This window comes from Chenopodium album, chromosome 16 (assembly GCF_948465745.1).
Source record: "Chenopodium album chromosome 16, dcCheAlbu1.1, whole genome shotgun sequence".
Taxonomy (NCBI): Eukaryota; Viridiplantae; Streptophyta; class Magnoliopsida; order Caryophyllales; family Amaranthaceae; genus Chenopodium; species Chenopodium album.
In genome coordinates, this window is record NC_137849.1 from 21750907 (window position 1) to 21822995 (window position 72089).

The 72089-nt window shown below is 39.6% G+C and overlaps 2 protein-coding genes, 1 long non-coding RNA gene, 1 other non-coding gene and 2 pseudogenes across 5 annotated transcripts; 3 read left to right on the top strand and 3 right to left on the bottom strand.

The window, feature by feature from the left end:
* The first annotated feature begins 9385 nt into the window (after positions 1–9385).
* LOC145583984 (putative mitochondrial protein AtMg00860 pseudogene) lies at positions 9386–9786 on the top strand (annotated as a pseudogene).
* A 115-nt stretch (positions 9787–9901) lies between these two features.
* On the top strand, positions 9902–17475 carry LOC145586306 (adenylate kinase 1, chloroplastic-like; annotated as a pseudogene). The gene is made up of 4 exons (XR_014100893.1): positions 9902–10350; positions 15331–15475; positions 16170–16441; positions 17101–17475. The product of XR_014100893.1 is annotated as an adenylate kinase 1, chloroplastic-like (transcript).
* Positions 17476–18950: 1475 nt separating this feature from the next.
* Positions 18951–25868, bottom strand: LOC145585022 (beta-glucuronosyltransferase GlcAT14C-like). The gene is made up of 4 exons (XM_081641786.1): positions 24840–25868; positions 23302–23377; positions 23101–23216; positions 18951–19637 (listed from the first exon to the last, which is right to left on the bottom strand). The coding sequence occupies exons 1-4, from the start codon at positions 25369–25371 to the stop codon at positions 19123–19125; spliced, it is 1239 nt and encodes a 412-aa protein (XP_081497912.1). The 5' UTR covers positions 25372–25868; the 3' UTR covers positions 18951–19122.
* A 9715-nt stretch (positions 25869–35583) lies between these two features.
* LOC145585023 (uncharacterized) lies at positions 35584–38349 on the bottom strand. Its single transcript, XR_014100515.1, has 3 exons — positions 37948–38349; positions 36575–36708; positions 35584–36491 (listed from the first exon to the last, which is right to left on the bottom strand). It is a non-coding gene; the product is annotated as an uncharacterized LOC145585023 (long non-coding RNA).
* Positions 38350–50559: 12210 nt separating this feature from the next.
* On the bottom strand, positions 50560–50665 carry LOC145587084 (small nucleolar RNA R71). Its single transcript, XR_014101125.1, has one exon. It is a non-coding gene; the product is annotated as a small nucleolar RNA R71 (small nucleolar RNA).
* A 6347-nt stretch (positions 50666–57012) lies between these two features.
* LOC145583985 (uncharacterized) lies at positions 57013–60209 on the top strand. Its single transcript, XM_081640928.1, has 3 exons — positions 57013–57528; positions 59496–59809; positions 59969–60209. Exons 1-3 carry the CDS (start codon positions 57013–57015, stop codon positions 60207–60209), a joined length of 1071 nt encoding a protein of 356 aa, XP_081497054.1.
* Positions 60210–72089: the final 11880 nt, after the last annotated feature.

Below are 72089 nucleotides of genomic sequence, written 5' to 3' on the forward strand. Positions count from 1 at the left end.
AAAATGAGAATAAAACTATAAAGAAAACCTAGCCTAAGAGTTCCATAAATGACACTCATCAGCCGCTGAGTTGTATACTAAACGACCCGCGCAGGAACGTCCAAACCGACCCGTTGACAGAAAGCAGGCTCAAGATCCTGAAAAAGGAAACACCCATAAGGCATAATCCTACAAAGGAAGATGAGCGGAATAATGATAAGTGATTCATACCGCTAGTTACGACTCTCGCACGAGTCCGGTAGCAGTCATGCCAGCATAACGACCTCCCCAACAAGCAAAAATAGGGAGCCCTCGAGGCAAAGACCTAGCTGGGGACAAGGTCGGGAAGTACTCGTAGAACCAAACCTATAATAACAGGAAAGTCAACAAAACTAGCTAGTATGGAAGAGTTAGTTCTATTAGAGGAAAACGAGAGTATACCTCTACGATCCTCCAAAAGCTAGAAAGGGTGACCTCTTCACTGTAGCTCCGATGGCGACAAACGAGTCGCAATCCAAGCAGGAAGTCAGCATAGGCCAAGCTGGCCCAGTCAAAGTCTCGGCCTCTCGGAGGTCGCAAAGAGCAGGAATGTAGTGGAGCAACGCTCGGCTACCCTTGTCAGGGAAGAAGCTCCCTGACAGAAGAATCAGAACAAAGATGCGCACCCGCTGCTCTGGGTGGTCGCATCATCTCGGAAAGCTACCATCAGTGAAGACCGACAGATAGATCGACCGCTCAATTGTCCCACTCTACACTCAATACAAGCTTGGACAGCTATAGGACATAGCAGCTCTTCCACCTCAAGAGAAGAAAGAGTAACATCCCTACCTAGGGGCACAATAGTCGACCAGAACTCCAATCCGGTGATAACAGAGAAGTCGAAGGGGGTGACAGTTATCTCACCCCAAGGAAAGTGGAACGTGTTGGTGATGTCCCAAAAGAACTCCACTAAAGCTCGCACTAAGAAGCGACTCGAGTCTAGAGAGTGAAGCGCCAGCGTAGTCTGAAGTAGAGGAGTCAAGCCGCATGACTCCCAAAGCGTACGCAGCTGCGCGTTGTGACGAAAATAGGTGTCGTACGCAGCATGGCAACGAACGCGATCATCGATGATACCATGACGAACGCGCTCCGAAATGTGAAAGGTGGGCGCTAAGTACAGAGTATGCCCATCCCACTCAGGAAACTGCCCAAGACTGGTGGACGTACCCTCGCCTACGTCGACAGGCTCGTCCTCTCGGTGAGCCCGTCGAGAGCGTAAGCCGGAACCACGACGTCGAGCCATACTAATTATGTTCCAACATCAAAGAAGTAGGTTCTATAGTATCTAAGGTTCGCCTAGCCGCATAATACTATGTTCGTCAAAAAACAGAGTACGTAGTACTAAAACAGAGCATGTTTATTTTATTCAAGCAATAACAGCATTTCGCAGCAATCAAACAATTTCTTACAACATTATAGCAAATATTGTGAAAAATTAAGCAAAAAGAAGCAAGCAAAAACATGAAGAACAAGCTACATTTTGCTCACGAACTCAAGGTGCCCAACAATGGTAAAACGTTCGTTTCTTCACCAAATTGAGCCAAACAAGTCTCAAAACACTCCTAAGGTGATATACAAACATAAACAAGCAATTTCATGGCAAGAAATTAGATAAACGAAGCAAAAAAAGGAAAGGTATTTTCGGATTTTTCGAAAATTCGCAAATAAAACACATGAAATTCTTCCAAATTGAGAGGAGTTTGAGAAAAACTTACATAGATTGGAAAACTAGAGATCGAGAGCTTTGATTTGCAAGAAATTTGAGCGAATTTGGTTGAGAAACGAGCGAGAACGACCAAATAGAAGTTTCGAGCGATTTTCGAACGAACTGAGCAGCAAACGGCGAAATGAGGAAGAAGGGGTTTTATTCCGGAAAACCCGACTTCATCGCGCCGCGACAGAGTTGTCGTACCGCAACAATGCTATCGCACCACGATGACACGTGGCAGCACGCATTAGCTTCTTTTTCTTTAGCGATACAACTTTTGAGCCCCATAAATGGTTTATGTGGACTAAAATCAATATTTTGGGTTCCTTGGTACGCCAGTTAGCCCCTATATGAAAATTGACATGATTAGCAGTCAGCTCGATTACAATCGCAATAAGTATTGGCTCATCACAAGCACCAAGGTATTGGTTCACAAACAAATGCAAGCACCAAAGTACCGGCTCATTACATCTACAAATGCGCCGAGGCACTAGCACAGCAAAATCACAGCAAGCATAAGCATAGCATCAACACAACAAGAATTCAAGCAAAGCATTGGCAAATTGAAGATCATTACAAGCAATGGTTTTTGACAAATTTCACTTAGGTGTAAAAGTTGTCAATCAAAAAATCAAGTTAAGGTATAGACGAGATTTTGGAGACAGCTATAAGCAGCGGTCTTTTATAGCGGCGAGGTACTGCTGTGGCGAGGTAATGCCACAAAACTGAAGAACGCTACATGCAGCGATCTTCGATGATGTCCCGAGGTATAGAGGAAATCATCTACATCGGCAAGGCACTGCCGTGGCGAGGTAATGCCACAAAATTGAAGATAGCACAAGCAGCGGTCTTCGACGGTGTTCCCTAGCTTGAGGAAGATTGTCGCGACAAAAATTGAAGATGGCTACAAGGATTCACCTTCAACGATGTCGTTCCCTAGCTTGTGGAAGGTTGTCATTACAAAATGCAGCAACAAAATCGGTTACTCCAAAGACGTGTGCTTGGTGGTGCAAGATATGCGTTTCTAACTCTCTTATTTTTTTAACTAACACTAGTTTGCAGGTATTGGCATTACAAGAATGATTTAGGATCGCAGAACATTCTGAGTCATTCACCGTCCCTATCGCTACTTTGACTTTTGTTTTCGAAACTTACGTTTCTCCAAACTCAGTCAAAGTGCGGGCTTCTGTAGACACCAAATTATGTCTCCCCAAAACCAAACCCGGTGATGAGTACTTTTCACGTCATTTGATTATTGAGCAAGGTGAAATGTAGAAGAGTCTCGTGAATTCTTTTGTTTTCTAAAATGTATTAATATAAATAATTCATTTCTTTTTTCGAAAATAAATCTTTCTTTCCGTACCTTATTTATGAAAATGTCCAATCTAATTTAAATTGGTCCATGATATGGGTCCAATAATAGTGTAGTTGAATGGGGCTTAAAAAGAGCTTTCCAACGATATATTATAAGCCCAATTCCGATGAATAATGAGGAAGTTATGGCCCAAATATTAAATTGGATATTAAATGAGTTTTTATGGGTGACCCAATGACCAGGTGGAGGGTCCATTTAGTTATCATTCCTAAAGTCATTAGGAATTACATTAATTTTCTAGAATAATCTAGAAGGTTATTTGAAGTTCTAAAGAGATTAGGATTAATAATTATATTTTTAGAAAAGATAAAGAATTTTAGTTGGAACAAAATTAGTGTTTTAAAGGATTTAATCTGATTTTAAAAGTTAAAGGTACGGCTAAATCCAGCAACATCATCGCACCGCCATGAAGCCATCGCGTCGCGATAGTCCTGTCGTGCCGCGATGGGCAATTTTACTTCGATTAAAATTCGATCTTCTCTTATTGTTTTCGGATGTTTTTTTTTCTATAAATAGGGTCGTATTTCCCTGTTTTCAATCATCAACAATCATCTATTCTATTATATTCTCTCTCTAAAAAGCTAGAAGCTTGTACTTTCCCCCTCTTTTTTAGCCTTCCCTTTTCGAAACACCATTCGTCCATCACGGGACTTAGACACACATAGCGAAGCTCGAAGTTGGCTTCGCCCTAGACGGAAAGGTTGATAGTTCTGAGGCTTTGGTCCCACATCTTATTTCAATTCTTTGATTACATTTACTGTTTAATATTTTTATTGAAGTTACTAACGTGTGTATTGTTTTGATAGAAAGAGATACGAGGCAACAAAGTGAGTAATTTAATTGCTCAATTTCTTTTGAAAGCATGCTTAGATTATTTTAATTCCTAGTATCATGTTAGGATGCTTTTATTGCTTTCTAGTATCATGTTTAGGTTGCTTCCTATTTCTTCTATCATGTTAGGGCTAAAGCTTTAATCTTTATTTCTTAGTGACAAGCTAGGATCTGTTATTAATCTTGTTAGTATCATGCCTAGGATCTTGCTAATAATATTATTATGCTTTGATGAGATTGAGATTATGATGATGATGATTTGTTGTTAATATTATTATGTTGCTTGATATTATTATTATTGCTTGATCACGCCCTATCTTGCAGGTTTAAAGGGAATCTGTACTTGAAATCACGCTTAATAAGATAATTGATGATTTTATTTAGGCTAATATGATTTAATTCAAGTAATCGCCAATAATAGTTTTGTTTATGCATTAATATTCAACCAACATAGATTAAACAGGTTTAGGGTTAATATATTGATTGTATGTTAGTCAGAAAGCGCACATGAGTATGAGAAAAATAAAGTAGAGGCCTATTTTTAGGGCAGGTTCAATCTCTTTTAGGTTGGATTTGTACCTTCATCCCCGAATATCCAGTCATGGTTCAGGACCACTATGGAGTTAGCGATCTCTTGGGTCGTGAAGGGGTGTAACCTTCACCCTATGAACGGTTTACAAGTTCCTAAAACTTGTTGGCGACTCTTTTGCTCTAGCTTCCTTCCCTTTGGACGCCACCATGCTTAAGTGTATGATCACAGTGGGGCTCAAGTGTGGGATGCTTGAAATTATTCCCTACACTAGGGTTTCTATGTTGGTTGATTTAAGTGAACTCATCGCAACATTCGAAATCCTAAACATGCATCTATATCATTCACATATATAAGCATAAATATATATCGAAAAAAGATAAGTAAACGATGCATTTGGCAACTAGCATGACCCCTTGAGTCTTCGTGTATTCAAGGGTCTTGATTTGCAACTTCATGGCTTTGTCTTCCAAGAAACTCCGTCTTCAAGACATAACCAAAATAATGCAACTACTAGTATTTACGATTAGGACTGATCTAAATATTAAGGTACAAAAATATGCAACGGTTCACAGACCGTATTTAGATTTACAAAAATACATGACAGAACGCAGTCCGTATTTTCTATCCTAATCGGGCCCCACTAGTTGCCATTTCTTAAAACCTGTGAGACAATATACATTCCATTCATCCATTCACTATATGTGAATGGCCCATGCATTTTACAACGAAAAACAAGTAACAATGCATCAACACGCGTAAACTAGTAACTAACTTACGTGGTTAATTCGATTAACGCGCCTAAGTAAAACTAGTCAAAGTTGTTAACCGATTATGTGATTTAGCGCAATTAAAATAGCTCAAATAATGAAGCTCCCACTAAATTCCGCATCCAACTTAATTAAGCCGGTAAACCCAAATTTTGGCCAAATTAAAAATTTGCAAGTGCCACTCAAAAATTAATTAAATTAAATAAACATAAATAAAATAATTAAAACAGAAAAAACGCAAAATTTACAAAGCCGACCGCACGCAAGTGGCACGCCTACCTAGACTAACTAGGCACGCGCCATTACTAGTCGCGGATGCCTAGCAGCTCGGGCAATGCGGCGTAGTGCGTACGCCCACACCACACCAACGCAACACTGTTAGGTGCTCCCGTGGGCAACCTAGCAGCGTTTGTTGCGGGTTGCAAGGTGTGAGGCAGCACACACTTGGTTGCCTGCCCTTCGCGCCGTAAGGCTGCGCACATCTACTCTCTCGCTCACATAGCGCACGCACAGCACGCATAGCACGCATAGCACGCATAGCACGCACAGCATGCACCATCTGCCGCACCATGCTGCTGCCCATGCGCGCACCACGCACGCACACACATTCGAGGCGCCCAGCAGCCTCGGCAAGCTCATGTGGGCTGCGCAAGCAGTCTGGCTGGCCGAGTGCTTGCTTGGGGCTCTTAAGCCTCGAGTTGAGTGCTTGTGCCCCAGCAAAAAATTTCCCGATTTTGTGTGACAATTATTATCAATTCTAAATTAATTTTAGAATCAATATTTTGAGTAAAATGAAAATTAAAATAAATAAAATTCATTCAAGTGCACAAACCAAAGTAATCCAAGAACTATTCTTTAAATAAAATTTGATTCAACTTGATGTAATAAAATGAAGGGCTACTCTCACTATTAATTTAACTTACATAAATTAATCATGAGATTTTGACAAAATTAAAGGGAGTTTGAATAATGAACATAAATATTCAATGAAAACTTCCAACTTTAACTTTTGAATCATTGAAAAATTACATCTTCCAATATGAAGATTAATTAAAATTCAATGATGCTCAAAAGTGGTCTAAAGTTGCAGAAGCATAAAGGAAAGAACCAAACACATAATCACAATTAATATGCCATTAAGATTCAAGGTTTAAAAGATTTAAAAAATTTCGTCAAAACAAAAAAATCCCTCAAAACAGGCATTTCTGGGTTGAATTTGGCTTTTTCGCAACCCTGAAAGAATTAGAATGTTTCCAGAACATCGATTCCACCCAAAATTCACTGGTCTTAGGTGAAAATCTGGGTTTGGGAGCCAAAATTCTAAATAAAACGAGAGGAAAATTAATAAAATCAAGCTACTAATCTAATTAGCAACAACAGCCAGAAATTAAATCCATTTTAAACACCTTGAAAATTTTAGTTACAAAAATAAATGAGCAAGGCTCCGATATCGCTGTTGGGTTTCGAAAAGTCCGACTTTCCGCTGAATAAAACCCGATCCCAAGACCCGCTCACAATTAATATAACTAAAAGACATAATTAACAAGATAAAGTGAAAAAACAATATTACCCTTGATGCGTGCTTCGCTGGCTCTAATGAGCTCTTACTTCGAAAGCCGAGTCCCACAAGCGCGTAGACCTCTAACGGTAGTCCACCCGCAACAACAACCCGAACGGTCTCTTACTCGGACTTTAGCCGAGTTTGGACCAAAACAACTACTCGAGTTTTATGTGAACTTAAAGGTTTTCTCACTTTTATGGAGATGCCTTTTTGAGTTCCAACTCAAGTGGAATTCTCAAATCCCAATACATGGGTATTTATAGAGAATTCTCACAAAACATTCTACTCTCCCATCAATGTGGGAGAGTTGGTAAAAATCATTTTTCATTTTATTTTTAATTCAAAACAAAAGAAAAATAACAAAGCAATAATTAATCAACAATTGGCAACAAGGAGGGAGAAGGTAGGTGAGGACCACAAGGAAGGGGGGACCAAACCTTGATCCCCAAACTTCCCAAACCGCCTTCCCTTATTCTCTCGGCTCCAACCAGCTGGCGGGCCTTGCCCTGGGCAACAAGGCTGCCTTGCTAGCCCTTGGTGCCTTTGGCTGGGCTTGCTGCTGGACGCCAGCAGTGCAGGCTATTGCTGCTGCCTCGGCCCATCACGCCTTGCACGCTTGCGGGCTGCTGGCCGAGGCTTCTTGCGCACATATTGCTAGCAGTGCTAGCACGCTACCATGCTGCTAGCTCGCTAGCCTTGTTAGCTTGCTAGCTGTGCGCGCGCCCGACAGCGAGCTAGCTAGCATTAGCGTGCTAGCATGGTGCGCCACGCACCAGCCAGCACTGCTAGCAGGCTCGGCTTGGTGCGGAGCGCATGCTAGCTGCCATGGTAGCACCACTTGCCCCTAGCACTCGGTTTGCTCGGGGCATTTCGATGCAGGGGTATTTTGGTAATTGTTGATTAATTTATTTTTACCGTCTCATCTTTTTTTTTAATTCGACTCGACTTGCGACGCTCCTAGCTCGATATTTGACGTCAATGTTCATAATACTCGAGGGACTCATTAATTCCGTTCGGATTAATTTGTCGTGACGGATCATTAGTTGCTTGGGTGTGACCCGAAGGGTTCAGTCAAGATTAAGCTGTAATATTAATTATACATTAATATTACTGATCGGAAGCGGCCTCCAACTAGGCATTCCGATCACTTTACCTCACTGAATAATTAGCTTTCTAATAATTTTGAACCCTCTATCGGAATAATACACTTGTTCGAAAAACACCATTCCTATCATTGCTTAGGCAGTTGAATATGCCTGGCTGTAAGAAGAAACTCTTTCTTCTACTTTAGTGCATTTTAAGCAACCCAAATTCCCTTTCACACCTAAAACCTTCAAATCCAATACTTTACCTCCTTTATTGCCAACCCCTCAATCTAAAACCCATTCTTCTTCCACAAACCCAGCCCCACAAAACACTATAAGCACATTCCAGCACATAACCATGAGAGTAAAGGGTAGGGTGCAAGGAAAGGATTTACATATATTGATAGATTCTGGCAGTACCCATAACTTTGTTGATGTGAATGTTGCAACAAAGTTAGGCTGTAAGTTAAGCCAAATTCCTTTTCAGACTGTGTCAGTAGCAGATGGGAATCACATTCCATGTCAACAAATGTGTATTGGATTTACTTGGGAAATGCAGGGTCATGAGTTTGATGTTGATGTTTTGTTAATCCCTTTGGGCAGTTGTGACATGGTTTTGGGTATTCAATGGTTGGACTTTTAGGTCCTATTCATTGGGATTTTCAGAAGTTAAGAATGGAGTTTGATTTGAATAATGAGCATTTCATTCTTAAAGGGATGCCATCTAGGAAGCTGGTTGTGATAAAGGGGAGGCCTACAGGGAAGGTGCTAGATTATGGTGTTCAGCTTTGCTTGATGCGGGTTTTAGATGGAGAAAGTATGATAATGCAGATGGAGCAGGACAACTCAAGCATTTTGACATTTTCTGAGTTCTCAGCTTTAAAAGAGCAGTATCAGGTTATTTTTGAGGAGCCTAAAGACTTACCTCCTGAGAGGGGAGTTTTTTATCACTCAATTCCCTTAAAGTCTGAAAGTACACCAATTAACATTAGACCTTACAGGTATCCTTTGAACAAAGGGATATAATTGAGCAGCTTGTATAGGAGATGTTAGATAAGGGAATTATACAAAATAGCTTAAGTCCTTTTGCCTTACTAGTGGTCTTAGTGGGGAAAAAAGATGGCACTTGGAGGCTTTGTGTTGACTATAGAAAGCTGAACAACAGGACAGTGAAGAACAAATTGCCCATCCCAGTCATTGATGAGTTAATTGATGAATTGGCTGGAGCTTTTGTATTTAGTAAGCTGGATCTAAGGGCAGGGTATCACCAGATGAGGGTTAGAGCTGAAGATGTCTTTAAAACAGCATTTAAAACTCATATAGGCTACTATGAATTCTTAGTTATGCCTTTTGGTTTGATTAATGCTCCTGCTTCTTTTCAGGGATGGATGAATTTTATATTCAGACCACTTCTTTAGAAGTGTGTATTGGTCTTCTTTGATGATATATTGGTGTACAACAAGTCTTTGCAGGACCATTGGCAGCACTTAGCTCAAGTTTTTGAGTTGATGAAGCAGAATAATATGTTTGCCAAGGAGAGTAAGTGCATTTTTGCCACATCAAGAGTTGAATATTTAGGCCATTTCATCACTAAAAATGGTGTAAAAACTGATCCCAAGAAGATTGCTACAATTAGTAGCTGGCCAGTGCCCTCAAATATCAAGGAGCTAAGAAGTTTCTTGGGCTTAACAGGCTACTACAGGAAATTTGTTAAGGGATATGCTCTTTTATGTAAGCCATTGACAGATCAGTTGAAGAAAAATGGCTTTAATTGAATGAGCAAGCTCGATTTGCTTTTGAGTCTTTAAAAACTGCTATGGTTACAGCTCCAGTGTTAGCAATCCCAGATTTTGACAAGCAATTTGTCTTGGAAACTGATGCTTCTAAAACTGGAATTGGGCAGTGTTGATGCAAGATGACCATCCTTTAGCTTTTATCAGCAGAGCTTTAGGGCCATAGTGGCAAAAGCTGTTAGTATATGATAAGGAATTGCTGGACCAAAAAAAAAAAAATTTAAAAAAAAAAAAAAAAAAAAAAAAATCTAAGATCGTTAACCAAAGAATATTCTTCAACCCCAAGTACATGGATCCCAAAACTTCCTTAACAATTCCAAAAAAAGCAGACCTGCAATGGCATTACCCTTTTCTCTTCCCACCATTCTCACCTTCATTCTCTATCACTCACCTCAACAATGGCCGCCATTACTCGCCTTCTCAACCACTCAAGGTCATCCACCTTCCCCTCTATTTGGAAGGCCATGATAACGACCTCCGCTTCTGCCTCCGCCTTAGCTTCTCCGTCATCTGGGTCAGATATGAGCTCCAGAAACGTGTAGTGGGTTTTCTTGGGTTGTCCTGGCGTCGGAAAAGGCACCTATGCTAGTCGCCTTTTTAGTCTCCTCGGCGTCCCTCATATCGCCACCGGTGACCTCGTCCGACATGAGCTCTCTTCTAATGGCCCTCTTTCTCATCAGGTCCACTTTTTCTCCCTTAATTTATCTTTCATTCTAACTGATTTGATATTCAATCTCGAAATCAATGTGATATTGAAACATTTTTTTATTTTTTGGGTTGTAAATTTGTGTTTTTCGTGCATTGTTGGATGGAATTGATGCTATGCTGTGCTAACCGAATCGATTTGATATTGTAGCCATGTAGGATTAGGGTTCATGTTAATAAAAAAAAATAGTAAATTCATAGGTAGTTTTCATGGGTTTTCGGAATTAGTGTGGAATTTTAACTATACCCTTGTACAGAAATAGAATTTTGGCTGTTAGTCTGTAATTTTTGTACAATTTAAAGTCGTTTAATCAGTTTAACTGTTTTCATTAGCAAAGAATCATTCGCAAATGATTGTGAAAATACAGAAATTGCATTTTATTTTTTGATTGATTATTAACAATCTACCTATTTGGGATATACGAAAAGGGTAATGTGACTGATTTGCTTGGAGCAAAGGGAGTTACTTGATTGCATACAAGCTTTGCATCATTGTTTGGGTCATTTTTTTCTCACAAGATTTGGGAATCCAGTTTTTCAGGTCATTTTAATTTTCCTATTTCCTTTGCCTTAATGTTTCCTCCACTCCTTTCTACAATAATTCCCACCGCCCAAGGGTTTCATTCTAATGTAATGGCTCATTCGACATTGACCACCGCCAAGACCAACAATACCACCTGACTGCCCACTGGCCAACCCAACCGTACCCTAGCCTCCTCGCCTCTAACTCAAACCAAGCTACCAACCACCCTGTTGTCACCCCATCATCGACCCCACCCTTCTACCCTGCAGGTTTGCAAAACTCTAGACACCTCGCAGCCAAACCACATTGCTGCCCAACTAGTCACTCCATCCCCGACTTCACCTGCCCGTTTAACCACCTCAACCAACCCAAAACCCACCCTATCACTCCACCATCAACACAATGCTACCACCAACGGGAACCCATCCATCTTCCCTAATAATTCACAACCCACCACCTAACAAATACCTCCCAATTTATAACAACCGCACCCCACCAAAATTCAACCACATACCCCGAGAAAGAGGAAGATTGGATGATGGGAAGAGAGAGATCTACATATGTAAACAATTAAAGAACTTTTAATTGTGTAAAACTCAAATTTTGTAGTTTAAGGTCAAATATCAGTGTTTCAATTGTGCAAGGTGTTAATGGTGGTGGTAAAGATTTGGGGGTTTTCCATACCTTGTCTCTCTCTCTATATATATATTCATTCCTTCCCATATGCTCTCTTTAACCATATGATCATTTTATATTTAATTTATATGTAATGGGTTTGCATGCCTACATAATTCATAGGGGAAAGATGATTTCAAATATCAACTTCTGGGGTTAATAGCTAAAAGCAATGAAATATGATTATATGGAAATTCAAAAAATTATTTATGTGAAACAAGAGGTGATATCTCCTCTAATTTAAGGCTTAAGATAAAAAGGGATTTTCTCTATATTTAATAATCCATTTTTATATTTGTTGAGTAAAATAATTTGATACCCTCTAATTTTTCAAAGTTCAACATATACCCCTTAGTTTTTCACAAATGCTTCAAAGTACCTTTATTGACTAATGAGCGTCACTCCATCGGCCATATTAAGGCCCCGTTCACTTCACCTTATTTTTGTTGAATTGAAATTATTTTTACTGAGTTGAAATTATTTATGCTGAATTTAAATTATTTTTCCTGAAGTGAAATTTTTTTTCGCTGAACTGAAATTATTTTTACTGATTTTTACTATATTTCTTCTTTAAAGTTACTGAATTTTCTGAACTTATTTTAACTAAAATGAAATTACTTTTACTGAATTAAACTTATTTTTACTTAACTGAAATTATTTTTACTTAGTATTTCCTCCGTTTGTTTTTAGTTGACACCATTTGATGTTTACACTATTCACAAATTACACTTTGACTAGATTTTGTGATTTATAGTTACGATAAAATTTAGTCAAGTGAGATCTTTCTCTAATATTCCCCCATCAATCACATCCACTTTTGCATAACGCCATAACTCCAATTTCCTCTCTCCTTTAACATCCAAACTCTGTCAATTCATTCATTCAATCAATCAATCAAAGCCTTAATCCCAAAATTGGGGTCGGTTGACATGAACCAAATTTGAATCCAAACTCTGCCAATTAGAAATAAAAAATGATTTTACAAAACCTTTAAATTAATTCAAAGTTTCAAACATAAATCTTGAAATGTTAAATCAAAATTCAATTTATATCTTACCCTGAAAAACCCTATAATAGAGTTTATCAATCAAGGATGCCACCATTTCAAAAATTCTAACAGTTTCCATGGCTTCTTTCATCTTTCCCTCCTTACTCCTTACCCTATGTTCCATTTCCCCCTCTCCCTCTCTCTCCATTCAACCCCACTTTATCTTTCTTCCTGCTAAAAACGACCATGGTAGGAACATCTTATCAGCTAATCCCCAAATCTACATAGCCAAAGCCTTAATTTCTCAAATTTCCCTTCAAAGTCTCTATCAATTCATCAATGACAACACCTGTAACAATTGCATAATGCATTGGGGAAGGATAACAATTGCACAATGGAATGGGGAAGGATAAGGTTGGTGGTGGCGCCATTGAAAGGAATACAACATGGAGGATGAACAAGCAATGCATAGAGAAATTTTTGGGAGAAGATATATGATTTTGGTGTTTTTATTTATGAAATCGACATCGTGTTTGGTTGGTTGTTACTTGACATAGTCTAGCCAATTCACAGCGAGAAGTGGCGGCATCATGGTGGCAGTCATGGTGATCCAAAAGCATAGAAGATAATCGGAGAAATTGCAATTGAGCGGGAGAGAAGTAACATTTGAAGTGGTGAAATTGAAGAGAATTCGAGAATTGTAAGCTTGTTTTTGTCGTGTTTCTCTTTCGACAACAGAGGGAGATGGCGATTGATAACAGTAGTGGCGATTCTGCGCGTATGTGATTGGCATGGTGGTGGTGGTCATGGAGAGAGATGGGAGCAAAGGGAAGGAGAAAGATTAGGGGAGGGATTAGTGGTTTATGCTAGGACTCAGGTCACCTGGAAGCAGATTTTGGCTACAATACAGCAAATAGAGAAAAGAGGGGGGTAGTTGTATTTATTGATGAGTATAATCTTCTCAATAAACCCTTTCATTTGAGTGGAAAGGAGCTCTCAAACTAAGCAAAAGCTTAATAATATTTTAGCATGATTACACTTAGCCTGCTAACAACTTGCTAACATATTCTTCTCTCTCTATAACAAACTCCTCTTAACAAAATTATTAATATTAATGACTCCCTCGCCCTTGCATCAGTAGTTGATTTTACTGCCCTTGCCATGCTTCTTACATGCATAAGTGATCACCATTGGAGGTTTAGGAACATCTCTAGCAGTTTAATTAGGGGTTTGTGGGGATAGTTAGAGAAATATGTGTTGATTAAGGGCTATAGCTAACAAAATTAATGTCCATTGTCCATTAAGGGTATGTTATGTGTTTTTGTAAAATTGAGGGGCATATGGTAAATTTGAAAAAGTTGCGCGTACCATGCCCATTTTCTCCATAATAGAGGGGAGACCATGGACAAAGGGATTAAGGGGGAGGGAGAGGAGGAGGAGGAGGAGAATATATGCCACTAAATCCAACAACTTCTTCAGATGTTGTAAGCAGAGGGAAATTGAGAGGAGATGGAATATAAAAAGGGTAAAAAGGGTGGTGGTGAAGGTTTGAAGAATCCACTTTCTCAACCTAACACTTTATATCAGGTTTGACTTTTTATGTACCTGCCATCAAGCTTGCACAGAAACAGATACGGGTACAAAAACGGGTACGAGTACGGGGACAGAAAACAGCAAAATGAAATTTCCAAAAAACAGGTACGGCAAAAAAAAATCAGAAAATTAAAATTCATAAGATGTGTATAAAAAACAAATCCATACAATGTTTTTTAAAAGAAAAATACTCCTAAATTCTACTGAATATGAGTCAGAGTAATACAGTAGACAAGTAAGACAAAAAAAAAATTACAGAATTACAGCTAATTCACCTTTTTTTAATTACAATTACAGCTACTTTACCCACGTGATACTGCTTTCCTATTTCCAATTCTTTATTTTATAATTTTACTAGTATAGTACTTTGTCCCATTATTTGTTTACCAATTGAAATGTTAGATAGTTAAATAATTTTGTTTTTTGTAAAAAAAAAAAAACACTTCTCCTCTTTTGAAGGTTCACTAATGGCTGCCTGGGAGATTAGTCCACCGCTATTGCTGCAGGTGGTAAAAATTGTAGGTGGCTTCTTCAATTTTTAGGGTTTCCAAAGATCAAAATTGGGCAAGTAGAATTGGTTTTTTTTAAAAAAAAAGTGGGTGGGCTCTATGGGAGACGTCAGAAAAGGAGGTATTCCGTCCCCGAAACGTTTCTGAAGTTGCTCCTAGTCGTCCCCAAATTTTCTTCCTGTACCACTTTTCAAGGGTACGCCTTGGGGACGTATCCAGGCCGTACCCGTCCCTGGTACGGGAAACGGCAGGAGGTTGGCGTACCCGTGCAACATTGCCTGCCATTATAGGCTTATAAGTCTGAAACCAAAAACCATATGATTTGTTTTAAAGGAATAGTTTGTTTAAAGGAATAGTTAGATGCTTTATTTCAGATCAAGGGTGTACTACTCTCTGCTATTTCAAGATAGTTTCTTTAGATGTAATTCTGTAATTTGATATGTTACAATTACACAATAAAAATTGGTTTGTTAAATTAATCACCTGCTTTGAAGAGTTAGCATCACTTAGCTACATCTCCCATCCCCCATCAAATATTTATTTAAACCTTATTCTATTAAAGTCAAACAACAATTGACTATTAATGAATACATATAACCCCCCAACAAAAAAAGGCTTAGGCTTTTCGTCTTCCTGACATTTATCTTTTGTTCATTCTGACTTCCAGCTTGCTGAAATTGTCAACCAAAGTAAACTAGTATCCTATGAAATAATAATTTCTCTGTTATCAAAGAGGCTTGAGACTGGAGAAGCAAGAGGTGAATCAAGTTTCATTCTTGACGGATTTCCACGTACTATTAGACAAGCAGTAAGTTTCTTTTTATTGTTGGAGCGAACCTTTTTATACAATATTGTATCAGATATAAACATGTGGGTTAATTTGTTTCCTATTTGAGTGAACATGCCAGGCTTTATTTCTTACAAATGCTATATTTATTTATTTATTTCTGTTCCTCACATGTTATCAGATTTTTGTTGCTCTCTTGAGTTTAAACAAAACATCCTACTTCATTGCGTAAGTTTTTAAATTTCGATATATTTTTAAATTCTATGATGTATTTTCTTGAGATGTAAACCACTCTAAAAGTTAGATTTTTTTTTTGGGTTGCAATACCTTCATTGGCTCTTGTATTATAGTGTAGCTGTGTAGTTGTATCTGTATCTCCTTGTAGCATATTGTACTAACTTTATTCACGATCCACTTCTTGAGAGGTAAAGATTGTAAACCACTAAAAAGTTTAATTTTTTTTCGGTATGCAATACCGTAAATGGTTCTAGTATTATAGAGTAGCTGTATTATTGTATTTGTATCTCCTTGTAGCATATTGTATTAGCCTTGTACATGATCTAATTTTCTTAAATTTTTATTCTCAAGTGACCTTATTCTACTTTTGTAGTGGAAATTTGTTTGATGCCTCTTTGTTTTGCATATTAGAATGAGTATCATGTATTATTATTTTTGTTTTTTCCCTTGGTGTTTGCTCACACCTTGGTTCTGATTTCAAGAATTATTGGAAGGAGTAACTGATATAGATTTGGTGGTTAATTTGAGATTACTTGAGCAAGCTCTAATTGAGAAATGCCTTGGTAGAAGGATCTGTGGCCAGTGTGGTAAAAACTTCAACGTCGCCTCTATTAATATCAAGGGTGAGAATGGAATGCCTGACATAAGTATGGCTCCACTGATGCCCCCTTCGCAGTGTGCTTCCAAACTGATCACCCGAGCTGATGATACTGAAGCAGTTGTGAAAGAACGGCTTCTTGTATACAGTGAAAATGTAATTACTACAATCATAGTTTGTTGAATTTCTTAAGGTTTCTACTGATAGTTTCATCATATATGATTATATGAAGAGTTATCTAGCAAAAACTGAGGGAGCAAGTCATTTTTTTTTTCTCCTTCTTTCTGATTAGCATGCTTTTGTTATTTACTTTTTCTTTGTTTTCTCTTTTGTGAGCAGAATTGTCAAAGAATAGTTAAAGAGTGCTTCTTATCCTTTCAAATTATTTAAATTTTTGAAGAATCTGGCCGCCTTTAATTTACTGCCAAGAGCAAAACTTTCTCATGTAAAGATCCTTGTCTAATACTTCATCTTCCAATGGCGAGTTGGTCTAGTAGTTTCCTAAATGAACTGAAGTCTGGGATGATCAAGCTGGTTTATCATAGCAGAAAGGATTTCATGCTTGTTACTCAAACTTGTTTTATAGAAAGAATGAATGGGGGATTAGGGAATTAGAAAAAATATGAATCTAGGGATTAATTATAACCGCCTTGGCCTCAAATAGGATTTCTCAATAGGACATGATATTTTATAGCATTTGCCTTCCTTTTCTCCCGAGGACATCTTTTTCTCTCTTATGTACCTTTTTTGTCATCCTCTTTGAATTTGATAAATTTTACCTACCTGACATAATAGCATTTGAAACATGATTGCAGAGTCAGCCACTAGAAGAGTTTTATCGCAATCGTGGCAAATTAATGGAATTTGACCTCCCAGGGGGCATCCCAGAATCCTGGCCTAAGTTGCTGGAAGCTCTTAATCTTGATGAGCATGAAGAAAAGCTCTCTGCCGCAGCATGATTTTTTCCCTACCCTGAAAGTTATTTTTTGCATGTTCTTGAAGCATGCCAAACAATTTTGTTAGTGGTTACAGGAACTTATTAGTTGCAATAAGTAACTCATACGTGCAATGTGATCACGGCGGATGCCTGGCAAGTTCTTGTACCTTAAAGGTGAAAGAGTTAGACAAGCATTGTTACATAGCCAATCATTTTTTAGCCAATCATTTTTTCTTCAGGTCCGTTGTTGCAGGACTGGGTATGTAAAATTAACGTCATGTGAATGTTTCGCCCATGTTTTCATAGACAAAAGTTTATTGAAATGCTACAAATAAGCTCTTGCTTCCCACCAGACACGCAAAAAAAAAAAAATAGAAAAAAGATTTTTTAGAAAATAACACCACGAAAAAAACCCCAAATTCGATTATTACACCATAAAAAAGGAAAAAACTTTTATTATAACACTACATAAAAACCAAAAAATTAACACTTGTCAATAGCCTATTTGGTTTAATAAATTAAATTAATAAAAAGAAAGAAAAAATTTAAAAAAACCTATCCCCTAACCCAGCTAGCCCTACCACCAGCGTCACCTTACCTCAGCCGTGGACACCTTAACCTAGATTGCCGCCACCCCTCTCCCCCACCAAAATCAGCGAAACCACCCCACGTCGCTGAATGTTGCCTTCCCACTCCTCGAAAATTACCCCTAGCCGTCGAAGTCCTACCACCAAACCTGAAAACCACTCCACTCCGCTAAACTCCTACCAACACCACGCCGCCACCACCTACCTCAGCTGCATCACCACCATAGTCACCGAACTTCTCTCCCTTACCCACAGCCATCGTCTAAACCCCAACCCGAAAACCACCCTACTCTCACCCTCACCTGAACATCACCTGAATCCAAACCCGTACCCAGAAACCGAATCGAATTGGGTTGAGGTTGGGAACAGTATTTTAGGGTTAGGGTGGTGCATCGTTCAGGTGGTCGGCTTGATGGTTTCGTCAGTCAAGGGTAGTTGGCTAGGGGAGCCAGCAGCAACGTTGAGGGCAAGGGGAACCGACGTCCATGGTGATTGTGGTGGCTGGGTTAGGATTTTAGGATTTTTCATTATTTGTAATTTTCATTTTCATTTTTTTCATTCAATAGATAACTGACATGTGTATAGCGTAAGGGCCCACTAACGGTTTTTTTGGATGGCGTTAGTAAGTGGTGATCAAACCCATTTTTTTGGTTTTTTTTGTGGTGTTATAATAAAATTTTTAAATTTTATGATGTTATAATCAAATGTGTGATAATTTTGTGGTGTTATTTTCTAAAAAATCCTAAAAAAAAAATTATTATAAGTTAGTAATACAAGGGTTACTCTTGTTAGTATAATACATGTTACTCAATTATTATTAATGTCTATTCTATTCACTTTATTTTCACTTATTTCATGTCTAATAAATTTAGTTATATTAAGATATATTTAAATAAGTTCAATTCATAAAAAATAAGTTCAATTCATAAAAAAATAAGGATTATCTCAAATAAGGGTTATCAGATTCAAATTATAACTAAATTAAGTTAGATAAGTCCATATAAGTTCAGTTAAGTTCAAATAATTGAAAATCAAGTGAATATAACGCACCCTTAATGTTATTAGAGTTAACCCAATATTTTGCAATGAACACATTATGCTAAAATTGATAATACAAACTGACGTATATCTATACTTAATCTTTTACAAAAATAAGAGCATATATTATGTTAAATATTCATTGATGATTCACATTATGCACAATTTTAAGAGAGACACATGCCAACTAGTCAACTACTCCGCAGATATTTGGATATTATGATTTTAAGTTGTCAATGACAATAATCGACTAACAAGGCATCATAATATGACAGCTACCTGCATTGTTTAGACCTAAACTTTTCTGAATCAAGGAGCTGAAGAACAAGCTTCTCAAGCCTTCTGGAATTTATACTAGGTTTTATAGCATCTGAATTCCCAAAACGAGCACATGGATCCTTTTCAGGAACATAATTTCCCAGGCACCATCCCCCGGGGGCAAAGTAGCCATCCGTTCTCCTTAAAAGTTCCCGATCAATCTGCTTAAGAACGGGGTCATTCATAGAAAATCTATGTGCAAAAGGAGCACCACTCTGTACCATATCATCGAAATGCTCTTGGGTCAAGTTGACAGGTTGCTGATTCGGAGGGTTGTCCCACTTCATATACCGAAGGTCATGGTTTACAGTAGTATTCTGATAATTTTTATGGTTACAGACCACAGTGTGAAAGTAGCCCTCAGAAGAGGATAAAAAATTTGTGTAATACATGAGTAGTGTCCTAGGAACATTATCCCATCCCCATATACAAAATTCAACAAACGATTTAGTCAGCACCACCCACTCAGATCCTGTCAATGAAAACCAAAGCATCAGAATATTATAGGGCCAATGCGTAAACATATGGTAGGAATGCATATTATAACAGGCTGAAGGCAGAGTATGACCCCTAAGTTGTTTCACTTAGTAAAGTAGTTTATTAGAAAAGACAACAAATACATCAATTGGCAAGAAAAAAATAATGTGAGTCGCTAAAGCGAAGTTTTTGGATTGTAAGTTGCTTTTGAGTTCGATTCTGCTAGAAATAATAACAAAGAAGAGCATGTGGATAGTAAAATTGACATAGTATGACTATAGCAAAATTAAAACTCAATTAAGGCAACACACATAATGTCTTATGCAACCAACCCATCATTCTGTTACACTATTACTTTTTTCTTAGCAAGTGATGTGTGTGATATTTCAAAAGGCATGTACAACAACTTATAGCATGTTCATTTTAATTTAAGGTATTTTATTTGATCTCTAAGCCAATGGTACCAAGTAGTAAGACTAGTAACAAACAACTATAAATATAATGAACATTAAGTGTCAGAGTTGAGCTAGTCAACTAATTAAAAAAAGCATAAAGAATGAGGGCGCAACCGTGCAACTGACGTGGATGTTGCCTGTAATGACTGTAAACAAAATAAACCCCAAAATCTGTCATAAAGTTGTTAAAAATACTTGTATTCAACGATATTTTTATTCTTTGACAAAGCTTGATGGAAAAAGTCACCTATAGGCATCTAGCCCCCAAGTGGCAATTCCCATAGGAATTAGAAATTCCTACATACAACTAAGCAAATCTTGGCGTTTCCTAAGAAAATGAATTTAATCTGCATTGAGGGGGTGCTTGGTATGAATATTGGAAATGGAGTGAGTAGAAAGGAATTAAATAAGGAGAAGGAAAAAATCTTTTCATAGTTACCTTTTTATTTGTGTAGTTTAAACATGGAAAGTAATCACTTAAACCCAAATCTCTTTATTTTTGTTTGAGAAGAGTAAGGGTAAGTGTGATTGTTACCTTAGCTATAGAGCGGTAACAAATAGGTGGAAATCATTGCCCTTAGGTAACGGCAATAGTTATCCAAGCCTTCTAACCAAACATTTGGTAACGGTAATGGTTTAATTGAATCGCTTTCCAACCCTACAAATACTCTTACCATATATGTTGTGAATGTTAAGGGATGATTCCTTATCACGCGACTCATGTGCATTGAATGTTAATGAGATGGTATCCCCTTATAACTATTGTAAACCTCTCTTAAATTTGATTTGTATACTATTTCTATTTCTCACGCTAATGACACTCCTAGGGTAGTATTTTTCTTTAGTTTTTGGTAATTTCTAGCTTATTTTATTGTGTTTTTAGGCAATAATGCTTGTTTTATGTGAATGTGTGATAATTTAGAGAAATGTGTGTTTGAAATAGTTTCCTTATTCCTTTTACGCAATTCTTTGTTATTCTTGCTTTCCTATTTGCTTACCTTGTTTGTAGCTGTGTCGAGCTTTCTTGAGATGCAAGGATAAAGGAGGAAGCTTAATATTAGCTTTGAAAGCCAATGTGAGTAAGTTTGGGAAGCTAGAGCAAGAGCAAGGAAATGTTGGAGGCAAAGCAAAGTACCCAGGCAAGACCACAACAACCTAGGGCATGATTTATCAATTTGCCCTAGGTTCAAGGGTTGAGTTCTTGTTTTTGGCAAAATGGTCCCCTCGGGCCATGGCATCTTAAGCTATCCGAGCAGGGGTGCGCATTCCTTCATTTGCGTTTCTGTAACCAGCATTTCACGGGGGCGCAAATGTTAATCGAGAGCGCGCCCAAGTGGGTTACTTTCCTTTATTTTTAGCATTTAATTTTGTTATCTGATGATCTTGTTAGGTGATTTTCATTGCTACATTTAGTTGATTCAATCCTCTAATTCAATTCAATGTTGATAATGATTTTGGTTAAGTTAGTTGTAGAATTTAGTAGATTCTTTTCTAGGGATTAGGCTCAAACATGTTTGATTGATCAACGTGAGCTTAATTTGGGAAATTTGAGTGACTTTTTATGGTAATCAAAGTGATTAGATAAGATTTGCTTTGTGCTTATATTGATTGGGTTGGCCGCCCTTGATGTTAAGCATGCTTGCATGATTGAATTCAATTGGCATGGGAATTGATGTTGTGTTCATCATAATTGGTTGAGAATTTGATCATGTTTCTTCTTATTGCCTTGCCTTAGAGGGATCTAAGTTAGATAATAAGAGGATGATTGATTGAATGCTCCTAACTGCTCTTACTACTAGTCTTTGCTATGCTTAGATCACTTGTTTCCCACACTTTGCTTGATTGACCATGATTACATGTGGATCTCGAATCCCTAGTGTCTTTTATTGAATGAATTTCGTTCTTGCTTGTTGCTACTTGATTTAGTTTAGTTCAAATTTCTCAAACTCGATTTCGAAATAGCTTTGTCTTTAATCATTTGCAAAAGACTTCCCTTTCCTCGAGGATCAACCTCTTACTAGCCACTTCGCTAGTGCTGGAGTTGACATCATTCTCCCTTGTCAATTACACACCTTTCCCGTTTCCTTTTCCTTTCCTTTTTTTTCAAATTTTTATTCAATTGATTATCTTATTATGCTCTTGTTCCTTTTCAAACAGTTTCTTATAACGATTCATGTTAGCCGAACCCAAATTATTTCAAAACCAAATAAAGGAACAAGGAAATGAGCCCATGATGAATATATTACATAACTTTTTTGCAATGAACTAACTTAGGGGAGGGTATTATGGGCAGTTTAGTATGTTAGTAGTATCAAATGTAGTCTGGGCAATATGGGAATTCTAGAATTATTAGGTTAGTAGTTGTAGCCTTAGTATAAATAGAAAGAAGAGAGAAGGAAGAGGGTAGGCAAAAATTGGATGAAAAGTGGTGAGCTAAACTCACTTTTGAAGATTGATAGCCTTAAGCTATTATCCTATCTTTTGTAACTTTTCAACCATTATCAATCAAAATCCAAGCATTAATCTTTATTTACTTGCATTATTAAATCAGATTATAATCCCAGAAAGTCGGTCCATAACATTTTTCAATAAATAAAAACATAAGAAGCTATTAATTAAATGATCTTGAAAGTTTATGATAACCACCAGAAAATAAAAACAGGTTTTGTGATTCTAATAAACCGTCAAGACAAAACCAGTTAAAAAGGGGATAGTTTATATTGACAAAAAGAAGGCTTGAAAAGAACAAATGCCTAATTTTCAGCTCAAATATTAAGGTGTAAGGACAGCACACATACACAAACATGCATACAAGTACAATTACACAAATACACAAGCACATAGGCATCGAAAATGCACACACGCAAAGGCTAAAACACATATTTTAAGTTTCAGGATACAACACTAATAGTTAGGTCAAGACATGACATGTAAGATAAAACAATAGAAAAGAGGGGGAGGGGTGTGGGGGGGGGGGGGGGGGGTGGGGTTGTATAGCCTTACCTGTGAACAATTTAAACGAAGAAGGCATAGACCTTTTTTCTTTTGCCCAAAAAACTCCCGATTTTTTTACATGATACAAGCCAGGATCAATGATGATAGGTCGTGCTCTTTGATGTCTGCATACAGAGGACGTCTGTTAATATTCTTACTGATAATTCCGAATTAATAAAGACATGAAATAGAGGCTAGAAGAATACTCACTCTTTCCAACCAATATCACTCGTGTGCTCAAGAAAGTTCAAGTCTCTAGGCAAGTAAGAGAAGATGTGCAGAAGATCTGCGTAAAAAGACAACACTTGAAATTAGCTTTATATAAAAGGGGGAAAATAAAATATACATAAATAAATAAGAAGAATTAGAATGCATCATACAAAGATGAAACGCTAGAAGCACTTCAATATTTGTGCCCTAAAAGTCTTGAATATCAATAGGAGCTATTCAGCCACTTCCTCCTCTTCTTATCAGTGTCTCTCTACTTTATTTCTCCTATTTCTTCCCTCAATTTTGAAATAAACTAAATTAGCCTAATAGGAAAGAAACTAAAATTTGGACAGTAGAGTATACTTGAAAGAGAAGTACCACCGAAAACCATTCCAAAAAATTCTCAAGGACCAAAAGCTTGTCAATAACCTGATAATCAATAACGAATATGACAAGTATAAGAGATAAAACTATTGCTTGTTAGTGTGTCATCTGTGCTACGGTAGTAAGATCAATACTTCGTATCAAAGTTGAGTCAATACGGCTATAGTATGTTTGAGCTGCATATTCATATCTGAATAATTTACTGTTTAGGTTGATGAACTTTTTATTCAATTTTTTTTTCTCAAAGACCTTCAAATATCTATAACCAACATTACATTCAATCATTCAGTATTTACTCTTTAGGTCATATAATTTGCTTACAGAAATTTTTACACTAATTATCCATACATCAAGTGATGGCTAACAATGAATAGGGTCATTGGTGCAACTCTATGAAATTATTACTATATATACAGTTGAAGATTTGTGACATGGGTAATTTACTCTCTCCATCCTACTCAAATAAACAACTTTTTAAATCAAGTAAGTTGAATTACAATGTTTCCTATATCCCTCTTACTGTTTTCAAGATTTGATGCATAGTACCCTAACAATTAACAAGATGCTTTCTCAACAGTCAGTATAAAGTACAATCATCAAGAGTTAGTATTGCCATGCTGAACTAACAACTTATGCAATTTCGATTCCCCCCACCCCCCCCCCCCCCCCCCTGCACTCCCGCTTCCTGTTTCCATGTAAGTCCACATAGCATTATCTACCAATACACACATCTTACCAACATCCATTGAACCTCAATTTATTTTTGAAAATTCTTTTTGTAAACAAAACAAGTCATCATTAATAACACATGCTCATTCAAAAATGCAATTCTAGAGCATAAACACTTTTAAGTTCATAATTGATTTAGGGATGGGTTATATTTACCTGATTTTCACCCATCAAAACTTACCAAAACTTGTTATAGATGTAAACTGAAATTCAGTGCCCTTATTAACTCTTATCGAACTTAGTTTTCTTGAATTTATCTTATTAACCCTTCGCCGCCTAAATCAGGTGGAATTAATTTCAACAGATTAGGTCCTACATGACATTACTTTTCCCAAACAATATAGAATAATTAAATAGCTTCTGAATCAAACACTGCAACTAAATGCTCCACATAAAAAAAAAAATAAAAAAATAAAAAAATTTACCATCCTGTGGAAAAAGAGGATAATCCCAAGCATTAAGATTAATAAACCAATCCCAATCTTCGGCCTGCCTCAACAAAATAGCAACACCATGAAGCATTGAAGCTGAAGCAGTTGGACCCTTTGAAGTGATCAAGTCCGCCTTTCCAACAACAAAAACATTCCTATACTGCCGCACCACTGGTTCTGATTTCGCAAACTTAGCAATCTCAACCCTTTCATCCTCCGAAGCATCGAGATCAAAGTGAATTAAGTAGTAATTTCTGGGATGATACAAGGCTTGAAGCAATCGCTTGACTTGCGGAGCTTCGCCTCTGGTCGCTGATATCAAGTAAGCGAACCTCGGGATTTGTGGAAGCCTTGATTCAGTGAAATCTCTTGACTGTGATGAATGAGAAGGGGCAGTTGACGATGATTTGCGTCGGAGAAGAGCAAGAGAAGAGATGAGTAAGAGAGAGAAAATGGAGAGGAAGAAGATTGAGATTCGCCATTTTTTATTGGTTGTGATGGTGTGGTAGATGTGTGGACGTTTCATGTTCAAGTTTTTGGGATTTAAAGAATGTATGGTTTCATAAGGAGATCGAAATTGGAGCGCCCGCTTCCAGGAATCGAATCGCCCGCTCTGTGCCAACTGATTAATTGGGCGTAAATCACTGCGATTGTTGGCGATTAGGTGCTGCGATTGTTGTCGATTCTTTGTGGGCTGCTGTTTCGTGGGTGGTCAAAGATGGTTGAATCGGCGACAGACGGTGGTTGTCTTGTGCTGGTTGGGTGTTGATTGTGGGTTGTAGCTGTGATTGGTGGAGTCGGTTGCGCGGCTGGAAAAGTGAGAACGAGGGTTCAAGGTTGGTGGTGACAGGTGGCGTGCTGCAATATTGATGGAAAAGGGGAGTGAGGGCTACAGATGCAGTTGCGCCTGGTGATGGTTGGTGGATGCGGTGAATTGGTCGTTGGACTGTGGGTTTTGCGGGTTGGTGTTTGAATTGGAGCAGGGTAGCAGTGAAGGAGTGAGGTGTTGTTGTGTGGTCAAAGATAAGGTTTTGGTGGGGTATAGCCTTATAGGTAACTAGTTTTGTTTAATAAGATACGGAATAAACATTGTACCTGTATGCCAAATTTTTAAACACATTATTGATACAAACATTTTACCTGTATATCCCTTTTTATTTAAAATATTTTGACGCTGGATACAATTGATTTTTGTAAGAGCACAATTTGTATTATAGAATTATACACTAATATTAGAAAAATAGTTATGTTATTCGAATTTGCTACTCATGGATTAATAATCATTTGGTAATCATATTTGTAGAAAAAAAATATACCATAACTCACAAAGTTGTGGGTGGTTTGGGAAAGAGCATAGTCTATCTATTGTAGTTTTAGAAAGAGACGCAAGTTGCATGGTAAAAGCAATTTGAGAAAATTAATTTGAAGTTACTCATATTTTCTTGTTATTGGATGATATTTGTAGGATGAGTTGTAATTTTAATGTCAATGGTACTCATGTTAATAACAAATTTATAAGATATTTATTGAAAAGTTAGAATGTCAAGTATCATTGTCGAGTGCTGACTGATCGTACAACTTTATCTAAATCAAGAATTTTAATTTAAAAAATTCGTGAAACTCTAAACTAACTTTTTATTGAATAACACTCTAAACTAACTATTTATCTTTAAAAAAATCTATCTAAAATATTTCCACCTTTTAATCTTACAAAATCCAACTTATATATCCTAAAAAACCTATTCAAATAAATCATATGTCATAATAATTAATTGTTGCCTACGTGGCACAATACTTAACGAATAATAAAATGCCAAGTGTTAATGTGTTGTACCTTGACTAATCATACAGTTAATATATCATTATATTTTTTTTATGATCACGACTTTAAATAACACGAACTTAATTTTTTATCGCACCAAAACGATAATTTTTATCACACCACACCACACCAAAACTAAAATCATACATTAGTCGTATCATAAAAATAATGTATGAATTAATAAAATATGATAAAAAAAATTAAATTAACTTAAATATGCAAAACGTAACATATAGGGTGTGATTTTATAGACTCCTTCGGCGAGTTAAGTATAATGGAATGAGTTTACTTTTTTATTTTTTCACCTTTAAGGACCTCTCACTTTTTTTTCACCTTTGAGGACCTAAGTTTTGATTTCCGGCCAAAATGGAGTTAAGTTAACTCAAGGTGAGTTAAGCATAAAGTTCTGACATCACTAATAAGTAAGTTAACAAAACTCTAGGACCTAACATTCTTTTTTTTTTTTTTTCACCTTTAAGGACCTCTTATTTTTTTATATATTTTTTTTCACTTTTAATTAAGTAGTTTAAGTGTGAACAATTCCTCTTCCTCCATTGCAACCATTTCTATTAATTTACCAATTTAATAATAAACAACATAGCATTTAATTTAATCAACTTTGAACTAGATTCATCAAATCAAAATCCAGTACTAACCCGAAACAGATGTCACAAAATACCAACTTTCATCAAGTCTCTTTGTCCAAAAATAAAATGAGAAAAAAATGAAAAAAAAAAAATATTACTTCACTTTCTTATTTTTACAAAAAATGAATTATTTATAAATATCTCAAACATAATAACCCTTTATTACAAATAATAAGAAACGGAAATAGTAAAATAAAACTTTCATTAAATATGAAACCACATAAATCCAAAAACAATCAAATCCAACCCATAAAAAACAAAACTATCATCAATCTTGTCAAATAATACACCATTAAAAACCGATCAACCAAAAAATTAGTAAAAAAAAAAAAAAAAAAAAAAATTCAATTATCCGTCGGTGGAGCAACTACCTAAGAGAATGAGAAAGAAATACTTCTGATTGAGGAATTAACATTTATGCATGATAATGAATTAATTATGATATATGTTTGCACTTCATGATGTACAAAGAATTGATAAAATCCATTCAAAAAAAAAAAAAAAAGAATTGATAAAATAATGTTGACATAAATTAAGTAAGGACCTAAGTTTTTATTTTTTATTTATTTTATTTGCTTCGGTGAGTTAAAGTTGAGTTAAATTGTCGGAAAGTTAACCACAAGTCCTCAAAGGTGAAAAAAAAGTGAGAGGTCCTTAAATATGAAAAAATCAAAAAGTTCTTTCTCTTATGCTTAACTCCTCCTTCAGCTATAGACCTATAGCTTGTAGGAGTGATTATATAGATTTCTGGAGTCCTAGTTGCAGTAGTTTTTTTTTTTTTTTTTATAATTTTTTTTTCAATTTTTAATTTTTAACTTTTATTATTATTTATTTATCTAGTTATTTATTAACCTACAAAATTTTAATACTCCTAGTACATTATGTTTTGGTTTTTTTTTTTTTTCCTAATCCAATTTTTTTTTTCGTATTTATTTATTTATTTTTACTCTTACCTAAGGTATTTTGGGTAAAAATACCCTATCTATGTGGACCAATTAGAGAGGGCCACGTGTCAAGCCTGGACAGGTCCACTTGGGCCAATTACCAGCTGACACGTGTCAGCCTCAGATACCTTCATGGATTGCGGCCTTCAAGGCCCAATTCCCTAGAAAGCTGTAAAACGGCGCAGCCCACCAAATCTAGGTTAGAATGACCTAAGAGAGGACACATTTCCCAATGACCCTATAAATAGGGAGATATCTCTCCATTTTTGGGGACATATCCAATCATTTATTACACTACCCTACATTCTCTCACATCAGAGAAAACACCTGATCTCGGAATCCGAGAAGATCTCTCTTTACTTTCCGCACCTTTTACCTTCTCCAACCACGTTCTAACTTAATCGTCGGAGGTGGAGCTCCAACCACCCGGAGTCTCTGTTATTTTGCAGGTACAGGCGTCACCAGACCAGTCTTCGAGCTATAACTCTCCCAAGGGACAAAAACACCCAAAACATTTGGCGCCCTCTGTGGGGAGAGTACCTTAAAGATGGTTTAAGAGTCTGTACCACCTCCTGACCCCAAGGATCATCAACCGAAGGTCTTTACAGACCAGGAGGATGATGATGCTCAGGTCGAAACATATGTGGCCAAAGATGGGTCACTCATTTCAAGGCGCATCCTTCCTAGAGATAACCTGGAACGAGGTGACAGCCAGGCAGGTACAAGCAGGCCCCTCTGGGCAGCCGAAAGGGGAAACCTAGACGGCAAGAGGTCAGGCTCCAGTCACCAGAGACGAGCTCATGAAATCCATGACAAGTTTCAAAGGTGAGATCAAGGACCTGATCGAAAAGAAGACGGCTGGCTTTAGCAAGGGTCATTCGCCCAAAAGATCTCCTCGAGCTGCGAGGAAGAAGTCAGTCGGGAATAGGCAGCCTACTCCACATCCCAAGGAGAAGACTACGCCTGCCATTGACTGGACAAAGATCCTTCTGCCCTAGACGGGCACAAGGAAGGTCATTCGTGCTGTTCTGCCGCATGGCAGCAAGAAGACTTTTACCGATGCTCGACATGCCATTGAGCGAAATCGGAATCAGCAGCTGTCTGAGTCAGCCTCTACCTAGAGCTTTCCAAACAGCTTCAAGAATACATTTGTGAGGAATACTCAATCCTTGCATGAGAGCCAGACAGGTGGCAACTCCGTCCACTCTGGCCCTCAGGTGATTGGGAATTCCCCATACGTACCCCCTATGTTATACGACCCGTATTCTCCTCATTTCATGCAACCAACCCTCTTTGGGGGGCAGGCGACATATAATGTCCAACCTTTGGACTGGAAGCTCCGTCTGCTCAAACTTGGTGAACAAACTTCTGCGTTCACCAAGGAGATAACCGAGGCGGCACAGCCGACCAAGGTTAAGAATGGTACCTCTAACCCGGAGGATCACCTTATGGCCTACTCCAACCTTATGCACATGCAGGGGTTGGAGGATGCTATGTGGTGCCGATGCTTCCCGGCTACCTTGAAGGGCATAGCCAACAATGGTTCGGCAACCTGCCAGCCGGGTGCATTGACAGCTTCAGGAAGCTTGCCTTCCTGTTTGCATCCAACTTCTCAATGAACATCCCTACCAAGAAAACAAGTCTTGACTTGAGCACCATACGGCAGGGAGAGAGAGAAGGTCTTCGCTCCTATGTCAGGCAGTTCAATCTGGTGAGAATCCAAATATAGGGGCTGTCTGACGAGGTAGCCTATACAGACTTCTTCAAGGGTCTGAAGGATGGGTCGACCTTTAAGTTCGACCTTGTCCGAAAGAGGGTTTTCACCCTTCAAGAGGCGTTGATAGAGGCGGAGAGCTTTATTCAAGCTACCGACCTTTGCTCGTCCAGTCATCAATCGGACTCTAAGAAGTCTGACAAGCAAAAAGAGAGTCAGTCTTCTTAGTCGGCTCAGAAAGCTGAAGAGAGAAAAAAGAGAAAAGAAGTCTGGGCGGTTGATGAGCCTGATCAGCCGTCCAAAAAGAAAAAGAAAGAATTCAAGCCGTACGTCTCTCGGTACGAATTCAATAAAGACTTCCACTCCATCTTCATAGAGATAAAGAACCGACTGACCATTGAGAAGCCGAATCCGATGAAGAGTTCCGTTCAGTCGCGGAACAAGAATAAATACCGTCACTTCCATGAGAAAGTAGGTCATGACACCAACGACTTTTATAACCTCAAGCGGACGTTGGACCGTCTGGCTGACAAGGGCTTGCTGAAGTCCTATGTCTTGGAGTCCAAAACGGCTTCCAAGACGAATCCGGTGTAGTCGTCTAAGACTGTCCAACCTACTAGTAGCTCGGACACCGACAAGGATCCGGTCTACACAATAGCAGGCGGGTTTGCAAGCGGTGGCCCGACCATTCGGGGCACCAAGGATCATCTGAAGAAGATGATCCACTCGGTTGATGATTGACAGGTGTCTACTAGTGGAACATTTCCAAACGTCCTTATCACTGAGAAGGACCGGGGCAAAGTCCGCCGGCCGCATGGCGACCCAGTCGTCATTGAGTGTAAGGTCGCCAACCAGCTGGTTAGTCGGATCCTTATAGACACGAGTAGTTCCTCTGATCTCATCAGCTACAAGTGTCTATCCAAGATGAGCTATAAGTTGGACAACCTGCGCGACGTCTCCCAACCACTAGTTGGCTTTGGTGGAGGGGTCGTGCACCCAGTCGGACAAATTGACCTACCCATCCGGATGGGGCAGAAGGGAAAAGGGCGGCATATGATCGTCCGATTCTTGGTGGTTAAAGAGCTGACCGCCTACAACATCATTCTTGGCCGACCCACTCTGAACGAGTGCAAGGCCGTCATCATCCCAGCTCTCACGCTGCTCAACTATGAAAAGGATGATGGCTCTGTTGGCTCCCTCAACAGGGATCAGAAGACGGCAAGGGAGTGTTATCTCTCAGATGTCAAACCAACGGTTGCTGCAGCCTATCAGCCGAGGGAGCCAATAGACCTTGACGATGTCAAGGACCCTGATTCACCCCCTCCAGCAGCCGCAAAGAAAAGAAAATTGATCATCTGGTAGAGGTGAAGAAGGAGAAGAGATAATAATCATTGACCGGGGAACGATCAGATGAACTCTGTCCGTAGCCGGCTGGTGAGCATATTGATATTCCTCTAGACGACAGCCGTCCAAAGTGAACTGTTAAGGTGGGGACGACTGCCTTCGAAAGGTTGGGTGCAGACTTGCACCTCCTGCTGAAAGAATTCAAAGACATCTTTGCCTTTGAAGTGGAAGAGATGCCAGGCATCAGCCCGGATCTTGCTGTCCACAACTCGCCGTTGACCCTAAAAGAAGCCCATCCGGCAAAAGAAAAGAAATCACGGCGAGGAAAGAAGTCAGGCGGCAGCTGTCGAGGTCAAAAAGCTGTTAGACGCCGGGTTCATTCGGCCATGTAACTTCCCTGATTGGGTTGCGAACGTGGTGCTTGTAAAGAAGCCGAATGGTACTTGGCGCATGTGTGTAAATTACACTGAGTTGAACAAGGCATGTCCAAAGGACAATTACCCACTTCCAAAGATCGATAGAGTGGTCGACTCTATAGCCGGGCATGCCTTGATGAGTTTCATGGATGCCTACTCCGGCTTCCACCAGATATCCCTGTGGAAAAAAGATCAAGAGAAGACGGCCTTCGTCATTGATTAGGGGTTATTCTGTTATACGATGATGCCGTTTGGCTTGAAGAATGAGCTACTTTCCAACGGATGATTAATACAGTCTTCATTAATCAGATTGGGAGGAATGTAGAGGCGTACATTGATGACATGATAGTCAAATCCAAGCTACAGACGGATCATCTTGCTAATCTCTGAGAAACCTTCACCACACTCAGGCGGCATAAGGTCATGTTAAATCCCAAAAAGTGTGTTTTTGGTGTTGAGTCTGGGAAGTTTCTTGGATTCCTGATTAATAAAAGGGGGATAGAGGCTAACCCCGTGAAGATACAGGCGGTGATTGACTTGAAGTCACCCCGCACTGTTAAGGAAGCCTAGAGGCTTACCGGTTGCCTGGCTGCGCTTGGGAGATTCCTCAACCGATCAGGCGGCAAATGCCTTTACTTCTTCCAAGCAATCAGGAAGAAGACTAGATTTGAATGGGGAGGTGATGCTAAGGCGGCCTTTCTAAAGTTAAAAGAACATCTACACTCCTTGCCAAGGCTTATTAGCCCTTTTCCAAAGGAGACACTTTACATGTACCTAGCGGTCTCAGATCATGCCCTCAGTGCCGTTCTCCTTGCTGAGCGAGATGACATTCAGCTCCTGGTCTATTTCATTAGCCATGTTCTCAGAAATGCTGAACTCCGGTACCCCATGGTTGAAAATTTTGGTCTTACTCTCTACATGGCTGTTAAGAAGTTAAAGCCTTACTTCCTAGCACATCCGGTTGTGATCTATATAGATCAACCCCTCAAGCAGCCAATGACAACCTTAGAGTCATCTGGCAGAATGCTCAAATGGGCTATTGAAATGCAAAGTCTTGAAATCACCTACGAACCAAGAAAGGCAGTGAAGGGTCAGGCGTTTGCCGACTTCATTGTCGAAATGACAAGGCCGGTTGCTCTGGACAACCTTGATCAGGTTTGGAAAGTGTATGTAGACGGGAGCTCTACTATGAACGGCTGTGGCGCAGGCATAATCTATTAGTCTCCGGAAGGAGATAAATATGAATACGCACTATGGTTCAAGTTCCAGGCCTCAAACAATGAGGCGGAATATGAAGCCCTGCTAGCCGGTATCCACATGTGCAAGGCGGTAGGGGCAACAAAAATTGACGCCTACTCAGATTCTCAGTTGGTCGTTAGCCAATACCATGGTGATTATGAAGCCACCCATCCGGCAATGATCAAATATTTGCAGGCGGTCAAAGCTGAGGTCGGGACACTTGAAGAATTTCATCTAAGTCAAGTGCCCAGGTCTAAAAACAACCAGGCGGATGCTCTGTCAAAATTGGCATCCTCCGCCTCCTGTGATACGCCTCGGTCTGTCTTCTGGGAAGTTATGGAAAAACGGAGTATATTTGATGATGAGCCCATCGGAGTGCTTGATCGAAGCTCTACCTGGATGGATGGCATCCGGGCATACCTTACAGACAGTATGCTTCCTAATTCACCCCATGAGGCGGCCGTATTAAAGAAGCGTGCTGCAAGCTTCGAGATGAAAGAGGGAGAGCTCTTCAAGGAGGGTTTCCTAAAACCTTTGTTGAAGTGCGTTACCCCGGAAAAGGGGAAAGAAGTACTCGAAGAGTTGCACTCGGGATATTGCGCCTCTCACATAGGCGGAAGATCCCTGGTTGTCAAGACCAGGCGGCAAGGTTACTTTTTGTCCACTCTTGAGGCAGACGCCATGGAGATGGCCAGAAAATGTGATAAGTGCCAAAGGTTGGCAAGCTCATCCATCAGCCAGCAACTGACCTGACAGCAATCCACAGCTCGGTCCCGTTTGCTAAATGGGTCATGGACATTCTAGGTCCTTATACGCCTGCGCCAGGCGGAAAGCGTTGTATTCTGGTGGCTGTGGATTATTTCACCAAGTGGGTTGAGGCAGAAGCGGTCAAAGGCATCAAGACAAAGGATGTCATCTCTTTCATTTGGAAGAACATCATCACCCGGTATGGGGTACCTATGTCTATGGTGTTTGATAATGACCCTCAGTTTGAGACACCTTAGCTAAATACTTAGTTGGGAGATCAAGGGATCTCACATTGTTTTGCATCAGTCGGCCGACCCCAAGCAAACGGCTAGGTTGAAGCCTTCAACAAACTCATCTCAGACGGCATCAAAAGAAAATTGAAAGAACCGGTGGTTTATGGGCTGAAGAGTTAATTCATGTCATATGGGCCATCCGGACAACTGAAAAAGGGGCAACCGGTGAAACCCCATTTCTCATGGTTTACGGTGTTGAAGCCGTCTTGCCCATCGAGCATTATGAGCCGACTCTACGAGTCATGCTATACGATGAAGAAGCAAACTGGGAGGCCATGCGGCTAGCATTAGACTCACTCCTGGAGCGTAGGGGCAATGCCGCCTTGCGCCATGTGATTTACCGTCTGATAATGACCCGTGCCTACAATAAAAAAGTGCACAAACAGCCCTTGAAAGTTGGGAACTTTGTGTTATGAAAGATGGAGGCAACCGGTAGGGCCAATGAGCAGGGAAAGCTAACTCCTAATTGGGAAGGCCCCTAACGAATCTATGAGAAAGTGAGAAACGACACCTACCGCCTGGAAACTCCAGACGGGAGGCGGCTGCCCAGAACTTGGAATGTAGACAACTTGAAAAAGTACTACTGAGATTTGTAAATTTTTGTAAATGAAAAGCCTATCAATGAAAAAAGTTGTTTTTTGTTTTCAAACCTGTTAATTACCTCGTATACATACATGCGTAATGATGAATTACTGCCTGCGCAATGCACAAACAGACAACTATTGAATTAAACTATGTTAAAAACTTAGCGGCTAAGCTAATGTTCAAGCTATGAGGCCAATGGCCGGATGCTATCTTATTTTATAAATTCGTCTGCTCCAACATGAGTAAGGCGTCTGGCGACGCCCATTTGGGTGGAATCGTCGCAGAGAGTATCTCCCAACAGGGTAACCAAGTGCTCTACGTATCCATGCAGACGGCAAAGATTGAACGACCTAATTGGTCAACTCATAGCCATCTGACCAAAATAGTCTATAGAATGATTAAGCTTAAAAGCTGGATATCCAAATGACATTAGCTGGTTGGTAACTGAAGTTCTAATTTAGATTATTCGACGAAATTGTACTAAGTCCACCCAATGGGGCAAACGGATAAAGTGCAATGGATTGCTGGTACCCCAGACGGATAAAGTGCAATGGATTGCAGGTACCCTAGACGGCCTTAAAGCTGTATGGGGGCCATTTGTCAGGCGGACCATTTGTCTCCTGCCTCATCAAGTTCCAGGCGACAATTTGCCTCCTGCCATGTCAAAAGACAATTTAACTGGATTACGAATAACCCAGACGGAGGTGAAGGGCTATGGTACAGCTAACTCTCCGGTTGGGCAAACGGCTACTTACTGGTTTTGTGGACGGCTGTGTACTTGGTTTGGGGCAATCACTACTGTGATTGATTGACTTAGGAACATTTCATACTCCTTAAAGTATCAAAAATTCCCAAGTCAATCAATCAAAGAAAACTAAAACCAACCACACAGCCGCCAAGGGTAAGAGTAGCCGGTATACTGACTGTCGCATGCTTAAAAAAAGATAGGCAAAAATTGCAAAATTTAAGTGCAAAAATTGAAACAAATTCATCAAACTGACTCAGTCGGCAAATTCCATTCAAAACCGGTCAAGGCCGGGTAATATTGTTAACTGGATAGACATCCGGATGAAAAGAAATAAAAATTGTTACCCGACTCCTTAGTCGATAAAAAATAAACATACTCGGCTCACAAGCCAGAGAGAATAAGATGACATACTGCCGCAGAAAATACAAGGGAGGCTGAACTAGGGCTGCTGAGTCTGCTCCATCTGGTCCTGGCCGGCTGAGAGGTTCTCTTCATTTTGCTCAGCTAGGACTTGCTCACCATGGACTTGATCAGTCTGGACATGATCAGCCAGATCCGCAACCGGCTCCTCCTCATCATCTGAAACCTCAAAGCCTTGCTCTAAGGCCCATGCCTTAAATGGAGGGGGAGCCTGCTCATTCAACACTTGAGCATCATACACCTCAGTGGCGTAATCATTTCTCAACGTGAAGACCTCAAACTCAATGATTGGGTGGAGCAGTCCCTAGGCAATCCTCAGACGGGCTTCAGTGTCCTGCTCATTCTCAGCAACCAGCCGGCTTTGCTCCTTGGCAATCTCTTCTTGGTGCTGGCTTTCTCAGCTGAACGAGCTCAACCCCTAGCCGGCTGACATCTTCCCTTAGCTTGGTATTTTCCTGATCAGCCCCCTCCAATGTCTTGAGGTCTGATTGGTCATTTTTAAGCTCCAGTTCAAGCTTGGACACCTGGTTATTGGCGGCGTCATTAATAGACGTTAATTTTTTAACCAGCTCCTCTTGTTGCAACTCTACTGCTTTAATTTCAACATCACACATTATTTTACTGTATTCATCACAGTTGAGAGCTTGGGTGGCCCTTTGTTTAGCATCATTTACCTCTTCCTACTTCCGCCTGAAGGGGATCCTCAGTCCGTTTACCCTCAACATCGCTTGAAAAGGGGTCAGACGGTTAGCAAAACACTTGAAAATATGAAAGGAAAAAGAATGAAGTACTAAGTAAAGACTAAGTTACCTCAGCCAGCAGGCCTTGGATTCTGTTGAAATCCACCGCCTACACATCAGGCACATAATTCTTCTTTGACCTGGTCAGAGACCTCACCATCCTCTTGGCAAACGCTTAGACGTCAGGCGGCCTTGAGGGAGCATCTGCACCAAAAGAAGTACTTGGTGAGAAAGCAGCACAAGCGGCACCCGACTCATGCCGGCTACTCATCGAACCTCCAGACGGGCTGACCCGAGTTTTGACTCGCATGAAGTCAAGCGACTAAGGGAGTTCGATTCGTGCCTTACTGACACGACTGTCGCGTGTCTACCAAAAATAAACCTAACTAAAACCTCCTAAAATGTAGTAGGGTAAGCTAGGGTCGATCCCACAGAGAATTGGATTATCAAATTATTACTTGTGTAAATTAGAAACCCCTGTTTTGAAGAAATAATGATATGATCTAATAAATAAACTACTAACTAGATAACAAATAAAGCACGGAGAAATAAACTAATAAAAAATGAAATATGATAATAACAAGAATAATAAAATAGGGAATCGGGAGATGTATTATAACATTGGAGTATTAATTATTGCTCATCAAATATACAAATTACGTTTATATCTTAATATTAACCAATGAACACAAACAAGCATTCAAAACCTCCCTTAATTGCAAATACACCAAACGAGCTCTCGGAATATTATCTAACTAACTAATAATCTAGAACAAGCTCTTTAGACTCGATTAATTAGCCGCATTAATAACAAGGAAGTAATTAACTTAAGCCACAAATCTCACTAGCTCGGACTTGTGCAACTCAAAGGGTTGATAATCTTAGGTGTTACGACAAGTTTTAGTCACCAATAAAACACCTAATCACTACTAATGGTATTAACTAGAACAATTACGGATCACAAGCTAATACTCTAGTCATCAAATTAGTAAATTATACAAAAGATGGTCGGTCTCAAACATAATCAACTAGTTCGTAATATTCAAGCGGATTATCAAACCAATTAAGAATATAAACATTATACCCAAGAACTACAACATATCAATTCTCACAATCCAATACATAATTGATCTCCCTACCCCACTAATAATTTAGCCTGACATACTAAGATACGAAAATTGAATAACAAAAGTAGAAATTATACAATTCATATTATAACTAATGATCCAAGTAAGAAGTACTGACATATTATAGCTAGATAAATAAAATTAATTAGCCAAATTCCATTAAACTAACGTAGCAAAGAATTAATAAAAGGAGTTCAAAGCACTAACTTTTTCTCTTTAATTATCAAAGCAAATCATCTAAACTAGCAAACTAATCAAAAGTGAACGAGAAACTGATAATTCAATAACAAGAAAATCCAAATCAAAATTACAATACCAAATTTTCTAGTAGAAGGAGAGTCAACATCAACTGAACTGAGTTGCCTCCTCTTCGTTGCCCTCAGCTTGGGTTCTCTGTTTGTTTCTTCTCCTATCACTTCTCTCTGTTCATTGCTAGATACCCCCTAAAATTTGAGATAAATTCCTCCATTTATTGGCGAAACCTAGCCCAGAAAAATCCCCAAAAATACGGATCTCCCTCCAATTCGGCATCTCCATGTATATCCATTGGAGTCTTCGGTCTCCTGCAAATTCGAGTTTTTCGCTCCAATAACTATCCAATTCCATCTCTATCTTCTTTGTTGTTATGATTGATACTTGCAAAAATCGCTCAATGGTTTACAGTGAGTGAAACTCTCAGTTTCCCACTTTTCTTTTGCCTTTCTGTGTGAAATGTTGGTGTACCTCAAGGCCCATGTGGCTATTTACACTCAAACATCATTGGGCTTAAAATATGTGACTTAATTCAGTCTTGTGAGCTCCACTTCTTTTGATCCAAGTAATGGCTAAATGCATTTTGCTACCATAATCTTCTTTCCTACAAACAAATAAATAAAAATAGTAGTATCTCGTGTCCGGGAAAAAAAATATTTATAATACTCTTAAATAATCACATGTTGATAAAAAAATCAAGAGTTTAATATATAAAAATAATATACTTTAATGACCCTATCACTTACCTTGAGTGCGAAGCTGGGAGGACTCTACCCCTTCAGCCGTTGCAGTGCTGGCTGCAACATTGAGTGGTTCGCCACTCTTCGATGCCGTAGAGGCATCCGACTGTTTCCCAGCAGCTAGCTTTGAGCTTTCAACACAGCCGGGCCTTTACCCCCGATTGTGGGTCGATCTGGGTTGGCTGAAGAGGTGGAGTGAGGAGGATTCTTTCTTGCCGTCTTAGCCAGGGTTTTGTTTAGCTCATCCCCCGGCCGCTTGAACAGCTTCGTAATGGAGCGGGGAATTGATTAAGTTAATGCAAAAAAGCTATAAAGCATGGCAGGCGGCCTTACCCCATTCTTCTTAGCCTCCTTGGCCTCCAAGGCAGCTCTCTTCTCTAGCAACTGCTCTTTCCTCAACTGAGCAGCCGGTTTTGCAGGCGTTTTGTTTGGGTCAACCATGTTCCGTGCGTCTTTTGCAAAAAAGAAAGGAAACAGTTGGTTAAATAGATCAATAAAATAGTTAAGGCATTAATATAGACGGCAAATTGCCGGATGTATAGTAAATCTACCTCGTGGGAACATGGTGCTAAGCCCACAGGCGGAAAGAAAGGCCTCATCCTTCAAAAAATCTGGATGGGGTATCCAGTTCTTTGGAACAATTATATGGGTCCCATCCTCCACGAGCTCGGTCGTAGTCTCAAAGAACTCGGACTCCATTATTTGTTCGTAAGCCCTAAACGAAATGCGGAGGAGGGCACATTACTTCCCAAGTAAAGCCGGATCCTTATTGTACCGGTGTAGGAACCGGTTGTGTCCTAATTTGGGCGAGGAGATCATGTAAAACTTCTCCTTCCAGCGGTCCACTTGGACGGTTTGTCCAAGGACATCAGGTATTGCGGATGGGTGGTTAGTGTGTACCATGCCTCATACCCGCCTGGTGCCCGGCTCATGTAGTGCATATAAGCAAAGGCCGCAAAACTTGGCTCTATATTTTGGAATTCGCAGGCGGTGATGTAACTAAGTATGTTAATCCATGAATTTGGGGTAAGTTGCCAGACTCTTAAATCATACCCCTTCAAAATTTTCTTAATACCCTTACGGAGGGGAAAACGAAGGCCGACTTTAATCACGGCTTCATAACAGCCGAAGCAGTTGTTGGCGTTTTCAATGTTGTCTTCCCAGGCAATCGTCGCCTCAGCAGGCGGAACTTCTATTCTCCAACCTTCCCCAATCGGATGAGCATCCGCAAATGCTTGGAAGCTACCTCTCATAGCAGCAAGATCTCTAGGAAGCATCCTAGTCTCTAAGGGGTTTGGCAGGACTGGCCCCTTAACCGGCTGCTGGTAGTCAGCCGCAATATCTCCTTGATCAGAGCTTGATGCTTTTGATCCGGATCGTTCAGCGGCTTCCTCTCCGCCAGTCTCCTCTCCATCAGAGCCTTGGGAAGAGGCAATGTCCTCGCCGCCTAACTCCCCCAAGATTGAGTCACTTGGGGTTGAAGGGGTGCCACCCGGAGAAGACTTTGCCTGCTCCTCCGAACCCTCATATTCCTCATCCGGAATAATTTCATTAGCGGCACTTCCCGAGCGCGCCGCTTCCTAGGCTTGATAGCCGTTTGTTTGACTCTGGCCATGGTGTCCTGCATAGACACAGAGACGGAGGGGTTCGGGGATGAGAAAAGCAGGTCCGAATGTCCAAAAAAGGCACCCTCGGTTCTAGATTCAGCCGTACCAGGAGACCAGCTGAAAGACCTAGGTGGTGCCGTGCGTATCGATGGAGAGTCCATTTTTATTTTGGAAGTCTAAGTACACAAGCGGGAAAGTATAACATTAAAGAGAATAGAGGCGGTTACCTTTAGCTTAACTCCGGAAAATCTAAAAATTGCTACAAACGGTGACCGGATGTGTTCCTCAAAAACACAAATGGAAACTTGAAACTCGCTACAGGCGGGGGCAGAGTCTCTCTCTCTCTAGAATTCTTTCTTTCTCTCTCTAAGAAGTAAAAGTGATTGAGTAAAGTGAGGGGAAAAGAGGGGGGTAAAACCCTATTTATAGAGGGGTAAAACGGGGGCATCCTTGTCACACCTTAGAAGGTGAACAATCTTTTTAATGTTCACCACTCTCGGAATGCCGCGTGTCACAGGCATCACGTGGCCCGCCACGTGCTACCTATGAGGGGCAAATGTTTTGGGTAAAAATACCCTATCTATGTGGACCAATCAGAGAGGGCCACGTGTCAAGCCTGGACAGGTCCACTTGGGCCATTACCAGCTGACACGTGTCAGCCTCAGATACCTTCAGGGATTGCGGCCTTCAAGGCCCAATTCCCTAGAACACCGTAAAACGGCGCAGCCCACCAAATCTAGGTTAGAATGACCTAAGAGAGGGCACCTTTCCCAATGACCCTATAAATAGGGAGATATCTCTCCATTTTTGGGGGACAGATTTAATCATTTATTACACTACCCTACATTCTCTCACATTAGAGGAAACACCTGATCTCGGAATCCGAGAAGATCTCTCTACCTTCCGCACCTTTTACCTTCTCCAAACACGTTCTAACTTGATCGTCGGAGGCGGAGCTCTAACCACTCGGAGTCTCCGTTATTTTGCAGGTACATGCGTCACCAGACCAGTCTTCGAGCTATAACTCTCTCGAGGGACAAAAACACCCAAAACATAAGGTAAAACTCTAACACCTCGTAACTTCTTTTATCTTACGGCTATTTCACCAAATGCCACTGACAAATTTAAAAATTCATCAAATGCCATCGCACTTTTCAGAATTCACCAAATGCCACTCACAAACAGTAAAATGTCATGTCGTGCCATTAATGAGGTCTGGACGTTAACTGTCCGTTACTAGGATTCTTAATTCACAAAATGCCACTGAGAAATTAATAATTTTCATGAAATGCCATTACTTTTGTAAATTATTCACAGTAACCCTCTAATCAAATTAGTACTAACGGCTAGTTTGTTTGAACATTTTTGAAAATTTTTTGGGGAAAAATAGCCGTTGGACCCCTTTTCTTGTATAAATATGAGACTAAGAACACACATTGCATCCCTCTACATGCATAATCATGAGTTTGCAATCAAACACATCGTCCTCCACACACGAGTATGCATATGTAAGAGTTCCAAACAAGTTTTGCGGTTGTGGTCGGAAATACGCAATTAGAAGTTCGGAGTCAACATCAAACCCTCAAAGGCTTTATTACAAGTGTGACTCATGTAATAGTTTCAAATGGTGTAAATTCCTCAAGCCGTAAGAAGCTCAAAGTAGGGGAAGTTGTTATGTTAGGGATGGATCGGGACATAGCGATTTGCATGATGAATTGAAGCAATTGAAGAAGAAAGTCAGGCAGCAGCAAAAAGTGCTCAATTTTATTATGAAAGTAGGAGTTGTTATGTTTGTAATAGTTGTGATTGTAATGATGAAGTGAACAATAATGTATTTATAGTGAAATTAAATAAAGTGTTAATTTGAACATTTGTAGTATAATTCTTCATGTTGCAATCATGTTCATCCAAAAATTAAACCCCCTTGCTGACATAAATCAGAATTTTTTCCAAAAAAGCAAAAATTTAGGTACATCACACATTGTAATATTAATGTTCAAAAATGTGGATATCATTAACAACTATGCTGTGCATACAAAAGGGCAGGCTTTGGAGTTTAAGCAGCTTTCTTCGATCTTTTCTTGGTTTTTGAAGTGGTTGCTTCAGCCTCTGCATTGTTGTTGTTTGCTGTAGTTGTTGCTTAAAATGCTGCTGCATTGCTGTTGTTTGCTGTAGTTGTTGCTTCAGCTGCTGCATTCTTTGTCTATGCTGCACATGTCAACTTGTTGTGGCCCAACTCTTTGCATAGGCTGCACTTGGCTGTATTATGCCTCTTCCCTTTCCTTGCTTCATTTGCCCCCCTTTTTCTCTGCTTCTTTGGTCTGCCTGCAGATCTTTTCACTGGTGGTGGTAGTATGTCAGGGAGGTTGAATGAAGGCCATTGAGTATGGTCAGGCATTGTGTGCATATGCTCAGCATAAGTTCTTTTGTATTCCCTCCCTTTGAAATAAGGAGACACAAAATCCTCAGGTTGTAGCCTTTGGTGGTAAATCACCCTTAGAACATGCTTGCATGGGATCCCTGAATGCTGCCACTTCCCACATCCACATGTTCCAGCTCCTAGCTTGATAGGAAAGTAGACATGTTGATCCCTCACCTCAAACTCATCACCACCATATGCTGTTGCATAGCAGAACCTGGACTCAACAGATCTTGTTTGCAGGATCTTGGTTGCATAGTCAGTGAGCTCTCCATCTCCCATGGATGTTGCTTTATCAAACCTCGGAGCCATCCTCTTCATACACCAATGCCTTATAGCTGCATATTAGAATCCAAATAAGTAAATCAACACAGATAATATGGCTTAATCAAACTGGTACAACAAAGGAGTTGAGTGGGTAGATAACCTTCAAGAAGTTTCAAAACTGGTAGATCTCTGTATGGTTGGGTGCATGAGTTGAATGATTCAACAAAATTGGTTGTGTTATGATCACAGCAGAGAGCTGTGTCAAATTGATGCCTTGACCAAACCTCAGCTGTGCTGTTCAGGTACTCAACAGCCTTTGGATTGTAGGCAGATATCTTGTCCATAGCTTTATTGAACACATATGTGTTATAAGCATCAGCAGCAACCCAGAATAGCTTTTGAAAAGCATTTCCAATGTACCCTTTTGTTTTGCAATTGCTGTACAAGTGCTGACAGCAGATTCTTCTACTAGCTCTGGGGAATGCTTCCTTAATTGCTGCATCAACTCCCTGCATATGCATATGACAAGTTAATAAGCAAGAATGTATTAACTCCAAGAAACAAAGTATTTACACAAATATAACCTTTACCTTCATCCTGTCTGAAATAAATGTCCAATCATCTTTGTTACATCCCTCCTTTTGAAAGAGACATTTCAAATTCCTCATGAAATAACCCCAAGTATCAACACTCTCTGTACTCACTATGCCATAAGCAATGACAAAGATCTCATTGTTCCCATCAATCCCTACTGCAGATAACAATATGCCTTTGTAATATCCACTTAGATGAGCCCTATCAATGCCTATAAATGGCCTGCAGCCACCCAAAAACCCTCTAACTTGGGCCCCAAAAGAGAAAAAGCATGCCTTGAACCTAGGTTGGACATTTGCAGAAAGTTGTGTCCATGTAACTAGAGCATAACTCCCTGGATTGGTTTGTTTCAGCATCTCAGCATACCTAGGTAGGAGACTATAAGCTTCAGCAAAACCACCATGTATCATCTCCTTGGCAATGACTTTAACCTTGTAAAACAACCTTTTCTTAACTTGAATTCTGTACCTTTCCATACAGATTTTTTGAAGAGACTCAACAGGAATGTTAGGATTGACTTGAATATCATATTGCAGATGTCTGCATAGCCAATCACAACTTACTACAGGGTTGATCTCAAGTTTGCCACAAGTTGCATGCTCCCCTGTTAATGTCTTGATTGCCCAACTGATTTTGTCAGCCATGGTTGATGCATGAATTCTCCAGTTGCAACCATCTATAGCACATCTTGCTATAAACCTGGTAGGGTCACTCTTCTCAACAAATACTCCAAAACCTTCTTGCACACAAAAATCCTTAAACACTTCAGTGAATGACTCTTTATCTGCAAAAATCAACGATGGCTCCAGTTTAATACTACCAAATTCACAATCTCTCCAAACCTTCCCATTCTTGTATGTCTTATCCATTGCCTGGGTTCCATCAAGGTAATCTTCAAATTCTTTGGGTGGGATGTCATCATACAAACATTGTACTTCTTCCTTATCTTCTCTGAAGTCAGCAAGATCCAATTCATCATCAAGTTGTTCACTGCCAGATTGAATGTAATCTGAATCCTCACTGTCATCATCATCAGAGCTCTCATCCTCACTGCTTTCAACCCCAACTGGTGCCTTCTTATGTCTTTCAGATCTCCTTAAGCTCACACCTTCCACATTACTCCCCCCAGCAACCTTTTTTCCACAACTCTTTTTTGTTCTAAATCCTGGTGGCCTTGATCTACCAATTTTTTTGGGTTTACCAGGGATAGAAGTAGCTGCTTCTGATGTTTGATTCACATCAGTTTGAGCTGGAACTGATTCTGCATGAGGTTCTGGTTGTAAGGGTGTTTGTGGTGGAGGTGACTCTGCTTGGTGAGGTGGTGATCTTGGTTGTGGTCCAGGTGAATGAGGTGGTTCATGTGAATGTGGTGGTGGTGTTGAATGAGGTGCTGAGGTTGTTTGGTGTGGTGAGGCTGCTTGTGTTGGTGATGTTGGTTGAGTTGGTGATGTTGGTTGAGCTGGTGATGTTGGTTGAGCTGGTGAGGTTGTTTGAGGTGGTGGCTTTTTTTTGGGTGTTCTCTTCCTTTTCCTTGGGGTCATTTTCTTCCTCACAGCTGAGGTTTTGGGTTGGTTGAGAGGAGAAGGAGGTTGACAGTGTTTAAGTGGGGTAGATGGTTGAGTACTTTGCTCAGGCTGAGATTGCCTAGGGAAAACCTCATCTGCTAATGGAGTCTCAAACACTCTTACATACTCATCCTCACCCCCATCCACATTAGCTACAGGAACCTCAACTGCAACTTTAAACCTTTCCAGTTCCTCCAACTCTCTCTCAGCCTGGGCCTTTTCAGCTTCTAACCTAGCCTTCTCAGCCATGGCCTTAATCCTTTTCTGCCAGCTACTCTCAGCATCCTTAAACACTTGACTAGGACTTTCTTTTTCCTCTAAAAAGATTACTATAGTTTCATTATGTCCAAACCACTCCCACATTTTCAACATATCCTTATCAGAACACAACTCCAATTTCCTATTAGTTCTAGGTGGCAGTACATACAAACTAAAGTACTTTGGAAGTATCACATTTTGCTTAACAGAGTCCTCAAACATAAACTCAAACAAGTCCATTAAACTTGTTCTGTCTGTATCATCAATCAATACATTAAACCCCTGATCTCTATAATGGACATCAAGCCACAATCTACTCATCCTATAAACAACAAAATACAGAGACATTACTATACTGAACATCAACACATATGATTCATATCAACAAGCACATACCAATACACAAAATTGCGAAATCCACAATTCAAACACCTCACAATCACACAGCATAACAATGTCCAATCCATACCAACAAATAACTATTTTAATATGAAATTTAGCATCAATTCACACATGCAATTCAAGTAATCGCATTTAACATGATTGTTTCAGAAAAAGCCTAACCTTAACTCAATTTTCACAAAAGTTGCCAGATTCAAAAAGCGAATGGAATAGCGAAACAGCGATTATTACCTTGATTGCTATGTCGAACACCCCAAACTCAAATTCAAGAGCTTTTTGCTTCTACTTCCTCCCCTACTTGTCAGTACTGATCAACTGGTTCGCACAACTCAAATCGCATAACAAGATTCGATTTTTAGGAGTTTTTTGTTCAAGTGATAACGAAATCTGCTGGTTTGATTATGGATTTCAGAGTTTGAATGAGGGTGGAAGTTCGAAGAACAGAGAAGAAGAATGATGGAGGTTTTTTTTTTTGATCGAAATTGAAGAAGTCAGAGAGTCAATGCCCATTAACGCGCCATTAACCCCACATAAGGGTATAATTGTCAATTCGCATTAACAGACAGTTAACGTCCAAACCTCATTAATGGCACGACATGACATTTTACTGTTTGTGAGTGGCATTTGGTGAATTCTGAAAAGTGCGATGGCATTTGATGAATTTTTAAATTTGTCAGTGGCATTTGGTGAAATAGCCGTTTATCTTAATTATAAATCTTAATAAATCTATCTAATTCGCTAGTTTATAATCAAACATGTCAAAATCATCCGAAATTACCGTCTATGTGGCGTGACACTTGGCGAAAAATTGGAATGCTAAGTGTCGTTGTCTCATGGCCTGACTAAAAGTTAAGCTTTATATATTCGTTATATGATTGGGCAGTAGCAGGGGCTGCATTTGCTCAATATTGGGTTTCTTTGAACAACACATCGACATCTCGAACACAAACCCTTTAAGCCTTGAAAATCGAACTTTGACCTGAATGCATACCTACACACACGAAGAAAACTAAGGAGAGGATTGGGACAATGAAAAAAAATAAAATGAAAATAAACAAAGTAAACTAAAATAAAGGGACGCAAATAAAACACTAACCAAAAATAAATAAAACTATGAAATCGAATAAAAGCAAACAAAATACGAAAAATAAACTAAAACTAATTAAATAAAGAAATCAAACTAAAACAAGCCAAAATTATCATAAAAATTAGAAACTTTACTAACGAGAAAACAAGAGAATAAAAGGGAAAATAAGATAAAACAAGCACAAAAATGACTCTAAAACTACTCCCTAGGAGTGACTTAAATGTCACTCATCAAATTCCCCCAAGCTAAGCTTTTGCTCGTCCTTGAGAAAAACAAGAGTGAAACATAATGGAAGATGATGACACATTTATTCAAGCAAAGAAAACAAAGAAAGAAAGAAGGTACACTAACTCACTGCCGTAGGAGTCACGGATGTATTTAGCGTATCCATCAAGCCCTTTAAACCCCCATGTCGCCAAAGAGGAGGAGTAAGCTCTCATGAGGGTTTCCTAAGAGCTAGGTTTAACCCACAACTCGTGGAAACACGCTCAAAACAAACCCAAAACAAAAGAGAAAATAAAGAAGAAATTAAAAACAACCACAAACACGAAACAAAGCATGAATATGAAGAGCATATTGAAAAGACAAGCATAGATGGATGACGTTCTTTCTAAGAAATGAGAGTAAACACACTTTTGGATGACAATGGTTGATTGAAAGATAAGCTATGCTAAGCATAGAGAACTCTAACATGCTCCACTTCCCCCGCATTCTATACAATCTTACAACGTCCTCTCATCAAGATTCAAATCCACCCTTCAAGGTAGCATCTCATGACTCCTACACGAAGGAGCCGGGACAAAGATAGACAATAAAAACAAGGGAAACCCGACATCTTACCAAGTCATGCTCTCTCCATATGCTTGAAATCTAGCTTCCTTCACCAACAAGTGACTCAACTAATCTAAGTCAAAAGGACTTTAAATACATAGGCTATGGGGTAAAGGTGAGGAAAAATTTAAAAATTTGGTGGTTAATCCTAATTGTGAAGCAAAGAATGACGCCAATTCTCAAAAACAACGTAAAATATCACCAATTTCCACACAAAATTACATCTCCCCAAAGCGGGTTTCTGGCCAAAACATATCCAGTCCTAATCGGGTTGGGTTGTAATCGATTTAGCTAAACCTGAAAAACGAGTTGGGTTAAATTCAGGTGAATTAATTAATAATCGGGTTGGGTTAGGGTCATTTCGGGTTTCGATTCAAATGGTAATCAAGTTAGGTCGGGTATCGGGTGAATATCATTATTTTTTAGGAGTTAATATCGTTGTTATTGCTATCATCATAATCAGAAGATTACTATTATATTAATTATTATTAGGAAATTTTAGAAAATAAAACTACAATAAAACCCAAATTTTGATTATAACACCACTATAGACATCTGATTGTGTGATGAGTGGCATTTATGCCAAGATTAAGGGCTTGTTTCTAACGGTTTTTCCCCGTACTTGTAGCTTGTTTGTACCCTCTTTATTGTCTTTATTTCTCTTTTCTTTTGTTCGTCTTCTTTCTTAGTTTTTGCCTCCTTTGCCTATTTTCTACCTTGGTTCCCTTGTTCGTGTTTTTGTAGGAACTGTGGTCTTCAAAAGAAGAAGATTTTAACTAAAGGATGCGGCGCGCCCCCTCGAGAGAGCGCGCATGAGGCCTGCGCGGGCGCGCAGGACTGTGAGAAGGCGCGTAAGTCGAGAACTTAAAGGGGAAAGGCAGACTGTTTTGCGCGATCACTGCGCGACCATTGAGAAGGCGCGCAGCACTTTGAGAAGGCACGCAGATAAAGGAAGGAAATTAGAACACCTCAGGGAGTTTTGCGCGCCTGCTGTGCAACCCTTGTGCGGGCGTGCAATGCTATTTTGCGCGGGCGCGCATTATTCTGTACGGGAGCGCCTATCTAGGTCTCTGTTCTCCGTACCCACGAAGTTGGGGGCGCGCGTATGCTGGAGAGGGCGCGCATAAGGTCTGTGCGGGCGCGCATCGCTGGGTTTAAGTCATCGATTTCTTCATTTTTCGAACACATATATATAGTCCGTACTCTCCCTTGTTTTGTAATTAGATTAGCTTAGCCTAATTTTCTGATTTTAGCTTAATCTAGAGAGAGAAACACCATTAGTTTTGGCATTTTAGAGAGAGAAAGTGTGGATTCCTCCATTGTTGAGTTTGGATTTTGAAGAAGAAGCTTAATCAACCTCTTTGTAGAACTTCAACTTCAATGAATGAGCATTTCCTTATTCTTTTCTCTTTACGTTGCTATTTGATTTTAATTTAGTTGCTTTTGCTTTGTTAATTACTCATTAATCATGCTTTTGCTTGTTAATTTTATGATTGACTTGATGATTTCCACGGATAGTGAGTAGTTATCTAGCTAAGGGTGTGGGGATGATGTAGTTGGAATTTGTTCATGTTTATAGTGTTGGGATTCAAGTTGATTGTGATTAAAGTCTTTACATGCTTGATTGTTCTTCGATTTTCTTGCAAATTGCACGTTGTTAGTTGATTGAAGGTGAATTTTTGCTAAATGAAACGATAATTGACTTAGCTAAGTTCATTTGTATCGATTGTTACTTGATTGCACTTCCCAATATATGGTTCTAATATGGAAGCATAGAGGCTATGTTAGGAGAAGCCAATTGACCCCGAAAGGTGGCTAGATTGGACCCCTTTATATCGATATTCATGCATGTTTAGTTCATTATCGATTTGTTCTCATGTTATTGCATGTTCAAGTAAAATCTACATCTACTCATTCCCCTTGGTGTTCTCTTTATATTGTCTTTAATTCATTTTACTCTTAGCTTAATCTCTTAGATAATTCTGTTCGTTGTCCCGAGATAGCTTAATTGATTAGTAGTGATCACAGTGTAGCTTCTCCCTGCGGTTTGACCCTTTTCTTACCTTGTATTTGGTTCGTTTAGGTTATAATAAATTTTATTTGATTTTAGGTTAGGCACTTGACGACGTGTTTATATCCCTTGTCAAATTGGCGCCGTTGCCGGGGAGACGGCTTCCATTGCTATTTCATTGCTTTATTGAGACTATTTCACCTTTTATTTGCTAGTTTTTGTTACTTGTTAGTGCTCACTTTCTTCTTAATATTGTTATATGAATAGAGGTCTAACCTGCTCAAGGTCTTTGGTCCTCATCGATCCCTATATTGAGAGGTCTTTGTCTTTGCTAAGAAGAGAAGCGAGAGCAAGGAGCAGAAACTCCCATACTCCTATAAGAGAAGGTGTGAGAGAAGAAGAAGATACTCCACCTTCCTTACCCTCAAGTGAAGACGTAGGTAGTCCTAATTCTTCATAAAGTTCGGAAATCAACCCTTTTTTAACCTTCGATTTTGAGAGTGTTCAACCCCCAAAATGGGAGAGAATATACCTTTGGGTCATATTGGGGCCCCTGAAGCCTTTAGGGTGCAAAGTGGAATCCTAGCTCCTACTACTCAAGCCAAAAATTTTAAAATCAAGCCCAATTTGATTGCCTTAATAGAGCGGAAACAATTCTCGGGTGGAAAGTATGAGAGCCCTCATGAACATCTAAAAGAGTTCGAGAAGTATTATGACACAATAAAAGCCAATGGGGTAACTCAAGAATACATTCGAATCAAGATGTTCCCGTTCTCTTTATTTGGGAGAGGTTTAGAGTGGCTAGAGAAGGAGGTGCCCCCAAACTCTCTCACAACTTGGGACCAAGTTACTACGGCATTCTTGAGGAGGTTCTAAAATCATAGAAAACTCGCTGAAACTCGATCTTTGATTCAAGGCTTCCTCCAAAAGAGTGGTGAGTCCCTAAGTGCGGCTTGGGAACGATACAAAGAACTCCAACGCCAATGTCCACATCATGGAATACCCATGTATCAACTCATTCACACTTTCTATGGTGGTCTCACACCTCAAGGAAGAACAAGCTTAGATGCCGGAGCCCGTGGCCCAATCATGAACAAAGGAGAAGATGAAGTGGAACATATCATAGAGGAGGCCGTAAAGCACTATGAGGATTGGTATGAAGGAGATAGAGATGCTACATCTAGCAAATGCGTTTATGTATTATAGCAAGACAACACAATCAAAAACCTCTCTACCCAAATCTCCAAAATGACCAAGCAAATGGATGAGCTAATGAAGGTGAGATCCAATCCTGAAGGTAACACCTCCCCTTCAACCAAGGGAGGCAATGGTATGAACACTTCTTCCCCTTCTTCTTACAATACAATGCCTCAAGGATGTTTGTTTTGTGCTAATTGTGGAACCTATGACCATAATACCTCTCAATGTGTATATTCTTGTGAAATTCAACCCCTACCCCAAGAACATAATGAAAATGTAGAAGTTTTTAATGCTATGAACTTTGCTCACAGAATGGGGAATATGGGGAATATGAGGCCAAACTCCAACCAAATGGGAAATTGGAATCAAAGTGGAAACTATGGTTGGAACCAAGGTGGTGGTGGTTATGATAACCAATACCATGGTGGGGGAGGCCCTTCCAACTTTAATGGAAGAGGCTACTCTAACCAAAGAGGGTTTGGTAATTAAAACCAACAACCTAACTCCCGATACTATGACCATCAAAATCAAAATTTTGGTGATCAAAGTAACATGGGAAACATTTAACAAAGAAATGTTCCTAACCAAGGCACCAGAGGCAATAAAGGTCAATATGCTTCTATTTATGCCCAAACGAATAGGCTTTTGGGTTTTCATCAACCCCAACTGTTAGTATATAAGCAAATTAAACGGAAAACTTATCTCAATGTTGTGTAGACCAATTGACAATTGCCGCGTCGTGGTAAACCACTGACCTAAAAGACGATTCCGCGCTACCCCGGTGCAGTAGACATCGAGCGGTCGCCCTCCAGGATAAGCACGGCGCCGGAATTTGTGTGCACTCACAAACCCGACTGGAACCAGAATACTTGCCCAAAAACCAAAAGAATATTTTTTAAAAAAGAATAAGAGAGTGTTTTATTTTTGTGTGTGTCATCTAGTAGTCAAGGAAGCTTGAATATATGTAAGTATAGAAGAAGGCAACGACCAACCTTAATAAGTGGAGTATTAAGTGCCATTGACCAACTATTAAAATGAGTAATCAAGGAGGCAACGGCTAGGCAATAAGTAACAACATTAATCAGCAATAATGCCCATTAAATTAGCAATAAGAGGAAGCTAAAATTAAGGGATTCCAATAGCCATTAAATCCCACCAGTCAAAAGAATAAACACCGTACCTTTCTTGGTTTTACTTCAAGAACTTCCAACAATCCCCCACAGGTTCGAAGAAGTGAAAGAAAGAAAGAGAGAAAATTGGTTTTGGGCAAAACAAAACAATTGCATAAGTGTCAATGTCTCGCGACTTGAATTAACACATAGTGGACATCAAGCTATGATCCCTCACCTACCAAGTGACCTTCGTCTTGAACTTAATAGGGAGTTAGGGACCCGTCACTTTGAGCCACACAATTGAACATGTATAATATTCTGAAATTCCGCGAATAAAAGTGACGCATTATACTGGCCATACGTCCAGCCTGGATGCTCATAGGTGCTCTAGAGTATTAGCCCACCCGATACTCATAGGAAGCGGCCACACTTCCACACCTAAGTAGGTGAATCCCATCAAGTGTGCGCTACATCACACCACCAAAAATATGGATATGGGTTCATTAAGAGCTATTTGCTCATCCTCTTTCCATTTGTAGCAAGCACAAATCAAACATCTAGGGATGGACAAAAATAAAATTTTGTGCTTCCGAATTATTTCATAACGTTCCCCTTTGAACTCATAATGAGTAGGAGTTGATTACTTATAATTCATACTTTGGGCTTTTAGTCCCATCCCCTCCGATGTTACCAAAACTAGTTTTTTACAAGGCCTTTAGTTCACGGATCCGTAACATTTCTTTTAGACTTTATGTAGTCTAGTGATATCACCCCATTCGACAAGTCATCTTTGACATCAACCATTATAGGAATGGTTCAATCAAAAGTAACCACGACTTGCAAATCACAAGGAATTCTCCTTCAATGGAACATTTGCAAGCACATGTGCTCATAAGAGCCATATACCCTTGACCATCTTGCCTCATAATCTGTCAATTCAAAAGCAATAAATTTAGATTATTCCAAAACAAACATAGCAAAACAAGGTTGCTTTGCACAATTTCCAAAACATAACTCCACTACATAGTGGAGTAGACATAACCGCTTGAGTTTGAACTCATCGTCGAACTCCAAGATTCATGGAAACTTGCATTTGTGCAAACTCTAATCTTATGTACTTTTCAAGTATCTATGCAACCTCCTCAAAACGATCTAATAATCATTGCTCGAGTTAAGAGTATACCTGCTTAATCCACTTACATAATAAGCAATGTTAGATTAAGAGTATACCTGCTTAATCCACTTACATAATAAGCAATGTTAGATTAAGCATAGCTCCCAAGAAACATAACACTATTAAATGGACACAAATTGCTCCTATATAATCAATAAATTCAAAAAAAAAAAAAAAAAAAAAATTATCTGATAGCAATGACTCATCCAAATCAAATGTTTAGCCTTAAAGACTTCCAACAAGAACTCAGTGAATTAGCAACACAATCCATAGAAGAGATATTAAGCATCACAATCCCAGGAAAAAGATTGTAAAATTCTACACATAGTCAGACATAATCTAACTAATATTCAATGACTTCTTCCACGGAAACAATAATCACTCATAATATTCCATTTATTTAAAGTAGATACTCTAAAGACATAGAGTTACCAAAACAAACTTGTAAGGCAAACACCATCAAAAACCGTCTTTAGCACAATTAATCACTTTCAGGCTTTGCATTAAACAATAGAAAACTCTAACATTAATGTGCATATCTAATCACTTGAAACATAGTGCTAACATACATACAAATATGCTCAAAGACAAATTATCCATATAAAGGATCAATCACGCTCAGGATAAAATTACTCCAAGACTCGCATAAAAAGTCATGAACTAAAATGCAATTACCAAGCAAAAACTGAGCCTAGACTTTGAGTCCAACACTAATTCTTTATTACTTCCCCCACATTGGACAACAAAGTCCGATTCAGATCAAAGCCCTTAGCGGTACGCCTAAAACCTACATTCTCAATGAATGAAACTCCCTCCAAAATTCATATGAGGTCTGTAATGACATAAACTCCTTATATAGAAATTTTATAAGTTCAAAAACTTATAACCCCCACATGAAAACATAAGGTCCAAATCCCAAATAAAACGTAGTCAAATACATGATTGAGGAAAAACTCATAACTATGTCATAGGACTTGGGAGTAATATATAAGGTGGACAGGGGAATAAAGATAGATTTTTGAAACATTAAATTAATCAAAGATATATAATAATTCAACTTCAAAATATTAATTCTCATGCCAACATATGAAATTCAGTCATGCTTTATTCATAAAGAATTTATAACACAATAAAGAGTTATAGGCAGTAACAATAAACCACCATAAAAAAAAAATTGGAAAAATAGTAGTCTAATTCCCAAAACACTTTACTCGAAAATTCTCCAAAGAGAAAGTCATAGAATATCCTTACAGAAAAATTATCACATAATTTCCCTTCACGAAACTCAACAAGTTTGAGAATTTATAAATTTCACACATGCATGTTAAATCGAGAATAATAAAGTAATGAAATCAATTGAGTTATGAATAAAGCTTCTCAATACGAGTATTGCATACCATGGGTTCAATCAATTGACATAGTATATCTCAACTCCTTACTCAACACCATACATAAATCATGCTAAAAAGTAGTACTCGGAGTACATACATGCACCTCAAAAACATGTTAAAAAACATTGCTCAAAGCATCCTACTGAATAACAAGTTAATCCACAAAATGTAGAACCAACAAATTAAAAGTAACTGATTTTATGCAATATAATGTCATGCTCATAAAATATCGACATTATAACTTTTACTTTCTATTAATCATTCAACAAATATTTAATTGACAAATTCAACATTCAACATACTTTGTCAACAACCATAAAAGCATATATTTGTCAAGATGATTACTAGGAATTAATCCAAATGATATAACATAATAACATGAGACTTGGTTTAGAATGAACCTCCGTTGAATTAAATCAAGTAACATGTGTGAGACCTCTATGAGATGTCCAACCGTTTTCGTTGTAAATAAAGGCCTCAAGATGTCATCATAACTCACTAATCTAAGCAGCTAGTGAGAATCCAACCGTTGAAAAATAAGCCTCATGTGCCCCAAACATACTCCCAAAATTTCAGCCCAAACCGACCAAGGATGACCTTTGATCGGGGGTCATCTTTGGGACTGCTCCCGAAAATCCGCGAATAACAAACAAGTCCTAAAATCTCAAAAATATTTGCAAAGGCATTAGAAAATAATAACTACAAGGAAGTAACATTTCTTTGTAATTGGACTAAACCAACATGCAAATCAAAGTTTAGGATATACACACTAACCATATGTAAACAAAATCAATCCAAATTGACATACAAAATATGAGAACATTAGACCCAATACAAAAACAAAGAATCTAAAATATTGCTAACAATCATCTCAACAATACAACCTTCATTGCAATACTGTATCACAATACTTCATAAAAATTCATGAATAATAATAAATAAAATAAAACAAAAACATACATATGCTTGGTATTACCCAAGAGAAGTCCCAGCAACAACGAACCATCAATTTGAAAAGTTTAGAGGACAAAATCCCATTATCCCACCCATCCTAACTTTCCATAATACATTGCAACCCTTCTCATCGTAAGTGACACCCAATTATAAAATGAAATTATTTTATCATCAGTCTAATAGCATATCTACGCAACATAAAAATTGCACCAAATAAAATAAAATTGTATACTTATTAACATCCCAACATTCACCAGCTCAAAACATTAGCAAAAAATAAATCCTTAAATTCACCCAACCATCACCTAAAGTAGAGTATATATACTAAGGATCTTGGAGTATTAAAAATAGGTGTCCAATAATTACTACATAATACATACAGATTACATAACATAATGTATAGTATACACACATACTCACAATTCTCAACTAACCAAAGTTGGTATTGAAGGCATATTGCAGGCGGCTTACATATGTAACAAATTAATACCAATGCAACATAATTGCCATTATATTAATCATTGCAAATAAAATTAACGATCATATACATAGCATGATATGGACATAAAGCAATAATATCACCATCTATAAAAGGATTGCGTAATTCATTATCATGAACAACAAGAACATTTTACACAAAAATTGGTCTCAATAAAACGAATCACAACATTGTCTAAATTTGACATATCAAAAAATTCAAGTATTTAGAAATCATATCAATCGTCTTTTAGATTGTTAGTATATAAGCAAATTAAACGGAAAACTTATCTCAATGTTGTGTAGACCAATTGACAATTGCCGCGTCGTGGTAAACCACTGACCTAAAAGACGATTCCGCGCTACCCCGGTGCAGTAGACATCGAGCGGTCGCCCTCCAGGATAAGCACGGCGCCGGAATTTGTGTGCACTCACAAACCCGACTGGAACCAGAATACTTGCCCAAAAACCAAAAGAATATTTTTTAAAAAAGAATAAGAGAGTGTTTTATTTTTGTGTGTGTCATCTAGTAGTCAAGGAAGCTTGAATATATGTAAGTATAGAAGAAGGCAACGGCCAACCTTAATAAGTGGAGTATTAAGTGCGATTGACCAACTATTAAAATGAGTAATCAAGGAGGCAACGGCTAGGCAATAAGTAACAACATTAATCAGCAATAATGCCCATTAAATTAGCAATAAGAGGAAGCTAAAATTAAGGGATTCCAATAGCCATTAAATCCCACCAGTCAAAAGAATAAACACCGTACCTTTCTTGGTTTTACTTCAAGAACTTCCAACACCAACTTCCCCCCACCTCAACAACCTCTTCAACTTGAGGCTCCTCCAAATGATCCCGTAATGGCTAAACTTGATGATTTATTGAAATTGCGTGAGGAGGATCAAAAGAGACATGAAGAGGACCAAAAGTGAACCAATGCTCACATGAAAATGCTTAAAACTCAAATTGCTCAACTTACATCTAATTCATCCCCTTCTTCTTCTTCTACCTTTCCAAGTTAAGGAGTCAGCCCTAAACCCATGTATGTCGTGACAACTAGGAGTGGAAAGGTTGTTGGGAGTGACCATTTGGTTGAGGAAGAGCCTCAAGAAGAATTGGAACTAGAGGATGAGAGTGAGAAAGCTATTGAGTCATTAGATGGTGAGAAAGAGAGGGATGTTGAGGTACCAAAGGAGAAAGAAGTTACCCCCTTGCCCCTAAATCGCCAACTTAGAGTGCAAAATCTACCATTTCCACAACGATTTGTGAGAGCCAAGCTTGATGCTCAATTTGGAAAGTTTTTGGATGTCATCAAGAATTTGCATGTTTCCCTTTCTTTTGTTGATGTTATGAAAAAAATGCCCCACTACTCTAAATTTTTGAAAGATCTTTTGAGTGGGGGAAGGAAGTGTGAAGTCGTGAACCTAACCACCAATTGTAGTGCCATCCTTTCCAACAAACTTCCTACCAAGTTGAAAGATCCGGGTAGCTTCTCCATTCCTTGTTCCATTAATGGTGTCGAGTTTGACAAAGCATTGTGTGATTTAGGAGAAAGTGTGAGTCTTATGCCCTATTCCGTCTACCAAAAGCTTAGTGTAGGAACCCTCTACCTTTAGGCTTGAGGTATGCATATCTTGATTCCAATAGAATCTTTTCCCCTAGTTATCAATTTAAATCTAACGGAGGATCAAACCTCCCTCTTGATCAATGTTTTGAGAAAACACAAAAAGGCTTTAGGTTATACCATTGATGACATCAAAGGTATAAGTCCATCCTTATGCATGCACAAAATTGATCTAGAGGGAGATGCTAAACCCGTTAGGCAAAGGCAAAGGAAGCTTAATCCTTCCATGCAAGAGGTTGTGCAGAAGGAAGTTGCTAAGCTTCTAGATGCGGGAATTATTTACCCAATTGCTCATAGTGATTGGGTATCTCTCGAACAAGTTGTGCCTAAAAAGGGTGGCATGACGGTGGTGAAAAATGACATGATCAACTAGTTCCTACTAGGCTTGTTACCGGTTGGCGTATGTGTATTGACTACCGCCAACTTAACACGAGTACATGCAAAGATCATTTTCCATTGCCATTCATTGATCAAATGTTGGAAAGGCTTACAAAGCACTCCTTCTATTGTTTCCTTGACAGTTACTCGGGATTTTTTCAAATCCCGATTGACCCCAAGGATCAAGAGATGACGACTTTCACATGTCACTACGGTACCTAGGCGTATCGTAGGATGCCTTTCGGGCTTTGTAATGCCCCCGCAACATTCCAACGTTGTATGATGTCAATATTTAGTGATATGATTGAGGATGAGATAGAAGTCTTCATGGACGATTTTTCTGTTGGAGGAGCTACTTATAAAGATTGTCTATCCAATTTATCTCGTTGTTTGGAAAGATGTGAGGGCTAACCTCGTGTTGAATTGGGAAAAGTGCCATTTTATAGTAGAGAGTGGGATCGTTCTTAGGCACAAAATCTCCTATGTCGACATTGAGGTGGATAAAGCCAAGGTAGAGGTCATTGAGAAACTTCCTCCCCCCACCAATGTGAGGGAAGTGAGATCTTTTCTTGGCTATGTTGGGTTTTATCGGCGTTTCATAAAAGATTTTTTATTAATTGCCAAACCTCTCACATCCCTCTTCCAACAAGATAAAGAATTTGTGTTTGATGATGCTTGTCAAGAATCATTTTGTAGGTTGAAAGAAGCACTTTGCACCGCTCCCGTAGTCCAAGGACCGGATTGGTCTCTACCATTAGAACTAATGTGTGATGCAAGTGATGAGGCCATTGGCTCGGTCCTTGGACAACGAAAGGAAGGAAAACTTAATGTTATACATTACTTGTCCAAGACTCTCAACGATGCGCAACGGAATTATACAACTACTGAGAAGGAATTCTTGGCCGTTATCCATTCATTTGAGAAATTTAGAACCTACCTCATTGGTTCTTGGACAATAGTGTACACTAACCACTGGGCTCTCAAATATTTTATAAGCAAGAAGGAGGCTGAACCGAGATTGTTAAGATGGGTTTTGGTCCTCTAAGATTTTGATTATGAAATGAGAGATAAAAAGGGGGCCGAGAATGTGGTGGCGGATCACCTTTGTAGTTTGGGTGGTGCAAGGATTCATGAAAACGGTTTGCCAATAGAAGATGCTTTAAAGGATGATGTTCTATATGCTCTTGAGGAGAAGACGGAGCCATGGTATGCGTACATAGTGAATTATTTGGCTTGTAGTGCCATACCTCTAGATTTCACCTCCCAACAACGTTGAAAACTCAAGCATGAAGCTTAGCGATATATTTGGGATGAACCCATTTTGTTGAAAAGAGGGGTTGAAGGTTTGCTAAGACGATGCGTCCCCAACGATGAGATTCAAAGTGTCCTCCATATGTGCCATTCTTCTCCTTGTAGTGGACATATGGGTGCTCAAAAGACCGCCTCCAAGATCTTGCAATATATGCTCTTTTGGCCCTCTCTATTTAAGGATGCTTGGAAGTTTTTCAAGACTTACAATAGGTGTCAAAGGACGGGAACACCTCTAGAAGGGATGAAATGCCTCAAAACCCTATCCTTGAGCTCGAGGTCTTCGATGTATGGGCTATAGATTTCATGGGACCTTTCATTTCTTCTCAAGGAAACAAGTACATCTTGGTAGCCGTTGACTATGTCTCTAAATGGGCGAAAGCCGTCGGTTCTCCTACGAATGATTCAAAAGTGGTAGACAATCTATTCAAGAAGGTGATCTTTCCGAGATTTGGTGTTCCTAGGGCCATTATCAGTGATGGGGGGTCACATTTCAAACATCACACCTTTACTAGACTTCTCAATAAGTATGGTGTATCTCACAAGAGAGGGCTTGCTTACCACCCTCAAACGAGTGGTCAAGAGGAGATCACCAATAGAGAGCTCAAGGTCATATTGGAGAAGACGGTGGCTAGAATAAGGAAATATTGGTCTTCTAAGCTCATTGACTCTTTATGGGCATATAGGACCGCTTTCAACACTCCAATAGGGACTACCCCCTATAAGCTTATTTATGGAAAAAATTGTCATTTACCTGTAGAGATGGAGCATCAGACTCATTGGGCTATCAAGCAAATCAACTTCGATCTCCATAGTGTGGGTGAGCAAAGACTCCTTAAGCTTCATAAGTTGGAAGAGTTTAGAATGAATGCCTACGATAGTGCAAGGATGTACATGGCAAGAACCAAGGCTTCACATGATGCCTAAATTATCAAGAAAGAGTTCGCCATAGGCCAAAAGGTTCTCCTATTCAACTCCCGCTTTGAAGCTTTTCCCGGGCAAGCTTAGATCGAGATGGTGTGGGCCATACATCATTACAAAGGTGTTCCCATATGGCGCTTATGAGATCTCTAAGGACGAGCATTCCCCAGTCAAGGTTAATGGTCACCAACTCAAGCTCTATTATGAAGGATATCCCATTGATAAGCCGACTTCTACAACACTTCTTGATGTGCATCATCCGTTTTAACCTCCTTGATTTAGCTTAAGAAGCGTCGAGCTAACGACGTAAACCAAAAGCGCTTTCGGAACGTAACCCATATTTCTAACTTCCTTCTACCCTCTTCTATTATTATAATCTCATTTTTGTTAATTTTGATTGATAGGTAATTGGATTATTTGGCTAAGGATTTTTCAAGTTCGTTTATGAGAGAAAGAGGATTGAAATCAAGAAGTCTTGAAGACCCTGTGCGCGGGCGCGCAGGACTGTGAGAATTCGCGCATAGGGGTTATTTAAGAGATGAAATTCGAGGCAGAAAGTTGTGTGCGACCTGTGCGCGCCCTGTGCGAGGGCGCGCAGCCACCTGTGCATAGGCGTGCATGACTGTGAGAAGGCACGCAACGATGGATGACAAAATTCCAGATTGGGGCAGAAACTTTTGCGCGACCTGTGTGCGCCCTGTGCGCGGGCGCGCATCGCTGGGATTCATGGGGGTTATTTCTTTCTTTTCCCCCGATTCCCTTCACTTCTCACACTCCATTTTCGAATCAACTTCACTCTCCTCACAAACTCAAACCCTAACCTCTCAAACTCTTCAAATCTCGTACAAAACTCATAATTTAGTTTGATTTTTCACCAAATCCACCACATTTATTCACTATTTTCACAAAAATTATCACTTTCTCTCCAAAATACTCATTTTTCTCCATTTTCATGGTCAAGAAGCTTGGGTGCTCGTGGGTGTTCGTGGTTGAGTTCAAGCTTCATCCTTGTGGTATAACTCTTAACTTTGTTACTTTGTTGTTCAATCCTACTAGATTATACAAAGTTTTTGAGTTATTAAACATGTTTTAGCTTAAGTATGGGATTTGTGTGATTATGTGTGATTTTTGAACATCATAGCTACGAATTGTTGGATTTTGGTGTATAATTGTGTAGTTTTGGAACATTGTTGTTGGATTGATTGAATTTGATACAATGATTATGTGAATTGAGCAATGTCATTGGACTTGTTTAAGTTGAATTCAATTTTTATGGAAATTGGTATTAATGTTGGTATGACTTGACACTAGTGATAAAATTTTGTGATTCTAGTCATTGTATTTGATCTTTCTTATACTAGGTGCTATAATTGTGGGGTTTGTTGTTGCTACTAACCTCATTTGCAGATTGTTAAGTTGTAGCCTAGTTTTGTTGTTGTTGAGATTCAATTTGGTTGGTTTGGATGGTCGTGCTTCCTTCTTGGGTCTTTGTTATTTGTGGTGTTCTTTGGATTTTGTGTGTGCTCAAAATGAGTAAAAGGAAGGGTAGAAAGGAGCCTAGGTTGACAATTGAAGAGCCTCAAGCTCAAGCTCAAACTCAAAACCAAACACAACCACCCATCTCTTTTCCCGCCTTAAAACTCGTAAACAAAAACCATTCCCCCTACCACAAAGAGCTAAAGAAGCGCAAGCTAAACCCCACAAGACACTATTGTCAGAGGGCCATGGAAAAATTGGGAATAGATGAGGACCTTAGGTTGCTCTTACGTAACCTAGGGATGAGTGAATTCATCAAACACCACCACCGAACCTATAAAGAGCCCACCTACGAATTCCTCGCGTCCTTTGAAAAGGAACCTTGTGGGAAAAATGATTTCTAAATCTCCTTCCAACTCTTTAATGCTTGTCACACCATGAGGCTTCGGGATTTCAATGCCTTGTTAGACTTCCACCCGGATGCAGACCTTCTTGTTCCACCAACAAGTCTCTTTCCCGAGTACAACGCATTCAATTGGTGGCACACAATTTCAGATATTAGGGAGTTTAGTACTTAGTATTCGGTGGCCAATTAGATCATTCATCCAGTGCTCCGAATTTTCCACCGGATTTTGGGGTATTCGGCATTCAGTAAGCAAGATTTGAGCAAGCTCTCAAGGGAAGAGCTATTCACCCTTTACATAGAAACTAAGGAGGAGTTGAGAGGGCTTCTCAACATGGGCTATTGGTTTGCGCTATGTTGCGAGGCAATCAAAACCGGCAACAAAATGGGTGAGATAGCTCTTGGTGGAATAATAACGAGGATTGCCAAGAACCTTAGGTATGAGCGCTTCTTTCCCACTTGCACTTAAGTTGGGACCGACAATGATCTCTTCCTCAACATCATTCAAATGAGGAGGTTGGGTTTCATTCAACCAACTGAGGATGTCGTCAACTTTCATGATTGACATGTTGAGAAAAACCGCCATTGCATCTTGCCATTTCCCACTCGAACTTCTTTGGGGTGTGATGCTAGGAATGTATGGAAGATTCCCAAAGATAATGGTGTGTTGCCTACATCCTTGGGAAGAGCAAGAAACATGTTAGTTGGCGAGGAAGCGGAAGAAGAAGAAGAAGAAGAAGAAGAGCAACAACAACAGCATCAACAATAACAACATCGACAATAACAACATCATCATCATCAACAACATCAACATCAACAAGGCGTGAGTAACCTTGAACAACAAATGATGAGCATGCAACTTGGCATGCAAAGCATGCTTGAGAACTAACAAGGTATGTTCATGCAAATTCAAGCTCTTTATGGTGCGGCCCTGGATAGAGGTGAGGTCACCCCCATGGCCAATTATCCTTACTGGCCACCCCAAAAAGGCCCGGTCCCTCAATAGAGTGGATCACGCCCTACTTGGCCCTATTGGCAAGGGCCTTCCTCCCTTGATGCTCCTTGAGTAGACTACCCAACGGAGGCCGGGTATGATTACACTGCCCCGGGTGGGAGTGATTTTAGGGGTGACCCTAATTACCCATATGTTGATCCTTCTCACCCGACCCTCTTTGGCTGCCCCCACCCTTCGACCCGTTGCCTCAATGGCAATAAGACCTCTTTCGAGGCCACTACGGTTGGCCCCCCGGTTTCACCGCTGGTTGGGACCCTCATGGTGTCCCCCGGACGAGTTTTCATATGATTCCATGGGGGATGGGAATGGTGATGAAGCTGGCCCTAGTGGCCACTAGCTTCCCCCCTGATTGCTTTATTTTTCCCCTTTTGTCCTCCTTTCCCATGGCTTTTATGTGTTACACCGAGGACGGTGCTTTATGTTAGTGTGGGGGGGTTGTAAGTGGCAAAAGGATGTTCTTGTGTGGTATGGGGGAGGTATAGTGGCATGCTAGTGTGGGGGAATTCTACTTTGGGTGGTAGAGTTTGCATGATTGGTTGGTTCTAGCCTTATTGATGTTGGTTGTTGTTATGTTTCTTGATTTTTATGATGATTTTGATGATAATTCTAATGATGATTTTGTATGATGATTTCGAGATTTTGATGATGAGTTTCTAATGATAATTTGACGAGTTTTGAGTGTTTGTGTAGACGAAGGTGCTCCTATGGAGAAAAATCCAAACTCCCGATAATCCAAATTCCCTTGATCCAAACTTTGTATATAGCGTTTTGTTTATTCATTTCTTTTTTGTTTATAACTTTGATCTTTTTCTTTGTTTACTAACCTTTTTCTTGTTTAGTTGTAGTTTTCTTTCTTTTTGGTTTAATCTCCTTGTAGCTTAAAGTAAGGAGACACAAGAGAAGGGGCTAGGGGCGACTCAAGCTCCGAAAACCTTGGTGAGATTGCAATATTTAGCTTGTGTTATAATTCAAGCGGCATGGTGAGACCTTTCCTTACTTTCTTTTATTTCCTTTTATGTGCATAGTTAGTTAGATTAGGATGGAGTTGATTGTTCGAGGTTGTTTGCATTTGATTCTACGGAATCTGGTGATCATTGGTATGATGCCGAACGATCTTTGTTTGTCGATTGGGAATTATGTGCTTACTTGCCTCTTACTACTTTTATACTCCTATCTTCCTTAAAAAAAAATTCTTCCCTTTTTGTTCAAGGCAAACCATGCAAACTCTAGTTGTTTCATTTTCATTTTAAGCATAATAAAAGTTGACTCGTGTGTTTGAATGTCTTGCTTCCTAATGTTATAAGTTTTCACGCTTTGGGATTGCCATTGGTTGACTTTAGGATAAGTTCATGCTAAGGTAGTCGGTTTAGAACTCGTAAGGCCCATCGAACCCAAATTCACTTGTTTGTGGTAAGAAGGTGTTGCTCTCATTAGGGGATTTGAAGCCCTAGAGGTAGCTTTTGCAACCCGATGTGAGTGTCATTGTTCAAGCCTCCAACAATTTTTGTATGAGCTGCATAGGATCCTTACCAAAGCATGCTTAGATCTAGAACTTGGCGTCTAGCTTCCAGAGATAGGGATGACAAAGAGCATTCTTCATTCGGTGACTATTTTGTTTTCTACTATTAGCTTTTATTTTATTTTCTCTTGTATTTTTGGTAGCATTTCCCCCTTTTTCTTGCCATGTTGAACCTTTCCCTCCTTGATTATAGCACATACTTTCACCCTTAGATCGTGAAGCCCTAGCCGCGAAAGCTTACTGAAGTTTTGATTTGAATGTGGAAGGTAATGGTTCTAAATGGAAAGTGAAATAGAAATGTTGCGAATGTTTGTTCAATAAAAGTGAGTGCAAATCCTAGAAAAAGCCGTCCATAGTTATAAAAGGCAAGGACACTGAAAAAAAAAAAAGAATTGTTGTATGATGATGAAAGAGGAAAAATGAAAATTCAAAAATACTTGGCAACGTAATTCAATTTTGCGGCCACGTAGTTTGAAAATTAGTAGTTGTTTGATTTTGGAAAGGAGGCTTGATCACCCTTTTCTTCATGATTAGGCTAAGCATCAATTTCGAAAATTTTCCACACCTTCACCCCTAGCCAACGATACAACCCTCTTAATGCTCTTTTGACTTAGGGTAGTTGAGTCACTAGTCGGTTGAGGGAGCTATATTTCAAGAATATGGAGAGAGCATGACTTGGTAAGATGTCGGGTTTCCCTATTTTGTATTGTTTTATTTTTGTCCCGGCTCCTTCGTGGAGTCATGAGACGCTACCTCCAAGGGTGGATATAAATCTAGATGAGAGAACGCAGTAAGATTGTATGGAATGCGGGAGGAGTAGTGCATGTTAGAGTTCTTTATGCTTAGCATGGCTTATCCTTCAATCAACCATTGGCATCCCCTTGCGTGCTTACTTTTTCCACTTAGAAAGCTTGCCATCCACTTATGTTGTTACCTTTAAAAGCTTAATTTGACTATGATTTGCGTGTGTTTATTGATTCATCCTCTTGTTTACGCCTTTTGGTTTGTCTTGAATGCAATTTTGTGAGAGTTGTGGGGGTAAACTCTTTGGAAACTCTCACGAGATCACAACTCGTCCTCATTGGCGACCTTGAGGTTTAAATGGCTTGTTGCTTGCGCTAAAAGAAAATCTGGTTTTTCTTTGTTGGCCTTAGCTTCTTCTAGCTTTCTTTGCTTGAGGACAAGCAAGAGGCAAGTGTGGGGGAAGTTGATGAGTGGCATTTATGCCACGATTAAGGGCTTGTTTCTAATGGTTTTTCCCCATACTTGTAGCTTGTTTGTACCCTCTTTATTGTCTTTATTTCTCTTTTCTTTTGTTCGTCTTCTTTCTTAGTTTTTGCCTCCTTTGCCTATTTTCTACATTGGTTCCCTTGTTCGTGTTTTTGTAGGAACCGTGGTCTACAAAAGAAGAAGATTTTACCTAAAGGATGCGGCGCCCCCTCCCCCCCCAGAGAGCACGCATGAGGCTTGTGCGGGCGCGCAGGACTGTGAGAAGGCGCGCAGGTCGTGAACTCAAAGGGGCAAGGCAAACTTTTTTGTGCGACCACTGCTCGACCATTGAGATGGTGCACAGCACTGTGAGACGGCGCGCAGATAAAGGAAGGAAATAAGAACAAGTCAGGGAGTTTTGCGCGCCTACTGTGCGACCCTTGTGCGGGCGCGCAATACTAATGCGCGGGCGCGTAATATTTTGTGCGGCCGCGTCTATCTGGGTCTCTGTTCTCCGTACCCACGAAGTTGCAGGCACGCGTATGCTGGAGAGGGCGCGTACAAGGTCTGTGCGGGCGCGCAAAAGCTTGTGCGGGCACGCATCGCTGGGTTTAAGTCATCGATAACTTCTTTTTCCGAACAAATATATATAGTTCGTAATCTCCCATATTTTGTAATTAGATTAGCTTAGCCTAATTTCCCGATTTTTAGCTTAATCTAGAGAGAGAAACACCATTAGTTTTGGCATTTTAGAGAGAGAAAGTGTGGATTCCTCCATTGTTGAGTTTGGATTTTGAAGAAGAAGCTTAATCAACTTTTTTGTAGAACTTCAACTTCAATGAATGAGCATTTCCTTACTGTTTTCTCTTTACTTTGCCATTCGATTTTGATTTAGATTGCTTTTGCTTTGTTAATTACTCATTAATCATGCTTTTGCTTTGTTAATTACTCATTAATCATGCTTTTGCTTGTTAATTGCATGATTGACTTGATGATTGCCATGGATACTGAGTAGTTATCTAGCCAAGAGTGTGGGGATGATGTAGTTGGAATTTGTTCATGTTTATAGTGTTGGGATTCAAGTTGATTGTGATTAAAGTCTTTACATGCTTGATTGTTCGTCGATTTTCTTGCAAAGTGCACGTTGTTATTTGATTGAAGGTGAATCTATGCTAAATGAAACGATAGTTGACTTAGCTAAGTTAATTTGTATCGATTGTTACTTGATTGCACCTCCCAATATATGGTTCTAATGTGGAAGCATAGAGGCTATGTTAGGAAAAGCCAATTGACCCCAAAAGGTGTCTATATTGGACCCCTTTATATCGATATTCATGCATGTTTAGTTCATTATCGATTTGTTCCCATGTTATTGCATGTTCAAGTAAAATCTACATCTACCCATTTCCCTTGGTGTTCTCTTTATATTGTCTTTAATTCTTTTCACTCTTAGCTTAATATCTTAGATAATTCCGTTCTTTATCCCAAGATAGCTTAATTGATTGGTAGTGATCACAGTGTTTAGCTTCTCCCTGCGGTTCGACCCTTTGCTTACCTTATACTTGTATTTGGTTCATTTAGGTTATATAAATTTTATTTGATTTAGGGTTAGGCACTTGAGGGCGTGTTTATATCCCTTGTCTTTGTGTCTCCCCAAAAAACCAAACCTAGTGACGAATATCTTTCACGTCACTAATTATCGAACGAGGTGAAATGTGAAAGAGTCTTGTGATGCACTTGTTTTTAAAAATACTTCATTCTGTTTTCAAAAATACTTCTTTTCGTACCTTATTTATGGAAAATGTCTAGTCCAATTTGGTTTGGTCCATGAATGGGTCCAATAATAGTGTAGTTGGATGGGGCTCGAACATAGCTTTCTAACGATATATTATAAGACCAATTTTGATGAATAATGAGGAAGTTATGGCCAAAATACTAAATTGGGCCCAAAATGATTTTATATATGGCCCGATGATCAAGTGGAGGGCCCATTAATTATTGTTCCTAAAGTTATTAGGATTGACTTTAATCTTCTAGAATAATCTAGAAGGTTATTTTAAGTTCTAATGGAATTATGATTAATAATTATACTTTTATTTTATTTAGAAAAGATAAAAAATTTAATTTGGAATAAAACAAATATTTTAATGATAAACTAATCATAAATTAATGATAAATACGGAGTCTAATCGTCTAATTATATTAGGGGAAGGACTTCATACAACTTTATCATAACCTCACCATCGCGCTGCGTGGAGTCTATCGCGGTGTGATAGGCTTATTGCATCGCGATAGGCCTATTCGCGATAGGGGCAGTTTGACTCCGAGTCGAATTCTGACTCTTTTCTAGCGTTCTGGATGTTTTCTCTATAAATAGGGGCGTTATTTCCCCGTTTCCAATCATCAACAATCATTTAATTCTTTCTCTCTTTAAGATAGAAGCTTATTCTATCTCTTTCTAAGCCTAGCCTTTTTAAACACAATACTGCATTCATGAGTCTTAGACACACCTTACCAAGCTCGAAGTTGCCTTCGCCTTAGACGTGAAAGGTTGATAATTTCCATGGGTTTAGTCCCAAATCCTTACTTCAATTATTTAAATTAATTGTTTAATTTTATATTTCCCTTGAAGTTACTAACGTGTGTATTGTTTTGATAGAAAGAGATAAGAGGCAATAAAGTGAGTAATTTTATTGTTATATCTTTAGAAAGCATGCTTAGATTATTTTGATTCCTTGTATCATGTTAGGATACTTTTATTGTTTTCTAGTATCATGTTTAGGTTGCCTCCTATTTCTTCTATCATGTTAGTATCATGTTAGGGCTAAAGATTTGATCTTTATTGTTTAGTGATATGCTAGGATTTGTTATTAATCATGTTAGTATCATGCCTAGGATCTTGCTAATATTATTATGCTTTTATGAGATTGAGATTGATATTGTGATGATGATTTGTTGTGTCAATATTTATATGTTGCTTGATATTATTGTTATTGCTTGATCACGCCCTCTCTTGCAGGATTAAAGGGAATTTGTACTTGAAATCACGCTTAATAAGATAATTAATAATTTTATTTAGGCTAATATGGTTTTAATTTCAGTGATCGCCAATAATAGGTTTATTTGTGCATTAATATTCAACCAACATAGATTAAATATGCTTAGGATTAATATATTGATTGTATGTTAGTCGGAAAGCGCACATGAATATGAGAAGAATAAAGTAGAGGCCTAATTAGGGCAGGTTCAATCTCTTTTAGGTTGGATTTGTACCTTTATCCTCGAATATCCAGTCATGGTTCAGGACCACTATGGAGTTAGCAATCTCATGGATCGTGAAGGGGTGTAACCTTCACCCTGTGAACGGTTTACAAGTTCCTAAAACTTATTGGTGACTCTTTTGCTCTAGCTTCCTTCCCTTTGGACGCCACTATACTTAAGTGTATTATCATAGTGGGGCTCAAGTGTGGGATGCTTGAAATATTCCCTACAGTTTTTTGGCGACTCCACTAGGGAAGATTTCTATTTTAATTCCTAAAATTTATTTTGGCAATAATTTAGAATGAGTGGATGAGACTCGAAAAAGTTCTAACTATTCATGTGCGTAATTTTGATTGACATTATTGGCATAAGCATAAACAGGTCCGCATTGGATGGACCATCCGTAATGCGTCAAAAACATAGGCTTTTTACACATAGGAAAGTTGGGAAATATCTTTCACAACTAGAATAAAAAAAACGCTGTGAAAACTAGAAAATTCTAAGAACACAGAATGCTGTTGAGCCATGTAGGAACTAGCGCTGAGAAGAAAGTGCCCATCGCAGTGTGATGGCTTTGTCGCGATGTGATAGCAATATCGCGATGCGACAGAGATATCGTCTTGCGATGGTCCTTGTTGTCTCGCGCCATGTTCTACCAATACCGAGCTAGAAATTTGCCTTCTTTCTTTGACCGGTTCTAGTAATGTTTGCTCGATTTTACTTCTTGATTGAGTTTTTCCCTCTTTTCTAAACCCATATGTGTTCTACATATGGCCATAACCCTCTAGGAATTCACGCTTCATCTACCCAATTGAACGCTCATTGCAACGAAGGGTACATCTGAGTTTGTGAATTCACCAAACCATGGAAACAAGTTTAACTTGTGGGGTCCCATCCATATGCGCCAACCCTTCTGAAGGTAAGGCTTCCGCGTGATGCATCCGGACTCAGAACCATGGACCCTCTTTTTACTAACCTATTCCTTGAACTTTAGAGAACTAGAGCAATGGTTAGTGTTTTGGGTAAAAATACCCTGTCCATGTGGACCAATCAGAGAGGGCCACGTGTCAAGCATAGGCAGGTCTATTTGGGCCAATTTCCAGCTGACACGTGTCAGCCTCGGATGCTTTCCAAAATTATGGCTTTCAAGGCCCAATTCCCAAGGAACGCCGCAAAACAGCGCAGCCCACCAAATCTAGGTCAAATGACCTAAGAGTGGGCACGTTCTCCAACGACCCTATAAATAGGGAGATATTCCCCAATTTTGGGGGATATTCAATCATTTATTACACCTACCTTACATTCTCTCACATTAGAGAGCACCTGATCTCGGAATCCGAGAAGATCTCATTTCATTTTCCGCACCTTCTCCCACTCATATTCAAGTACTAACTTGATTGTCGGAGGCGGAGCTCCAAACACCCGGAGTCTCCGTTGTTTTGCAGGTACAGGCGCAGTCGGATCAGTCCTCAAGCTGTAACTCTCCCGAGGGACAAAAACACCTAAAACATTTGGCTCCGTGTGTGGGGAGAGTACCTCAAGGATGGTTCAAGAGTCTATACAGCCTCCTGATCCCAAGGCTAACTAGCCGAAGATCTTTACAGACAATGAGGATGATGATCCTTAGGTCGAAACATACATTGCCAAGGATGGCTCTCTCATCACTAAGCGCATCCGTCCCAGAGACACTCTGGAACAAGGTGAAAGCCAGGCGGGTACTAGTAGGGCCCCTGGTCAGCCGGAAGGGGAAACCCAGTCGGCAAGAGGTCAGGCTCCAGTCACCAAAGATGAGATCATGAAATTCATGACGAGTTTCAAGGGTGAGATCAAGGACCTGATCGAGAAGAAAACGGCTGGCTCTAGCAAGAGTGATCCAGCCAAGAAGTCTCCTCGAACTGCGAGGAAGAAGCTAGTTAAGGACAGGCAGCCAACGCCACATCCAGAGGACAAGGCAGTCGTAACCCTTGACTGGTCCAAGATTCTTCTGCCCCAAAAGAGTACAAGAAGTCCCTGCCGGGAGAATCAACTGGTGGGTAGCAAAAAATCTATCCCTGACGCTCAGCAAATCATCGAGCACAGGAGAAGTCAACAGCTGTCTGAGTCAGCCTCTACTTTGATCTTTCCAGACAGCTTCAAAAACACATTTGCAGGGAATATTCAATCTTTGCATGAGAGTCATACAGGCGGTAATACCATCCATTCTGGCCCTCAGATGATTGGGAATGCACCGTACGTACCCCCCATGGTCTACGGTCCGTATTCTCCTCACTTCATGTAGTCGGCCCTCTTTGGGGGTCAGGCGGCATATAATGTCCAGCCTTTTGACTGGAAGCTCCGTCTGCTCAAACTTGGTGAACAGACATCTGCGTTCACCAATGAGATAACCGAGGCCGCACAACCTGCCAAGGTCAAGAATGTGTTGGTGGGTGCTTATGATGGTACCACCAACCCGGAGGACCACCTCATGGCTACTCCAACCTCATGCACATACAGGGGTTGGAGGATGCTATATGGTGCCGGTGCTTCCCGGCTACATTGAAGGGCATTGCCCAACAATGGTTTGGCAACTTGCAAGCCGGATGTATTGACAGCTTCAGGAATCTTGCCTTCCTGTTTGCCTCCAACTTCTCGATGTCCATCCCTGCCAAGAAAACAAGTCTCGCTTTGAGCACCATCCGGCAGGGAGATAGAGAAGGACTTTGCTCCTATGTCAGGCGGTTCAACCTGCTGAGAATTCAAATCCAGGGGCTGTCTAACGAGGTAGCCTATACAGACTTCTTCAAGGGTCTGAAGGACGGGTCGACCTTTAAGTTCGACCTTGTTCGAAAGAGGGTTTTCACCCTCCAAGAGGCGTTGATAGAGGCGGAGAGCTTTATTCAAGCCACCGACCTCTGCTCGTCCAGCCATTAGTCGGACTCCAAGAAGTCCGATAAGAAAAAAGAGAGTTGGTCTGCTCAGCTGGCTTAGAAAGCTGAAGAGAGCAAAAAGAGAAAAGTTTGGGCG

What these genes read in the sequence shown, in the direction of transcription:
- LOC145585022 (XM_081641786.1), bottom strand. Translation starts at nt 25,371, where the DNA reads ATGAAACGTCCACACATCTACCACACCATCACAACCAATAAAAAATGG. An exon ending in AGTGATATTGGTTGGAAAGA is followed by an intron (nt 23,217 to 23,301) that starts GTGAGTATTCTT and finishes CTCTGTATGCAG; the next exon opens with ACATCAAAGAGCACGACCTA. An exon ending in TTCGTTTAAATTGTTCACAG is followed by an intron (nt 19,638 to 23,100) that starts GTAAGGCTATAC and finishes TTTCATTGACAG; the next exon opens with GATCTGAGTGGGTGGTGCTG.
- LOC145583985 (XM_081640928.1), top strand. Translation starts at nt 57,013, where the DNA reads ATGTATGTCGTGACAACTAGGAGTGGAAAGGTTGTTGGGAGTGACCAT. An exon ending in TGTGTGATTTAGGAGAAAGT is followed by an intron (nt 57,529 to 59,495) that starts GTGAGTCTTATG and finishes GACTTACAATAG; the next exon opens with GTGTCAAAGGACGGGAACAC. An exon ending in TTTACTAGACTTCTCAATAA is followed by an intron (nt 59,810 to 59,968) that starts GTATGGTGTATC and finishes ATGGGCATATAG; the next exon opens with GACCGCTTTCAACACTCCAA.